At 38.6% G+C, this 72,089-nt stretch overlaps 1 protein-coding gene and 1 long non-coding RNA gene across 2 annotated transcripts; one reads left to right on the top strand and one right to left on the bottom strand.

The window, feature by feature from the left end:
• Positions 1-15,354: 15,354 nt before the first annotated feature.
• LOC133760797 (uncharacterized) lies at positions 15,355-68,672 on the bottom strand. The gene is made up of 3 exons (XR_009866003.1): positions 68,628-68,672; positions 50,129-50,177; positions 15,355-15,404 (listed from the first exon to the last, which is right to left on the bottom strand). It is a non-coding gene; the product is annotated as an uncharacterized LOC133760797 (long non-coding RNA).
• On the top strand, positions 35,902-36,263 carry LOC133760796 (U6 snRNA-associated Sm-like protein LSm3). The gene has a single exon (XM_062193394.1). The coding sequence runs from the start codon at positions 35,902-35,904 to the stop codon at positions 36,208-36,210; it is 309 nt and encodes a 102-aa protein (XP_062049378.1). The 3' UTR covers positions 36,211-36,263.
• Positions 68,673-72,089: the final 3,417 nt, after the last annotated feature.

Below are 72,089 nucleotides of genomic sequence, written 5' to 3'. Positions count from 1 at the left end.
AACAACACCCTGGTGTTCATTGTGGATGTCAAGGCCAACAAGCACCAGATCAAACAAGCTGTGAAGAAACTCTATGACATTGATGTGGCCAAAGTCAACACCCTGATCAGACCTGACGGAGAGAAGAAGGCCTATGTGTGGCTGGCTCCTGACTATGATGCTCTGGACTTTGCCAACAAAATTGGGATTATCTGAACTGAGTCCAGCTGGCTAATTCTAAATATATGTTTTTCCACCATAAAAAAAAAAAAGAATAAATGACATTCAATAAATCACACCAATGGCCAAGTAAGAATAAAAGAAGCATCAGCATAAGTAAAATATCTTTGTCTTAGGGAAAAACAGAAAAACTTTGCAGCTGGAAGAGGAAAATGCCTAATATAATTTGACATTTTCTATTCTATTTTGTGGAACATAACAGCACTCTATGAGGCCTCATAGAAGGGCCACAGCTGGTTCCTCCAGCAAAGCCTGGGAGGCCCTTGTCTTAGTATTTCAGAAAGCAGCCTGTGAAAACCCAACATCCGTCACAAGCAATTGCCAATTGGTAAGAATAAAGAGTTGTAAAATTGCCTTGTTTATTAAATCAGTGTTACAAATAAGAAGCCTCACATCAAGGAAGAGTTTACTTGTTTGGCAACAGCTCAAGAGTCTTCAGAGACAGCTGAATGCACGTACATTGAGTGGAGTCCCCTGTAGGTCAAATGGTTTCTTTGTCCCGAAGGAGGACATAGCCTTCAACTGTCCCCATGTCATTTGCAAACGACCAGTGAGAGATGTGTAAACAGACTGTGTATGGATGCTGAGTTGCTGGACATTCTGCTCACCATGAAAGGTCAGGCAGGGTGATTTAAAGGGATGTTTCCATGACGGCAAACTTTCATCTTCAAAAACACGTACATTGCCCTGATTTTTTTTTTACCTTAGGGACGAAAAGGAATCTGCACTGTGTGATATGGAGGGGAAAACAGCCCATAAAGGCTTGATTTCTTTAAAGGAACAAGATGGGAATAGTTCAGTTTCTAGCAATTTCTAAATGTCCAACTAAACTGAAACGCATCAGTATGGTTATGCCTACATCTGATTCAAGTCGGTCAATTTATAAAATTACAAAATAATAAAGTAGCATTTTAGAACAGAGGGTACTTGGGAATTTTTTTTAACTCAAAGAACCTGATTTCACATATGAGAAAACTGGGTAGCAAGAGGTTATGACTTCTCCAAGGAACTGACAAGAACTAAAACAAACATTTTCTAATGCTAATTACTCTGTTTTCTCCTCTATGATATATTCAGTTGCAGGCAATTATACTATTTTTTAAAAAGCCAGCTAGGCAATTAGATATATTATTTTATCATACTTAAATATGATAATTATGCATACTATGACAGGAATCAAAGCTCTGGTTATAAATGAAAGTACTGTCACACATACACACTTACCTGTAGAACAACACTACACAGAAAAGTTTGTCTTTTGGTGAATTGTGAATGAAATGCTTTTACCTCCATATTTACTCTTTGTAATATGTTTCAACCTCTTCAAACCCAGAGCAATTAAACAAGGTGCTGACAATTGGGCCATCCATCAAAAAGAGCACACAATGGGCAGCATGGTATCAGGAATTTCAAAGTTTTATCTCCTCAGGTAACAGCCATCAATTACTACTGGAGATCATTATGGTCACCCCTAATTTCCCATCTCTGGCATACTTATAATTATATTTTTCAGGAAATGAAAATTCAGTTAGCATACTAGACATTATCTATTGATTCTCAGCATCCCACTGTCTTTTTCTATATTGCAGCAGTTACAGGCTAGAAAACAACTCAATCCCAACTCTCTTGCAAATGGGTTATGTAAGCAAATAGGTTTCTGTCCAACAGGGTACACTCTTTCAAGATTTAGGAGGTTGAAAGGAAGTGGGGACTATTTTTACAAAGTTACCAACAGATGCCATTGTTTTGGGTGACTGGACTTCTTGCTCCAACATGTAGTCACTAGCTCCATGGAGTAGTTGTGACTGAGGCTATATTGGCAGTACAGTCCTGATAGCTTATTTGCAGCTATAGGTGTTGGATCTTGAAATTAATAGTCTACTAGAAGTCCTTACTTCTGCTACTCCACAGCTCTTCCGATCATTTTTTAAGATCCTTGTTTCTTACATTAGATTCCTTCCTTATAGAAAAATAGACAACTGTTTCTCTTTCCTGCACTAATTCCTAATATAGTAATCATTTGAAGGAGAAATGTTCCAGTATGTAAAAGAGTGTGCATGATTTCTTTCTATAAATATAGGTGGAGACTAGAAAGGCAAAAAGAGACGTTATTCCTGGAGTCCAGAGTCTGGGATAAGAAGGCAATCTGGGAGTCAACACAACAATGGGTCTAGAGTCTGTAATTGGGCGGGACTTCCTAGTTATTTATAACCTACAGATTTTAGGGTAAGTGCCCAAGTCCTTAATAGGGTCTATCAGAAAGACTATGATCAGGGCTGGTACCATGGCTAAGCAGGTAGAGCCATCACCTGCATGCCAGCATCCTGCATGGGCACCAGTTTGAATCCAGTTCTTGTCCTGGTTCCTCCATTTCTGAACCAGCTCCCTGCTAATGTCCTAGGAGAGCAGATGATGGCCCAAGTACCTGGGCTCCGATACCCACATGGGAGACCTGGTAGAAGTTCCTGGCCCTGGCTCCTCTCCCCACCATTGCATCTGTTTGGAGAGTGAACCAGAAGATGGAAGATCTCTCTCTCTCTCTCTCTCTGCCTTTCAAATAAATAAATAAATCTTGAAAAAAGAAAGAAAAATAACCATGATCCAGATTCATTTCAAACCTTCTTTCCCATCTCTCTGTTCCATAATTCTATGATTTTGTTTCAGATCAATGAATCATCTAGTTCCCTCCCACTTCAAAAAATTTGTAAATGCTCTGCCTTTATCTGAAATCCATTCCCTGTCTGTCATCCTCTTCTCCCAAGACTACTTTCTCTTTCAGGCTCCATCTTCAATACTGGTGCTCTTTGCCTACTTCATTCCTATTCTTTTTGCTCTCATTTCAAATGTCACTTGTAAAAAATTAAAAAAAAAATAACTCCCTTAAACTCAAAGACCAGGCATAATTATTTTCTTTGTGATACCATTAGAACACAGTCCAAATGAAGACAAGTAATAGATTTGCTGGGAAGTAAAATATTAGCACTACTGAAAAGACTTCATTTTCCATTCAAATTTGATATAAATTCTGGCCTGCATTTAATCAAAGAAAATGATTTTATTCTTAATAGCTATGTAGAGAAGACCTAGTATGAGTTGGGGAAAGCTAGTCACCTAGTTCATTCTGAATGCAATGGGTGATTTCATTTGATTAATACCATAGTCTTCTGTGTTAGCTAACCTTGTTTTCAGGCTCAATATAATAAATAAAATTTTCCACAAACGTTGGAATTAACACAATTATAGGGATATTTACAAGGTATGTCTTTAAAAGAGATAAAGTCTGTAAAACACCGATGAATAAGTTCTAACCATTAGGTTTTGTTTTTAATTGGCTTATATGAAAGCCCAAAACTGGCCAAATACAGAATTTTATGTGTATAGAGGGGGCTAGGGATGAGGAAGGGAGAGAGTGAGACAGAGATCAATCCCTGGCCAACTCCTGTAATCCCAGTTCCCGACCGTTGGATTTATCCTTGCTGAGGCCCCAGATATCATGGAACAGAGATAAAGTGTGCCCATTGTATTCTAGCTGAATTCTAACCTATTGAACCATGAGATAAAATAGTCATAAAATGTCATAAGTCACTAAGTTTTGGAGTAGTCGTTGATAGCAATAGATAACTGGAAAAAAATTTCCCTCATAATTGCTTTTATTGAAACTGTTTCTTTAAAATTATTTACTGAATGGATGTCTAATACAACAACTCAGAGCAATGGGTATTCATTCTATTCCTGTCAAATTAGTAATGGCAATATCATGTTACAGGTACTATGATGGGGCAGTATTCTTAGATGCACATAATTGGGGTGGAAATTGGTACATTATTCTTGAAGAACAATTCTGAAATATTTATTAAAAGATTAAACATGTGTTCATTTTAGTTATGCTGGTCTACTTTTATGAATATATCTCACAGATATACTCACATGTTTGCAAACACATATGCTCAAGAATTTTCAATGTATGACTTTGTGATATTAAAATCCTGGAAATACTATAAATACTTAACAATAGATTTAGTTCGATTATGATACTCCTAATAAATGGGACTGTTTGCCTTTGTTGATAAATGTGAGAAAAAATCTACAAATGATAATATCAAACTACCTCTGAACTGCACTGTTAACTAAGAAAAGCAGATTATATTATGCTGTCCATTGTCAAAATAACATGTAAAAGAGATTAATAAGTAGTTTGTGTGTAAACATACTATTTCTACGAGGTTGATTAAGAAATTGAAAACATCAGTTGTCATTGGGAGGTAGTCCAAGGGTCTTGCAGAGTAGAGAATTTACTTTTCACTGAGTACAAATTTGTACCTATAGCCTTTTCCCCATCCATGCTTGTTTCACTGTCCCAATTAAAAAAAAAAATCAGCACCCAATCAATCAAAGTTTTCTATTGATATGAAAGAGTGCAAAACATTGTTATTGCAAAACATAATCCTAGGTATTTTCTTAAACTCAGAAGAGTGGTCCCTATGTTAGGACAGATAAATTAAAGAATATTCTAATTGAGATGAAATTATTTCTCTTTAAAATTCAACAAAATAAAAAAATATTAGGAGTTCAGTGACAGGAGTTCAGGCCTTCTACTTCATAGCCTTTGGCACTCAGCTTTCCTCCTAGAATATATTTCAAAATACTATTGATATAATAACACACTTTTACACTGGTTTGCAAGCCATGGTCTAAAGGGAGCCCCTGGAGATTAGAACAAAAATTGATCACTAAACATGAAAATGCTCTGTACCTTCAGTCTCTCATCTGGAATTCATTAAGCCAAACTGTCAAATGCATATTAGATATTTAGGAAACAATTATCAAGCATTAGGAAAAACTTTTTCCTTCCTTCCTTTCCTCATCTCTTTCCTCCCTTTTCTTTTGCCCTTCCTTCCTTCCTTCCTTCCTTCCTTCCTTCCTTCCTTCCCTCCCTCCCTCCCTCCCTTCCATCCTTCCTTCCTTCCTTCCTTCCCTCCCTCCCTCCCTCCCTCCCTCCTGACCACCTTCTCTCTTTCCCTCTCTATTGTTTTCTTCTTCTGAAAGAAAGAAAAGGAGAAACATGAAGGAGGTGTTAGTTACATATGCCTTGGCTGCTTTGACTCCATCTCCCCACTAGTGTTAGCCTTGCCAGTGTGTGCCAGAACCAGTCAACTGAGAAGCATGTTTTTTGCCTTTGTCTCAAACTCCACTTTTGTCTGTTGCAATCCAATATTCGGACACCACAAGTTAAACTCTTTTCCACCTTATCACTGTTGTTTATTGGCAGCATTTACTCGTTTCCACAGAAAAGGATAGGACCACATACTTGAACTTTCTGGACTATGAATGCCTTTAAAAATTTTTTATTTTGAAAGATTTGCAGAAAGAGAGGGACACACACACACACACAGAGAGAGAGAGAGAGAGAGAGAGAGATCTTCTATCCACTGGTTCACTCCCAAGATGGCCTCAACAGCTGGTGCTGGACAGGCTAAAGCCAGGAGCATGTGTTTCATTCAGGTTTCCTACATGGCTGGCAAGGGCCCAAACACCTGAACCACCTTCCGCTGCTTTTCCCAGGTCATTAGCAGTGAGCTGGACCAGAAATAGAGCAGCCAGGACAAAAACTGGTGCCTATATGGGATGAAGGCTTTGTAGGCAGGGGCTTTGCCTGATATGCCACAACATTGGCCCTATGAATCATTTTCATTCACTAAAATTGTCTTTGGAATTAGGGCCTCATCAATAGTACTGTAATACAGGATTTGCCTGCAATTTTCCCACAAATAAAAGTCCCACCAAGCCAGCCTTCTTTTCAAGAGTTTTTTTTTTATTAATCTGTTTCTCAGTTTTATTGTTAAGGATTAAAAGCTGACAGATTTTTTTTCACAATTTTTGAGAATTAAATTACCAGTAAAGCCCTCCTTCATGATTTCCTGCCATTCATTGTCTTTGTAAAACTAATTGACTTTATAAATAATTCAGATCTGTCTATTATTTTCAAGAATGAATGCAAGATCTACAAGAAGCCTATTTATATTATTTATTATTCAAAAAGTTGAAATAATTTCCCAGATAAGGCATAGAGGAAAGAAAATCTTCTACATTGTGTATTAATTAAACACAAAAATCCAGAACTGAAAGGAATGATAACAGATACTTCCTATCAATTATTTATGTTTTCATGCTGCTTCCTTCTCAATAATTAGAAAAATAAAGCATTACTACTGACTTTCTTTTTTAATGGCACACAATCCAAAGATTTTTTTTTGTTTATTTTGTTTCCTTTTTTGTGTGTGTTTCTTTCCTGCTACCATTTCTTCTTTCTTTTCAGATATAAGATAACTCTGGCCATAATATACATCACATTCTGTTTTAATAAGGCTTGATTTAAATTCAGCCTTACAATACTTCATTTCTACATGAAATCTGATTCATACACCAAATATATCTTTTCCTGAGTTCTGATCCTCTGAAGGTCTTTCCAACAGGATGATAAAATATAGCCCTTAATCATTTCCTTGCATGTATTTTAAAATCATTTTGTGCCTAGAGAGATGGTATATTAGTTTTCTATTGCTTCCATAACAGATTGCTTAAACTTCAGTGACTTGAACCATGTACATTCATAATCTCATTTTACTTATAAGTCACATGTCTGACATAGCTCTCACAGTGAGTATTGGTTATCCAGAGAAGCAAATCAAATTAACCATTTCACTGAGTTGCTGTTACAAAGTGTCAGTAGGGTGGAGTTTCAAGAAAGTGTAGAAGAGAGCCTATTTCCTTACTAGGAAATGCATTTGCAGGTGTCCTTATTCCCCAATTTCAGAGCCAGCAAATGAAGGTTGAGCTCTTCTCACATCAAAACTCTGTGTCTTACCCTTCTACCTCCCTCATTCCCTTTTAAGGGACTTTTGTGATTACATAAGACTGCTCAGATAATTCAGGATAATTTCATGTAATTCCCTTTTGCCATGAAGTTAACACATTAACATTTTCTGGGAATCAGGATGCGGGCATTTGGCAGGACCATTATTCTGTTTTTCATAGGAGATGCTGCACCACTGAAAGTGTACGAGCTTTTAGTTCAGCTCAGACAGATCTACGCTAGTATCCATTGTAGCCTTTTAACAAGTGAATGAACATGGCCAAATAATATTGCTGAGCCTTCATTTTCTTCTTGTGAAATAAATTTAATAATTCCAATATGGCAATATTTTTATGACTAGAAACATATAAAATGCCAAGACCATGGTAAAAAAAGTAAGAATAGTCATTGTCATTCTTATCTAATTTATAATATTCTATTTCCTTTGATCTTTACTTTTTTAGTACATATTTTATCCAAACAATAAACATTTATTAATTACTTGATTATCAGATTACCAGATATGGATAATGGTGAAAGGAGGTGGTAAAGAAAAATAGAAACCGCTACATGGGAATGGAAGCTGTAATAAGGTCAAAAGGTGACAATGATGCCGGAAGTGAATAATCACTGTATTAGAATGGACTGGTTCCTCAGTATAGATCAGGAAATACAAAATAAAACAAACACCCACTCTTGTTGGCCCAGTTTCATAAAATGTGCCACTTCTAGCTATACCTGGTACTTTTGCTTTTAAAGAAACTTAGAAACAACCCATCTATAAAAGGTACTTAGCAACACACATTTTCTTTAAAAATAATAATTGAAAACAAAATACATAATATATTTGACAATCACATTGTATTAGACTGGATGTTCCTAGACAGCAGGGCTGGAAATGTTTCATTCAGTTCAAACCCCCTGCCACCTTGCCTGGTACCCACTACAGAGCAGAAATTCAGGCTGTATTTGGTGGATGAAATGAAAACAAGTAGACCTGAAATTTGGATATTTTTCTAGGTTTGCCTGGACTAAATGTTGGTGGAGTCAGCTGATGCCTCTCAGTTGTTTACTTTGTTAACCTATAAAGGAGTTGTGTTTGAATTAATGAAAATGTTATTAATAATAGCACCTTCTGGGTGGGAGAGGGGAGTGTTGTGGGTGGGAGGGAAGTTATGGGGGGGAAGCTATTGTAATCCATAAGCTGTACTTTGGAAATTTATGTTCATTAAATAAAATTTAAAAAAATAATAGCACCTTCTAATTATGGATACAATGGAACTTTTTAAATCCTAAAACTCTGTGTGGCAAGTATCCTCTTCCACATTTGAGAACTTCTCCACTTGTGGGTTAGAGAAGTATTTTTTTTGAGATTTATTTATTTATTTGAAAGGGAGAGTTACAGAGAGGCAGAGGCAGAGGCAGAGGTAGAGGTAGAGGTAGAGGTAGAGGTAGAGGTGGGGGGGGGGGTCTTCCACTTGCTGGTTCACTACCCAAATGGCCACAATGGCTGAAGCTGTGCTGATCCAAAGCCAAGAGCCAGGAGCTCCTTCCAAGTCCCCTACTTCGGTGCAGGGACCCAAGCACTTGGGTTATCTTCTGTTTTACCAGGCCGTAGCAGAAAGCTGGATCAGAAGTGGAGCAGTTGAAATTCAAACCGGTGCCCATATGGGATGCTGGCACTACAGGTGGTGGCTTTTTCCACTAGGCCATGGTGTCAGCCCCCAGAAGTAATCTATATGTTCAAGATTGGAGGTCAATACTGTGGCATAACAGCTAAAGCCATTAAGTGCAATGCCAGCATCCTGTAGGGTCACTGGTTCAATTCCCAGCTGTTCCACTTTCAATCCAGCTCCCTGTTAATACATCTGGGAAAGCAGTGAAGGATGGCCCAAGATTTTGGGCCTCTGCACCCATGTGGTAGAACAGAAGAAGCTCCTGGCTCTTGGTTTCAGATTGGCCATTGCATCCATTTGGGGAATGAACCAGCAGATGGAATCTTTCTCTCTCCCTCTCTGCCTCTGCCTCTCTGTAAATTTGACTTTCAAATAAGTAAATAAATACTTTAAAAATTATGTCCAAGATCATTCACCACTGTATCAGAGAAAGTGCAATTAACCCCGGGTTTTTCAATTCAAAATATCATGTATTCCAGATCTTCTAGAATAATGAACAAAAGCTGCGAAGACCAGAATATGACTTATTTTGTTCATATCTGTGTCTCTAATTACTAAAGTTGTGTCAAAGAATGGTCATAGGTAATCTGGGTTGAAGGATTAGAATATTCTAAGCTTTGGGGCCTGAGCTGTGGTGCAGTAGGCTAAGCCTTTGCCTGAGGTGCCAGCATCTCATATGGTCACCAGTTCCTGTCCTAGCTCTTCCTCTTCTGATCCAGGTCTCTGCTGTGGCCTGGGAAAACAGTGGAAGATGGCAATGCTTGGGCCCTGCACCCATGTGGAACATCCAGAAGAAGCTTCTTGCTCCTGGCTTCAGATCAGCCAAGCTCCAGCCAATATGGCCATTTGGTGAGTGACCAGCAGATGGAAGACCTTTCTCTCTGTTTCTCCCTCTGTAACTCTGCTAAATAAATAAATGCATAAATAATTTTTTTTGTTTGGACAGGCAGAGTGGACAGTGAGAGAGAGAGAGACAGAGAGAAAGGTCTTCCTTTGCCGTTGGTTCGCCCTCCAATGGCCACCGCGGTTGGCGCGCTGCGGCCGGCGCACCGCACTGATCCGATGGCAGGAGCCAGGTGCTTCTCCTGGTCTCCCATGGGGTGCAGGGCCCAAGCACTTGGGCCATCCTCCACTGCACTCCCTGGCCACAGCAGAGAGCTGGCCTGGAAGGGGGGCAACCGGGACAGGATTGGTGCCCCAACCGGGACTAGAACCCGGTGTGCAGGCGCCTCAAGGCGGAGGATTAGCCTAGTGAGCCGCGGCGCTGGCCCGCATAAATAAATTTTTAAGAAGGAAAAGAATCTTGAAAGCTTTAAGATAATCTTGGGATATTTTTTCCCTTTTGAATCAATGCTGATTTGACTGGTGTTGTAATGAAAATCATTTGACTGGTATTGTTGGCATTGTAATGAAAATCATTTGACTGGTGTTGTAAGAAAATCATTTGGAAAGCCATTTATGATTACCCAAGTGATGCAAGCTAAACTGGAACAGAGGTTACAGACATTTTTTTTTTTGCAGAGATGCAGATATTAAATATTTTAGACTGTGACTACTCTACTGTACCACTGTAGTGCCAAAGCAGCCACTGACCATACATAAACCAATAGAGATGGCTGTGTTCCAATAATGCTTGATTAACAAAGATAGCTAGCCTATCAGCTGTTTGCTGACCACTGAAATAGAATACCTAGTGTAATTGAAACAATCTGTGTGTCAGGCAGTAATGAAAGTGTGAACTGGAGGAACACTTGGAATGCAAACCTTGAAGTACTTGACTAATCATAAAGCCTGAGAAAACAGATGTGAAGATAATACTGAGTTCCCTGTCAACATTAAATGAAGGATATCAAGTAAGAAACTAGAGCAAGAATAATACCATGATCTCAAAATCTAAAAACGTCACTTTTAAAGGGAAGACAACATCCTATAATATCTAAAGGCCAGAATAAGAGTGAGTAGATCAACAGACAAAAGTAGAACTTCCTGACCTAATATCTTTGTTAATTTTTATAGAACTACATTATTATTAATTCTGGTTCATATACTTGTCTACTTAATCATGTTTTTTTTTTTTTTTTTTTATTGAAGGGTCATAGTTCTCCCCAAATCTTAGAAAAAAGAACACTGGCCAAACTGTTTGAGCAATCATAAGTCCCAAGGCCCTGTTCACAATTTCATTACCAAGATCAAGAAACTGCATTTTAAGTCTTTGGAGAACTCGATACTTATTGGAAAATTTTATTTTGATTTTTAACTAATTTACAAATGACAGAGGAATGTAATTTCTACAGATAAGATCTGACCCCTGGCTTGAGGTTTTCTATTTTGCACAATCTACATATTGAAACATATGCCAAAAGATGAATTTCTCTGCTGCATTCAAAAGTATCTTTGGAAAGAAAAGCGAAGGTGTTCTTGGGTGAGCGCTCGCTGCTTTTAATTTAATAGTTATACTCCTTTCCATTACATAAAGGCACTTTTGGAAAATTTCCTGCCATAAAACCCTTTAACAAAAACATTTGACAATAGGAATGTATCAGGTGGATTTTAAGGATAATGTTAATGAATAATACTTACCACAAGTTATTTTCTAACTAAAAACCTATATCAATATTCAGTTCTTAGAGAAAATATTTTCTTTTCTTTTCCATTTTTTTTAAAAAAAGCATTTGAAGGAAATAAGCAATTTGAGATGCTTGATCAAACAACTTCTCTTTTCGAAAGATGCAGTGATAACCTCTAAGCATATAGAAATAGGGCTTATTAAGGAGAAGGGAGAAACTTTGCCAATAAATGCATCATCAGAATTCATAAATTGGCTTAGAAAGGAAGAAAAGAGAACATCCAAATCTAGCTCTGCTTGTCATCAGTGTTTCTACCCTTGGAAAAACATGAGTCATCCCCGCACATAACTCATGTGAACTCTTAGTTACAAGAAATGCTGGAACCTTAGAAGTGTCAATAGGTGAGTAGTGTGAGGAAGCCAGACTATGGGTCCAAACTGAGCTGTAGGATTTCATTCTCCCCAGACAGTTGTCCAGTCAGTAGTTTTCAAGAGTAACATAAACAGACTTTTGGAAGAAGTCAGTCAAGACCTAAAAGAGACCAGTTCTATCCCTCAAAGAAGAGATTTGACAAAACCCAGATAAAATGTCAATTGGAGCACCATCAAGAACACATTTAAGGTTTGCAGAAGGCCTGGAGAGCCCATCAAACAGCAAAATCACCCATCAGCATCATAAAGATTGGCTAAATAAGAAAGAAGAAAGGTTCAGGATCCACTCCAGATACCCAAGATGCTAATGCAATGGTAACAAGACAAATATATAACCCCAAATATTCATTTCTTACCTTGGTAATTAGGGTAGTTCATGTTGATACTGTAGTTAATGTTGGGTAAGTTTTGGTCCCTGAAGAGTTTAGAGAAGGAAAAGGCTATTATTCTTCCTCCTTATTATCTCCATTCTCCAGGAAATTGTCCAGGGTCTCTATGAATTGAGATAATAATATAGGCTAAAAAATTAATTCTTCCTGTGTGTGAGACACCATTCTGTGCCCTTTTTATATTCTAGCTAATGCTCATGATGGTATAAATATTAATTATTATGCCCATTTTTAGATTAGGAAAGTTAAGTTAGGAGAAATTTAAGTGGTTTACACAACACCAAGTGGCAAGTTCTGGAACAGGACTTCTTTCCTGAGGCCTCATCTCCTCTACATACAAATCAGTATGCAGAGGTCATGCCAACAGGATAGATTCTGTGATAAACTGGTGAACTGGCTCTTAGGAACTAGGGAACAACAGCACAGCTATTTTTAGAGAGGTCACAAAATGCTTCTCAAAAGAACAGATTCCTTATGTGAAATGCCAGATGCTAACTTCCAGCATTTGGTAAAGAGGAGTTCCTGAGACCAGGGAAGCCGAGACAGTTATTGCCATGATGGTTGTCTGTGAATATGGAGAAAAATGGTGTAGCTTAGACAGAAGTTGAACTCCAGGGACAGAAGAACATGAATTTTACACTCAGAAGGATAAAGGTGAGGAAGGAAATGACCAAGGAGGTTTACTTGAGCAAAGGAAGAAGCAAGCAGTATTAGTGAGGGAATTCAGCTGATCCAGCAAACTAAATAAGACCACTAAGCAAAAGATAGAATGCTTCCTTTTCACAAAGATGTTAATCATAGACTAGTCACTTGATGCATTGAATACTCAAGAAAAATGTTGAACCAGGCTAGGCACTAAGTTTTGAAGCTGAGTGAGGGTTCATCTGTCATAAAAAGCGACTAAGGGTATTCTAGGTACAAGGCATAGTAGCATGTACAGATGTGCCCAGCTAAAAAGTATAATGTATGATCAGGGAACAGCAAATATTTTGACAGAATTGAGTAAAGTATATTTGCTGACATGGAGCTCTGGAAGTGGTTGGGAAGTTGGACTTAACCACATCATGTTTAGGATACATTACAGAACATAAATTCATTGCACTTATGACTTAAGTCAAGGAATGCCAAGATGTGATTTGCATTTTAGAAAGATCACTCTCACAGCCTTGTGAGCTCAGGACACATTAGAGAAACAGGAATCACAATGCTAGTACAAACACCCAGGCAAGCTGAGAGTGCAAGACAGAAAGAGAAACAATAGCATTTCACTCATACAACCTATTTAAATGCTTACATTTTATTTTCTGAAGACCTTCTACTTAATCATAACAACTAAGCTGCAAGGCATATATATGTAAATGTAAGGCATCAGTTCATAGCACTGAACTCTAGCCGTGACAAGAACTAAATACTTGGGAGATATTTGAACGCATTAGTCAAAACTTTTCACTGCTTCCTTCTTGTGAGACCTTGGAAAATGAGTCTGTCTATGCCTCAGTTTTCTCATTTGTAAAACTGGAATGGCTCATAGTGTTGCTATGAAGACTAAATAAGATACAACATACGAACTACTGGGAACAGTTCCTTGTGTATCAATCAATAAACATTAGTTATCATTATCATGTTTAAATTTCATAGTGCCTTTCTTTACATAGTTGCTGCCATGTTACAGATGTAGAAATAGTATTTCAAAGAGAAGGAAAATAGCTTGTCAATGGCACAAGCCCAGGCTATTCTGACTCCTGATTGACACTGCAGAGAAGGGATATGTGGCTTCCATCTGGTACAACTTCCAATTTCGTTATTATCCATGAGGAACTGTAGACCAGGCAAGTGCCATCATCCAAGACTTATCCATTAGTCGATTCCATGAAAGGGCTTCCTGAGCCAAACAGGAATTTTCTCCTTATTTAATTCATTGCACTGCTTCTTGGAAGCCTTTCACAGCATTTCTATCTTCCCTGACATTTAATTTGCAATCCCAGGAAACCAGGAACTTTCAAATATGCAGTTGCCTAGGCTTCCAAGGCAGGGAACACTCCCTTGACTAGGCAGCACAGCGTTCCGGCAGAAGCCCCAGTCAATTAACGCGAGGACATGCAGTGGGAGGTCAGCTCTGCCTGCCGGGAGCCAGCCGCATTTCTTTGCCCCAAGCTTCTCAGGGTTCAGAGCTTCATGTAAATAGAAAATAACGCGTGCAGGTTGAGAAAGGCTGCATCCAGTGCTCCCATTAAAATACTCATTAGTCCAGTAGTACTGTTTATGTGATACCCATCGTTATAGTACAGCTATTCTTCACCAAGTGATTTTATTCACTGGGTCTCCCAGAGATCTCATATCTGTCCCAGGTCACATGGCCACTGTATGAAATTCCGATGACTTCTGTAACTGACTACCACACACTTAGGGACCTAAAAAATACCAACTAATTTGCCTATGGTTCTGAAGATCAGAATCCCTCAATGGCTCTTATGGGGCTAAAAATCAAGGATGATGGTAGGGAATGATCCATTTCCTTCCTTTTTTACCCTCTAGAGGCTGCCTACACAACCTAGCTTATAGTTCCCTTCCTTGAGCCTCAAATACCACAACCTCATCACTCCAGCCTCTGCTTTTGTGGTCATATCTCCTCCCATTATGGCTCTCTTGTCTCCCTCTTCTCCTTAAAAGTACCTTATTAGAATGGTTTTGCCTGGCTAATCCAGGATAATCTCCCCACACAAAGGTCAGTTGATCAGCAACAACCATTCCATTTGCTATCTTAATTCCACTTTACAAGTAACCAAATGTATTCACAGGTTTTGGGGACCAGGACACAGATTATCTTTGAGGGATTGTTATCCCACCTCTCATAGCTAATAAGAGGACAAAGCCAGGATTGGAACCCAAATGTATCGAATTCTGAAGGCTGTGTTTTTAGCCATCTATTGCAGAAATAACAGGTCTGCATCTTCAAAAGAAATGAATGAGGCTGATTCTCATGCTTCCCACCAGATCCATTCTCTAAATAATTTAATGATTGGCAGTTTATGTGGAGAATCTATCTCTGGATTCACATGGAGGTAGAATTTGACAGGGCTACAGATAATAAGTAAGTTGTTTCAAAGCTCACCTTGAATTTTCAGGTACTTTCATTTTGTTTCTGGTGTTTTTGTGCTTTGTTCATTGTAACTGCATTATCCCACGTTCAGGACTACAAGCTGAATGTAAAACAGCTGTGTCTGGAGTACACTCCCAGGGGAGAACTGGAGCGAAAACACACTGGAAATCTACAAGAGGAAGAGGAATGCTGTGGACCTGTGTGGAAGGTGCGGACACACAGCATGAACACAATCACAGCACAACTACAGCAGCTGAGAGCTGGAACGGGAACCAACTTGGAGATGGAGTTGAGACCAGACTGCAGCAACCCACGGTGATGAAGCCAGAGGGAGAATCTGGCATGAGTCTGGACTGGAGCTCTGGTGGCTAGAGGTTGCCAGCAGTTGTCCATGGACCCAGTGGAAGTAGAGTGGGCACATTTATCTCACTCCAACTTCCCCAAAACAGTGCCCACTGCCTGGCTGAGAAAGGGTGGGCACAATTTTGTGTTAGGGCAAGAGCTTCAGAAGACATTGTGCCCACTCACAGCAACTGGCTGAGACAGGACTCCATCTTCTTGGTAGCACTAGTAGTAGTGGTGGGAAGATAGCAACATTCAGCCAGTGGCTCTGGTGTACATAGGTGATCCAGTAATTCTAGCACAAGGAACAATCTGCAACTCCCACTGACTTTGAGCCTGGCTAGGAGATGGCTGGGCAATCATGTAGGACAGTGAGGCATGTGCAGCCTCTCAGGAGCAAGAAACCTAGGCAGACCTGTCTCAAGGAATATCTGCTTCTCTTTTGACTGCACAGGCTGGCAGGGCAGAGAGAAAACCTGTGCACCCAGCAATTGTGAAAGCATTGTGTGCTAAGACCATGGGTAATCACTGGATAGAAGGTATGGTAGGGCCTCGGGCAATCACTGGGTATAGCTCCACATGCTTGGAGCTCCTCAGTTGCCTAGAGAAGGTCATTGCAATGGGAACTGTGCTTACAGTGAAGACTGTGCAGATATAAACTGTACAGTTCATTCAGTGGAGCAGAACACACTGGGGGCTAACACTGGGGCATTGAGATCTACCACGCTAAACTTGGGTGTTACCCTGGATACTCTCCCCAGCCCTAAGCACTGACCAGAGCTCCCTGGCCACACCCACCACACACCACTTGGTATTCACTGAAAGTGCAGACATTATATTAAGCCACAAAGGCATGCCTCAAATATAAATGCCATCACAGGAAAATGAAAATCAAAACTTAACAAGTGCCTAAAAACAAGAAATAAGAATAAGAAAGACACCATGACCCTCTCAAAGGAATTCAAGCTTTCAATATTAGAATATGAAGATGAAGAGATTGAGGAAATGATGGAAATGAAATTCAAAAAAATTAATCACAAGATTACTCAAAAGCAATCAGAAGCAAATCCACGAACTAAAGAGAAGCATACATGATACGAATGAAAACTTTTTCCATTAAATTGGGATATTAAAGAGAAATCAAAGTGAAATATTAGAAATGAAAAACTCAACAGATCAAATAAACATGTGGTGGAAAGTCTTAACAGCAGAATTGATGAGGCAGAAAAAAAGAATAGCTGAACTAGAAGAAAAATCTTACACTCAGACAAAAAAATAATAAAAAAACAGAAAAATTAAAAACACTATTGGAGGCCTATGGAGTACTGTCCAACGACCCAACATATGAGTCTTAGGAGTACCTGTGGTGTGGAAAGATAGAATGAACTAGAAGGCCTATTTAGTAAAGTAATTACAGAAAACTTCCCCAATTTGGAGAAAGAAAGGGATGCCCAAGTAGAGGAAGCACTTAGAAATCCTAATAGACAGGAAAAGAAAAAGATCTTCACCATGATATATACACTCAGGTTTTCCACAGTAAAACATAAAGAAAATATTCTAAAATGTGCACAAACAAAATGCCAAATTACTTTTAGAGGACCTCAAATTAGACTCACAGCTGACTTCTCATCAGAAACCCTACAGGCTAGAGGAAACTGGTGAGATATAGTTCAAGTCTTAAGAGAAAAACCACTGTCAACCCAGAATACTGAACCTTGCGAAGCTCTCATTTAGGAATGAAGGTGAATTTCCACAACAAGCAGAAATTAAAATAATTTGTTACCACTTGGCCAGCTTTACAAAAGATGCTTGAGGATATGCTACACAGGGAAATACAGAAAAATAGCCATCATTATGCAAAAATGTGAAGGTGGAAAATATTCCGGTAAAAGTACAAAAGGAATAAAAATGAAATTAGGAATATTTAAGGAAAAATAGCAAGGCCAAGTTGTTGCTTTCAATATTTCAATAGTCACCTTGAATGTAAATGGCCTCAACTCTCCAGTAAAAAAACAAACAAACAAAAAAAAAAAAAAAACAGACTGGCTGAATGGATTACAAAACCCAAGACCTATCTATTTGCTGCCTAGAAGGGAAACATCTCACCAACAAAGATACAACATCCTTTCATGATGAAAACTTTAAGCAAATTGGATATAGAAGAAACATTCCTCAACATTATCAAGGCAATTCATGGCAAACTCACAGCCAGCATTCTATTGAAAGGGGAAAACTTGAAATCATTACCCCTATGATCTGGAACCAGACAATAATGCCCATTATCATCATTAATATTTAATATAATTCTGGAAATTTTAACCAGAGCCATTAGGCAACAAAAAGAAATCTAAGGGATACAAACTGGAAAGAAGGAAATCAAAATATCCACATTTTCAGATGACATGATCCAATATATAGGGGATCCAAAAAGCTCCACTAAGATACTATTGTAAATCATAACAGAGTTTGGTAAATTGGCAGGATATAAACTCAACACAGAAAAATCAATAACCTTTATACATACAGGCAATGTCATGGCTGGGAAAGAACTCTAAAGATCAGCCCCAGCCACAATAGCTCCAAAAATAATTAAACACCCTGGAATAAATTTAGCCAAGGATGTCAAAAATCTCAAAGATAAAAATTACAAAACACTAAAGAAAGAAATGGAAGAATATATTAAAAATGGAAAAATATTCCGTGTTAAATGCATCAGAATAATCAACATGATCAAAATGTCCATACTACCATAATCAGTGTAGTGTGAAAGTGATCCCAGTCAAAACACAAGTGATACTCTTCTCTAGAAAAAAATCATGCTAAAGTTCACATGAAAACATAGGTGACCCCAAATAGCTAAAGCCATATTATACAACAAAAACAAAGCCAGAAGCATCACAGTACCTGATTTCCAGACATACTACAGGGCAGTTATAATCAAAACAGCCCAGTACTGGCACAAACGCAGATTTGTAGACCAATGGAACAGAATAGAAACTCCATAAATCAATCCATGCATCTACAACCAACTTATCTGAAAAAGGAGCTAAAATAAGTCCCTAGCGGAACAACAGTCTCTTTAACTGTCACGGTGGGAAAACAGGTCTCCACGTGCAGAAGTATGAAGCTAGACCCACACCTTACACAAAAATCCACTCAAAATGGATCAAAGACCTATATCTAGAACCTCATATCCTCAAATTATTAGAGAACATTGGGGAAACTCAGTAAGACATTGACATAGGCAAAGACTTCTTGGAAAAGATGATGAGGCAGAGGCAATCAAGCCAAAATTGACAAATGAGATCACATCAAGCTGAGAAGCTTCTGCACTGCAAAAGAAACATTCAGCAAAGCTAATAGGCAACCAACACAATGGGAGAAAATATTTGCAAACTACACAACTCATAAATGCTTAAAATCTAGAATCTAGAAAGAGCTCAAGAAATTAAACAACAAAACAACACAGTTAACAAATGGGCAAAGGACTTGAACAGAAATTTTTCAAGAGAGGAAATTCAAATTGCCAACAGACACTTGAGAAATTGCTCAGGATCACTAGCCATCACGGAAATACAAATCAAAACCACAGTGAGGTTTCACCTCACTCCAGTTAGAATGGCTCATGTGCAGAAACCAAGAAATGACAAATGCTGATGAGGATGTGAGGAAAAAGGTACCCTGGTCCACTGTTGGTGGGAATATAAACTGGTATAGACACTGTGGAAGAACATATGGAGAGACTTCAAAAATCTGAATACAGATCTATCATATGATCCAGCCATCCCACTCCTGGGAATATACCCAAACTAAAAGAAATCAGCATATGAAAGAGTTATCTCTACCCCCATGTTCATTGCAGCACAATTCACAATAGCTAAGATATGAATCAACCCAGATGTCCATCAACTGTTGATTAGATAAGCAAATTATGGTATATATACACTATGGAAAACTTCTCAGCTGTATAAAAAATGAAATCCTGTCTTTTGCAACAAGATGCACACAACTGGAAACAATTGCATTTAGTGAAATAAGCAGTTCTAAAAAGACAGACCTCATATGTTTTCCCTGATCCAAGGTAACTAATAGAGTACCTGAAATGCAATGTATTGGCATGAAATAAACGTTTTGAGATTCGATAATTGTTTACAGACCTTGTCTCTTCCATTGAGGAACAGTGTTTTTATTGTTTGCTTTTTTTCATACTATTTTTAAACTATTTTACTAAGTGTAGATTAACTATACAATTGTTAAGTGAACTGGAAATTGATCTTTGTAAAAATTAAGAGTGGGAATGTGAGACGGAGGAGGAGGAAGAGATGGAGCATAGACTGGAGTAGTAAGTGTCACTATGTTCCTAAATCTGTATATAAGAAATACATGAAACTTGTAAGACTTAAATAAAATTTTTAAAAAAGCTGTGTCTGAAAAGCCTTTCCTTTATGGCTTTGCTGCAGGTCCTGAAGAAGAACTCTTTAACAGGGCTAATAAGTACAGTGATGTTCAAGTAGGCAAAATGAAAGAGCAAGGCGCTGTGAGGGTTTGACTAGGGCTCACGGACCCTGCAACCAAATCCCCAAGCCAACAGTTAATTCTCTACTTGAATCCTACATATATGTGGGCACTCAGTTTAAGCTCTCCATATGCCCCATCCAAACTAATGCTTCTTCCTTTTGGCTTAACACAGAACATTATTCCTCACTTGACCTTTATGCCCTCTCTAGTGATTATGATATATTTACCTTTCCCACTACCTTAGGATCCTCCATCCATCGCATTCTCAGATTTGAGAACTCGGAACAGAATGCTTTATTAAATATTCAATGGAGTGAATCTACATGTTGAAGGTGGCAGCGATGTCAGGAGTCAAATTCTGTTTCCCAGAAGTATGCTTCTCATTACTTGTCCATTTAGGGAGTATCTAAAGACCAGTTATTACCTGGTCCTGTGAAATGTGAAAGACAAGGGTACTCTGTATACACAGAGAACATGCACTTTGATGCCTCATGGGAGACAGATAAAGACTGTTGCAAAGCAACAAAGTTAAGTGCACCAGGGCTCACAAGAATACACAGGAAAAGTGCACACTCTGCTTTGAGGAATCTGTTAGGGAAATCTATATTTTGGTCCTATTTTTTTCTTTCTTCCATGAAATGGGGTTGGAATAAATCAGATATTATCAGATCATGAACATTTTAAGTCCTTAGATGTGTGGTTCACTGTAGTGGTCTTCATGGAAGGCTTAATTTTTTTTCTTAAACTCCAGAACTGTTGCCAATATGGAGCCTATTTATCTTCTAGCAATGTTCTGCTGTGTTGAGAGGTAGATGCCCCTTCTAACTGCACGTATCTTCTAGTCACCCTTACCTTAGGCATTTTCACTTGCTTTGGCTTCTTTTACCTGGAGCTTCACATCAGGTGTCATTTTTCATTAGTCAGTAGATCACCTCACTCATTCACCATTAGGATTGGCTAATATCAAATGTACCTTCCCATTTGAATTATCCAGCTTCCTACTTATGTAATGATGTAAACAAAGCAATACATCTATCATCAATGCTAGGAATTTGGGAATATGAAAATAGGAGGTAGCCCTTGTCTTTAAGGGAGGAACTGAGATTATATGAAAGTGTTGTAAGAAACCATTAAAAGAGTATGATAAAAGTTAACAAGAAGGGAGTCATGAACCAAAGGCGAAAGAACAAATCTTTTGTTGTATTTTTTTTTGACAGGCAGAGTGGACAGTGAGAGAGAGAGAGAGACAATCCGAAACCAGGAGCCAGGTGCTTCTCCTGGTCTCCCATGCGGGTGCAGGGCCCAAGGACTTGGGCCATCCTCCTCTGCACTCCTGAGCCATAGCAGAGAGCTTTCTGAGGGCCTCAGTAGGTAAACTGGGTGGGGAGGCGCTTTATCTGCAGATTGCCTATATTTGGATATAATATAGGTTCCAACAAGACAGCGTTGAATAGAATGGAACTAAACTGAATCTGAAGATGAGGAAGTTGCATGTGTCAAGAAACAAATACAACTGATAATCATTTTCTATTCTAAGAACCAAAATTATTTAAGCAGAGTTGTAACATAGAACTCATATTTGTGATATCACCTTTGTGATAACTATAACAAGAGAAGATTTGTCAGTATTTCTATGCTGCAAATGAGAGAATCTACAAGTCGAATTCAGTTTATCAATAATTAAACTTCTTAGCTCATATAATGGAAGTAGTGAAATAGCATGGGCTTCAAAGATGGCTTACTGCAGTTGCCGCAGATTCATTTTTCTCCCCTGGGATGTACTCTCCTGGAATGTGTTCCGGCTGGCTTCCCTCAGCACAGTATATAGAACCAGCCTAGAAGTCTTTGCTACAATTTCTCAGCAACTGTCCCCTTGTACCTCATTGGCAAAATGAATCACATTCTCTTGATCTAACCTTGCATCCACAGGAATATTGAAAAATAGATTTGTGAATTAATCATCAATATAAGGAATACAGAATTGGAATTACATAGATCAATGCTGTCCCTGAAATTGAGGGTTGGCTAAGCATTCCTTGAGTTACTTAGGTCATATGGAGAAAAAAGTGTTCCACTGAACAATATTTAGATTATTATTAGGGAAGGAAACAAGTGCTTTGGGGACAACTATCAAGAGCCATCTTGGATGATAATGACATAAATAAAAGAAATGCCAGGAATGCAGTAAAGGAGAGGAAAGAGAAAACTTAAAGACATGGAAGAATGAAGACTTGAACATTAATTGGATATGAGGTAAAGAAAAGATATATTTTAGGGAAAAACTCAACTTCATGACATACACAATTGGTATTCCTAGAGAATGACCATAGTTTGAAACAAAGAAAATAAAATGGGTTTTGAAGTTGTTAAGTTGAGCCTGACTCTTGGTATTCAAGTGGCGCAACAGAAATAGATAGCTGAGTCTGGATCACAACAGAGAGGGTGGGACTGGAGATAAAAATTAGGAGTGCAATAGGATCATGAATGAGATTCTCATGGGATTGGGCTCCATAAATAAAGCAACTTCTGGACATGTTTCAATAAAATTATTCTTTAGAGATGTAATCCCTACAAGAGAGCAACTCTCACCTCAGGGATAAAACAGATTCCATTAACCTCTGAGCACAGCTTCTTCAACCTTAAAACACAGAGTTCTAGCTGAGAGCCTGGGAGAGTTGATGAGCAGCTTCATCACCTCTTCTTAGTGCTCCTTCAAGTGAGCTAAAATGCATTACAGCTGCCACTGTCTGCCCTCTGGGAGTCTTCAATGTTAGACAAGTGTTCAGTCTATTTAGGACATGAACTGTATCTGAAAACATACCCCTCATCATACAGGCGAATCAATGGATGCCTAGTGTCCAGAAATATCAGAGGGCTGACTGAAAGTTGACTCATGCTTGATAATATGTGGTTTGCTTTGTCAAGATATTAAATATTACAGAGGTAACTCATCAGCACAGATTAATGAAGTCACCAGAATCATTTAGAAGGCAATTGAGTGCCTAATTTTAATGAGAAGCCTGATTGCTACTATTGAAATGAAACAAGAGAAATGTATACTCCTCACCCATCGAATGTTTTCCCATTTGGCACAACAATTATTGTGTCAATCTCTAGTTCATTAGCAGGTCTTTTCTAAGATTACACATTAGATGATTTCCAAAGAATTAAGTAATTCAGGTACGGAATATTAGGGTGGCGTGACTCCAATCAGGAAATCTCCTGGAATCAAAAGGCAAGATAGAAAATGTCACTTTATGAATGAGAGTAAATACAAGGAAAGAAAAATATATGGCATAAATTCTCCTCCTAGGAACTAAGATAAGATTTTTCAAGAAATTAGATGTGATTATGTGGGTGCTACTGACAGGCAGGGCTGTTTTTATATATGGCAAGAAGACAGGTGAGTGTTTCTAAAATGTATTCATTTCAAAAGAAACAAAAATGAAAACCTCAAAATGTGTGTCGTAGAGAAATTTTGTAGATACAAGTTGTTGTTTAGCATATGTTTTAGACATAAGAAATCAGAAAGCATTAATCATCAGAGCTCATTCTTGCAAGAAAAGAAGGAAAGAGACAAAGAAAGAGAGGTTAAGGGGGAACACAGCAGAAACAGAAAGAAAATTAGAGATAAATTATGTGAAAAATAGGCATTTAGCCTATCAAAATGGTATACTCTGGAGTACTGGCATTTATACATCTCTTACTAATTTCTTCCACTATGATTTCATGCTTACTAAGCAACTTCCTTACTTCTGCTTTGGCTACTGAGGTATCCCAAGACTTGGTGAGGATAGAAAAGGTACTTGATGTGACTGAGTCTTAGAAGATATTGTTCTGAGTATTTTGTATGCATTAGTATGTTTAAGGGTACCTTATATAATGGTAATTCTGGTCTAAAATGTATTCTTCATTTTACATTCATAAGGAGTAAACATTTTAAAAGTGATCTTTGAGTTTACATATCAGAAATCAGTTAAAACTGGTAATAATAACAAAAATAACTGATCAAACCGAAGATTAGGATAAGGCATTAGTTCTAAACCAATGTTATAAATGTTCTCTCAGGGACAGTTGTGTGACTTAAGAGTTTGAGACATCAATTTGGTTGCTCATATTCCATATCCATATGCCTGGATTCAAGTTCTAGCTCCACTCCTGATTCCAGCTTCCTGCTTATGTGCACCCTAGGAGACAGCACATAATGGCTCCACTATTTGGCTTCCTGCTGCCCACATGAAAGACCTGCATTGAATTTCCAGATTACAGAGATTTGCGGAGTGAACAAACAGATGAGATCTCTGTCTGTCTGTCTCTGCCTTCCAAACAAAAATTGAAGCAAATATTCTCTGGCCCAGCACTGTGGCATAGTGGTTAAAGCTGTTACCTGCAGTGCCAGCATCCCATATGGGCACCAGTTTGAGACCCAGCTGCTCTGCTTCCAATCCAACTCTTTGCTATGGCCTGGGAAAGCAGTAGGAGATGGCCCAAATTCTTGGGCACCTGAACCCATGTAGGAGACCCAGAAGAAGCTCCTGACTCGTGGCTTTGTATAGGTGCAGCTCCGGCCATTGGGGCCATTTAGGGAGTGAACCAGGTGGTGGAAGACTTTCTCTTTCTCCCTCTCCCCCCCGCCTTCTCTCTCTCTCTCTCTCTCTGCCTGTCTACATTACAAAGAAAACAATGAAATACAAATCTAGTAGTCTTTCTTTTTTTAAGAAAGCTTTTACTTAATAAATATAAATTTCAAAGGTATAGCTTTTGGAATATACTGGTTATTCTGACCATACTCGCCCTCTCACCCCAACTGTCATCTTACCTCCTACTCCCTCTCCCATCCCATTCTTCATTAAAGTTCATTTTTAGTTTAACTTTATATACAGAAGAACAACTCCATACTAAGTAAAGATTTCAACAGTTTTGACCCCCCCAACACACAAACAACATATAACATACCACTTGAGAACAAGTTTTGCAGTTAATTCTCATAGCAGAACTCATTAAGGACAGAGGTCCTACATGGGGTGCAAGTGCACAGTGACTCCTGTTGTTGATTTAACAATTAACATTCTTATTTATGATGTCAGTGATCACCTGATGCTCTTGTCATGAGCTGCCATGACTATGGAGGCCTTCTGAGTCCACAAATTCCATCAGTATTTAGACAGGGCCATAAGCAAGGTAGAAGTTCTCTCCTCCCTTCAGAGAGAGGTACCTCTTTCTTTGATGGCCCCTTCTTTCCACTATGATCTCACTCACAGAGATATTTCATGTAGGTCATATTTTGCCACAGTGTCTTGGCTTTCCATGCCTGAAATGCTCTCATGGGCTTTTTAGCCAGATGAATACCTTAAGGGCTGATTCTGAGGCCAGAATGCTATTTAGGGAGTTTGTCATTCTATGAGTCTGCTGTGTAGCCTGCTTCCCATGTTGGAACATTCTCTCCTTTTTAATTCTATCTATTGTTATTAGCAGACACATCTAGTAGTCTTTCTCTTCATTACATATTAGTGTCACAAAGTTCATTGTACGTAGGAAAGTATCATCAACACTGAACAATTTTTCAAATACTAACTACAGGTTTTTGTTGGTATCTGAACACTTTTTGCCAATAAAAAAATGAGTAAGAAGTTAATTTATATTAGCTTTCAGAAAAGTAGCATCCACTTAGCCTTCTGTACCAGGGGGTTTCGTATCCATGGATTCAACTAATCAAAGACCAAAAATATTTTGAATAAGAAAATCTCATCTGTACTGAATATATACATAAAGCTTTTTCTTGTCACTTTTCTCCACACAATACAGTAAAACAACCAATTACATACACATGTGAAGTATTAGGTATTATAAATAATCTAGAGGTGATTTAAAGGATATGAGAATATTTGTAGGTTATATGTAAATATTACCCCATTTTATATAAGGCACTTGAGCATCTTTTAATTTTAGTATCTGCAGAGGTTTGGGAACTAATTCCCCATAGTGAGGGATACTGAGGGACAACTGTATATAGCAGACACTATCTGTGTTGGTCACCTACAAATTACACATTCGCCTCTCTGTTACCCTCTTAACAGCTTAAACAGTTTTGGAGCATCAATGTTCCTACCTTACAACAAGACAAAACAAAACAGGTTTCTTGTGGATAAGGGTTCCCATATTACACTGTTCTCGCCAAAGAGAGGAGTGAAGAGAAATATGAAAAGATTGCTGGAAAATTTTAAAAATCCTTTGTTTATTCAATCTGTCATTCACAAGACATTCTTTTAATCATTATTTATTTATTTGATAGGGAGAGAGAGAGGAAGAGAGAGAGAGAGAGATTCCATTTGTTGGTTCACTCTTCAATTTCCCTGAACAAATGTCCTCAACAGCTGGGATTGGTCACAGAAATTACAAGGGCCATCACCAGGGTCTCTCAGGGTCTGCGTTAGTAGGAAGATGGAGTCAGGAACTACAATATGGAATGTGGGTGTCTTAACTATCAGGCTAAACACCTACTCCTAGTCACAAGATTTCAAGTCAAGCATGTACACTTTGACTCTTTGCAACAATCAGCACTTGCACAGATTCTCAACTTAATCTCTCTAAAGCTTTCTAAATAGAATTAGAATGCCCAGGTCAGGGTCAATGCACTGCACAACTTCAATGGGCATTTTGATCTTTTTAAATAGTGTGTTCTGAGGTCTACAATGCTTCATTTCTGGAACAAGTTATAGTGAAACTCCACAAAATCAAACTGTTGTCTCATTGTATGCAAAAATGTCTATAAAATGTCATAGTTCCTTTGCAGAATTAGTCAAATTGAGGCTTACTTTCAGGCAAAGAATTTGTGGTATTTTCATAGGAGAAGCCTTGTCATTATTCTGAAAGTCCTCTTTAAATACTTGGATTTGAATACTTTTCTTGACATGGAAGTCTCTTACTTCAGGTGGTTTGGCTGCTTCTCCATCTCAGGGGGTACTTTTCCTTTACAAATGGCACCAAGGACAGATGGTTTGAAAGCAATATTGGAAGGAACAGTTGATGAAAAGATAAATTTGATGGTGCTGCAAATATTCCAGTCCAAGTATGGGCATAGAAAGATGCATGATCTACCTCACACGAACAATCTAGCATTCATGCACACTGTCTCCCCTAGATCATATTCTTCCCTGCAGTTGATGCTAAATCAGGTCAGGAAACTAACAGTGATTACTGACTCATCTCTTTTTCTCTCATCCCACATGCAGTATAACCCCAAATTATGTCATCTCTAAGTACCATTTACAACTCTATCTGAGTCCTTCAGTCACAGTTTTGTTTTTCCTATACTCAAACACATCTGGAACAAAAGTTTATGAGACCATGACAGCTAGATTGGAGCATAGTTCACTCCCCTGCTTTTGTCTACTACGTCATATATTCTCTTGCAGCAACTCAGTAAATGACTCCAGAACACAAGTTTTGAAAAATAGGTTGAAGTCAGCATTTGCAGAACAGGTAAATTAAGCAGTGAAGCAAGTATTCCAAGCCATGGATGGACATGGAAAAGTCCCTCAACCATTTTTTAATCTGCTGTTGATACAGGTAGAATCCAAGAAGCCTCACACAAATGCTAGCTTACAGGCCCACCATGGGTCCTCATGAATGGCAAGGACACTATCTTCTGGCACCTCCAACAACTCATAATTTCTCAGAGTAAGAGATTGATTGCTCTGGAAATTGGTGCTGAAACCTCTTAGAAGGCATTTGCTTTTTAAATGTAAGTTTTCTCCTTTCTCTTTCTATCTGGAGCACAAACACAAGGTAATTCATGGCAAGAACACAGTTTTTTTTATTATGTTGTGTTGATTTTGCCATCTGAAAAAAATATAAGGCCACATATATTAGCAGGATAGATTACAATACATGCACCTCAAGATTTTGAGGTGTTATTACCTGAAAAAACATACTAGCTGAGATATCCATCAATTCCTTGATTGTGAAATTAGCTTTGTTATATGAGTCAATGGATTCCATTGCCCATAATAATTCATTCTCCTCAACAAGCCAAAGTTTAGATCCAGAAAATAAATTCAGTCACAGAGATATGCTCTTGATAAAACAGATAATGATTACATAATCCTCATGTCCTTAAATTTTCAACAAGAGCTGTTCCTTCCCCCATTGCTAAATGCAAGAGAAGGAAATTCCCAAAGTAACTCAGACCAGCATTGGTCTTGGAGGTATGATGTGGAAAGTATTGCTTTTGCATGGCAAATAGAAAATTAATTCCATATCACCAAGTTTAACACACCTCATAGCTTTTAAGAATATTATTCTTTAGGCCATTGAACCTATTGTTATAGATGCAATATATTCAATTAATGTATTCAAATAATTATAGCTTTTGTACTTAAAGAGCAACTTCACTAATAGGAGAAAGAGTTTAACAAAAAAATTTGTATTTATCTGTATCCCTGTTATCTCATGTCTTCAAAGTCAGATACATTCAAATTGCTATTAATTTGCATATTGACTTAGGCTTTTTCTTTTTCTTACTTTTATTTCTGTTCCCATTAGCTTCAATGAAATGTAATATGCCATGGAATCTTCAGTATACACTTCTAAATTGACAAGTCTTCTGTACTTGCTATCCAGTCCATTGGCACCTAGAATCTTAGTGAACTTCTCTTCTATATACCTCTGTAGTGAAGGTTGGCATGATGATAACTCATAAAAAATGTTGTTAGTATTATAACTGAAGATGTATTTCTCTGAGCAAGTTTGGACTGGGGCTTTACCTTACTTACATGATATGATGAGAGAAATAGGGAAAGTCAAGGTCTTGATGGCCAGAAGTAGTGTGCTGTTTTTTTATTATTATTTTATTCTAAGACCTGCAAGAAGCCTAGCCCTACAAAGGGATCTAAGCACTGATAATATTAGTACTCACTAGTTTTAAAGGCTCCAAGAAGTATGCATTGCCCAACGCATCCAGTTCAGTACCTACTTGGCTAGAAAATTTTTAGAAAGAATTGATGGTCTTTACATAGAGTCACCTAACTTAGGACAACAACAACAACAACAACAAACAATAGCATGACCTTTAGAGAGCTTCTAATCCAAAGACATTCTTAAATAGAGTAAGAAGTGTGACATGACTTGCCCTGATGTTTTCAGAGATTCAGAAGATGTCTGTTAGTGGCTCTGAATGCAGTACTGATCTCCAAGTCTTTTATTGCAAAAACAGAGATTCAGGAGGGAGCCAGTATGAGTTCAGAAAGGGTTATTCCAGAATCTAGACCATATGGAAATAGATCTTATAGGTGGGCTGAGGTCACAGTGTGGATAAGAAATTCTAGGACTTGAAAAAAATGTAATTAAGCCCTAGAATTCTAGTGGGAAAATGAAGTGACTTTAGTTATCCTTTCTTAACCTCTACCCCCAAATCTATTGAACAGTGATTAGTATTTTCAAATTAGGTTTTTTAAATTTTTTTTTGACAGGCAGAGTGGATAGTGAGAGAGAGAGAGAGACAGAGAGAAAGGTCTTCCTTTGCCGTTGGTTCACCCTCCAATGGCCGCCGCAGCCGGTGCGCTGCAGCCTGTGCACCGCGCTGATCCGAAGCCAGGAGCCAGGTACTTATCCTGGTCTCCCATGGGGTGCAGGGCCCAAGCATTTGGGCCATCCTCCACTGCACTCCCAGGCCATAGCAGAGAGCTGGCCTGAAAGAGGGGCAACCGGGACAGAATCCGGTGCCCCGACCAGGACTAGAACCCGGTGTGCCGGCGCCGCAAGGCGGAGGATTAGCCAGTTGAGCCACGGCGCCGGCCCTAGGTTTTTAAAATTTTTAAACAGAAATCCATGTTTCATTTTTAGAACTAAGAAATCTATAACTTAATTTTAAGCATATGTTCATTGTTTAGTCCTTTGAAAAAGATTGCAATTTAGAAACATACTTACTTTTATTTGGATTTTTACCCTACAGTTTCATAATCATGAAATATTTCCTTACCTCTCACATGTAATAATCCTCTACTTCACCATGAGGAATTATTAATCAATCATAATGTAACATTAGACACATATTCTATTTACAAGATTCTTAGCACTTTGAGCTTTAGAAAATCAGTTACAAATAGATATGTGAACTGTTTGCAGGCAATTGCATTGCAAATACCATCATTTAAAAACTACTTAAGAGATTGGCACATCAAAAAAGGATGTACTTTTCTCTGAAGGGTGGAGAGAACTTTCACTTTGCTTATGGCCTTGTCCAAACACTGATGGAGTTTGTGGTCACAAAAGGCTTTCAGGGGGTTGGCATCGTGGCTCACTTGGTTAATCCTCCACCTGCTGCACTGGCATCCCATATGGGCGCCGGGTTCTAGTCCTGGTTGCTCCTCTTCCAGTCCAGCTTTCTGCTGTGGCCCGGGAAGGCAGTGGAGGCTGGCCCAAGTGCTTGGGCACCTGCACCCTTGTGGGAGACCAGGAAGAAGCACCTGGCTCCTTGCTTCGGATCAGCGTAGTTCCTGCTGCAGTGGCCATTTTGAGGGGGTGAACCAATGGAAGGAAGACCTTTCTCTCTGTCTCTCTCTTTTACTAACTTGATCTGTCAAAAAAAAAAAAAGAAAAAAAAAGAAAAAAAAAGCTTCCATAGCCTTGGAAGCTCATGACAGGAGCCTCGAGTGATCACTGACGTCATAAATAACAGTGTTAATTGCTAAATTAACAACAGAAGTCACTATGCACTTACTCTCCATGTAAGACCTCTGTTTAATGAGTTGTACTATGAGAATTAACTGCAAAACTTGTTCTCAAACAGTACTTTATACATTGTGTGTGTGTGTGGGTGTAAACTGTTGAAATCTTTACTTAGGATAGAGTTGGCCTTCTATATATAAAGTTAAACTAAAAATGAACCTTAATGAAGAATGGGATGGGAGAGGGAGTAGGAGGTGGGACGGCAGTGGGGGTGAGAAGGTGGGTTTAGGGGGAAGAACTACTATATTCCTAAAGTTGTACTTATGAAATTTGCATTCATTAAATACAAGCTTAAAAAAAGAGATGGGCATTTGTGCTGTGAAGATGTTCCCTTGGATACATGCATCACGTATCAGAATTCAGTGGTTTGAGTCCTGACCACACTCCTGATTCCAGCTTCCCACTAATGTACATCCTGGGTACATCAGCACTTGCCAGTAGCTGAGTTCCAACCACACATGTAGGAGACCCAGACTGTTTCCAGCTCCAGGCTTTGGTCCCTTCAAAGCTAAGTTTTTGATGGCATTTGAGGAGTGAACCAATATATGAGAGATTTCAGCCTCTCTGTGTCTCTGACCTTCAAATAAAATTATAAATAAATATTTTAGAAAAACTAATTAAAACAGGAAAAGGAATAAAATCATCATTTTGAGTCTCAAAAATTCAGTAAGTTGAAGATTAATAGTAACTTCAAATATTAGTATTTACTTCATTTTACACAATGTGTAACGCGATTATGCTATTAGTGCCCTTTCTATCATGATTCCAGGAAGATAGTCCCTTTTGGTCTCAGTATCACAGATAACCATATTTCTCTTAAGCAATTGGCTTGTTTGGAGACCAGTAATATCATTTCACTTGTTTCACATTTTGGGCTTTTATAATAAGCTCTATATGCAGTTTTCATTAATTCACTCTCTTAGGCATTCTGCAATGCTCACAAATAGAGCAAAGTCTCTCCCTGTCCATAAGAACTCAAAATCTAATGGAGAAGATAAACTAGCAAGTCACAGAAAATCCCTTTGTTAACTATGTGTAAAAATGTCAGAGAAGGTTACCGTGGAATCAGTTGAAGCAATATCTAACTATCAAATAAGCATAATAGAAGGCTTTTCACAGGATATAAAATCTGTACCAAAACCTGAAGGGTGAGTAGGAATTAAGTCTCAGAAAAGTTGAGATAAAAATAAGGAAACATAAAGAGTAAGAATCTTTACCAGGAAAAGAAAACAAAAAGCACCAAATCCCAGGGGGAAATAGCCAGCAAAGATTGTGGCTGGAGCAGAAAACGTGTGTGGAGTGTATGTGGGATGGTTGGGGGATTTGTTAGAAAGGGAGGTATATGCTAAATTCCTAAAGGAACTCATGAGTTGAACCAAGGAGGTTGACTATTTTAAGGTGAGGGAGAGCCACTCAGGAGTTTATACAGAGAAATGACATATTTTGCATCTCAGGAAAGTTGTTACAGTGTAGAAATTGAATTGAGTGAGAGATTAAGCCTGGAGTACTGGAAATAAATTAGGAAACTAACTCAATTTTACAAATCAAAGTTGAAAGTCTTAATAGAAATGGAAGAAGGAGATTCGAGACAGATTAAAGAGGTGGGTTCTATAATGCAACAGTGAAGAACTGGATTAAGAGTAGTCAAGCAAATAGACGAATCTACCATTTGTAAGCAAACCTGGCCTTCTATTTTCATTTCTTGTCAGTACAATCTGCCTCTTAGTGTGAAATATTTGACTGGCCTTTTTACTCAGAATAACTGATAAAATAATTTTACATGTTTTCAAAGGATACTGACTCAAATACAGTACAGTCTACTTATATCTGAGCTCTACAATTTGTGCTCCATCCTCATTTAAGTACATACCCAACTTATACAACATAGCTTATAAGTCATTATGCTTCAAGGTGGATGAGTTTGTTATCTCTTTTCATGAGGAAATTAGAAGATTAAAAAGAGCATCTTAAGAGAACTTGCAGTTTAAAACCAGTGGATATGGGTTTTGGGCATAAAGTATATGACCATCAAGGAGAAGCTAAGCACAGACAAAAGAAGCCAGAAGGTGTGCTCTCCTAACCAGTCTCCTTTCTCTGCTCTTGCCCTATGGAAGCTACAATATCATTTAAAGCATAAATCAGAAAATATAATTCCTGCACTCAAAACACCTAGATGGTTTTGCATTTTGTTCCGAATAAAAGCCGAAGTCCCTAAAAAGGCCTCCAAGATCATACCTAGTGCAAGTTCATGATCTGGCCCAACACATTCCAATCCATTGCTTCTCTGAATCTTCTCCTACCTCCTTTTCACTCACATCCTGGTTTCCTTATTGGTCCACAAAAATCCCAGCTGCATTCCTGTCCCATGTCACTTGTTCTTTTTGTTTCCTCTTTTGAAATGATTTATCCTCCGAAAACAACTGCTTTTCCCTCATTTTCCTATAATCTTAATCTATAATTCATGTTCTCCTTGGGGCCTTCCCTAATTATTTTATCTAAAATATAACCCTTGCCCCCACATTACTAAAAATATTTATTTATTTATGTGAAAGGCAGAGTTGCAGAGAGAGAGAGAGGAAAAGACAACAAGAGAAGTCCTCCATCAGCTGGTTCACTCCCCACATGACCACAACAACCAAGTCTGGACCAAGCCAAAGCTAGGAGCCAGGAGCTTCTTCAGAGTCTTTAACATGGATGCAGGGGCCCAAGGACTTGGGCCATCCTCCGCTGCTTTCCCAGGCACATTAGCATGGAGTTGGATCTGAAGTGGAGCAGCTGGGACTTGAACTCGTGCCCATATGGGCTGCTGGTGCTTCAGGCTGTGGTTTTAACCCATTCTGCCACAGCACTGACCCATCTCACATTTGCTATTATATTTTTCCATAACACTTACCACTAACTAACATACTATGCATACTACTTACATATTTTTTCATGTCTGAGTTCTTCACTGGAATATAACCTCTTTGTTGCAGCCCCAAATGTATACCACTGCCTAGCACATAATATAAGTTAATAAATAATAACCAAAGGTCATTCCTATAGGTCAATGAGTATTTGTAGGTATTAATAGAGAAAGTTGCCAAGTAAATGAACACAATTGATTCTTGATACATAGCATTTACTACAATATCACATAAGTTCTAATATCATTTTCAGATTTTCTCTCATAGTATTCACATTTCATATAAAATTCTAGCTGGATTAAATAACTTAGATGATGCAACATGTGATTCTCTTCAGTTCAATATATATGCAGATTTCCAGAACAGCTCTCTCATTTTTTCTTTAAACCCTTGGTTCAAACTTCTTATGTTGTCTATACCATGCATGCATTGTCATTCCCCAGGTGCTGGGAAGAGTCTTTCCAAAGGACTAATCTGGGCTGGAATGTTAATACTATTCTGTCTCTAATACCAGGAATGCTCTCTATTATTGATGAAGTCTTTGAATTAAGACTTGAAATGATTCCCTCCATCTCTTTAAAAAATTACATTGTAACTTTCATGGGGATTCTGTTTAATCTACAGATTGCTTTGGGATATATGGACATTTTTATAATATTAATTCTCCTGATCCATTAACACAGGATATATATTCACTAATGTGTCTTCTTCAGTTTCAGCCATGAAAGTTTTTACTTTTCAATGAACAAATTTTTAACTTCTTCTTTTTTAAAAAAAGTTGATTATTGAAGAGGCAAACAGAAAGAGACCAATCAAGCTAAGATCTATCAGCTCATTCCTCAAATGCCTTCAAGGGCCAGGTAGTTGCAATCAGGAACTTAGAACTCATTCTATGGCTGCCATAGGGGTGACAGGAACTCAATAAGGTGAGCTATCATCGTTGCCTCCTGGGTCTGCATTGGATGCCTTGAATACCTTTGCATATGGATACAAGCATCTCACCTGTGTCTTGACCAGTAGGTTAAATGCCTGGCTAATTCACTTCTTTGGTTAAATTCATTTTTAAGTATGTTATTTATTTGCAACTATTATAAACAAGACTGTTTTCTTGATCTAATTTTCAGATTGTTGTTGGTGTAAACAAGTTCTATTGATTTTCTGAATGTTGGTTTATTTTCCCTGAAATTTTACTCAACTGGTTCATAAGTTCTAATAGCTTTTTTATAAGTTGTGTCTTGAAGATTGTCTATATATAGGATCATGTCATCTTCAAAGAGACAATTTTGCATCTATATTTCCGGTTTGTAATTTTTCTATTTAGTTTTCTTTTCTAATTGCTCTGTTAAGGATTTCAGATACGACATTGAATAAACATAGTAAGAGAGAGCATCTATATCTTGTTTCTGATTTTACAGGAAAAGTTTTCAATTTTCTCCCATTGATTGTGATGTTAGCCATGGTTTATTTTTAAGATTAATTTATGTTCTTAAGAGGCAGAATGACAGAAAGAGAGAAAATCAGAGACAGAAAAATGTCTTTCATCTGCTGCTGACTCTCCAAATGTCCACAACAACCAGAGGTAGGCCAGGCCAAAGCCAGGAGCCAGGAATTCCATCTGGTCTCCAATATGAGTGCTAGGAACCCAAGTACTTGAGTTATCATCTGCTGTCTTCCACATGTTTTAAACAAAAGCTGGATCAGAAGCACAAAATAGTATGGTTTGGCCCCTACCGGACATTCCAGTATGGGATGTAAGCTTCACAAACCATGGCCTGACCTACAGTGCCACAATACACTCCCATATCTATGGATTTTTTATAAATGGCCCTTATAGTGTTGGAGCAAATTCTTTCCATAATTATTTAAAAATGGACATTATTGTGCTGGAGTAAGTTCCTCCTATACTTCTTTTATTTTATAATGAATGAATATTAAATCTTGTCAATACTTTGCCTGTTTCTATTTAATGATCATGTTTTTTTGTTTTTATCTTTCATTTTGTTAGTTGGTTTATTGAATATATTAAAAAAAAAAAAACCCTTCCATCCCAGGGATAAATTTTATTTTCTCATGGTATATGATCTTTTACAAGTGCTGTTCAATTTACCTTGCTAGCATTTCATTGAAAATGTCAGTATCCGGAGAGGTGGGAAACAGTGCAGGGTTTGAAACATGGCGGACTATGTGGACCAGCAACAAACCACCAACACTGTAGAGGAGCCGTTGGATCTCATCAGGCTCAACCTGGATGAACAAATTTACGTGAAAATGAGAAACGACCAAGAGCTTCCAGGCAGATTGCATGCTTACGATCAGCATTTAAATACGATACTGGGAGATGTGGAAGAAACGGTGACTACCATAGAAATTGATGAAGAAACGAATGAAGAGATACATAAATCAACCAAACGGAACATCCCGATGCTCTTTGTCCGGGTAGACGGTGTCGTCCTGGTCGCCCCTCCGCTGAGAGTCTGCTGAAACAGAGTTGACCCCAGGTAGCAATAGGAGACTTTGTACAACTGCCTCCTTAAAGGGACAGGAGGTTCACGGAGAAATTAGCATACAGTTTAATATGAGAAGTGCCCCCGTGGATTCTTCCACTCCTGAAATGAGTTCATTTGCAAGTAACTTAGAACTGCTTAAGCTGAGTAGTGGTTTCATTTCCCCCCAGCCCTGCCCAGCAGTCTGGTCACCAAGGCATAGAACTCTTTCTGGGGTTGGTTTGCTCCATTGTATTCATGTAGACAGTGCCTGGGTCTGTTTTTTTTTTTTTTCCTTTAAATTAAATTGGGTATTTCCTTTTTGACTTTTTTTTTTTTAAAGAAAATGTCAGTATCCATAATCAATAGCAATATAGGCCTATAGTTTTATCTTCTCATCTATTTTTTTCTGGCTTTGATATCATGATGAAACTGGTTTCATAAAGTAATTTGGAAATATCTTTTCTTCTCATTATTTATTTATTTATTAAAGAACTTAAGAAATATTGGTATTAATTAACAGCACTCTGGCCTCAAAATCAGCCCTTAAGGCATTCGGATCCAGCTGAAAAGCCCATGAGAGTATTTCAGGCATGGAAAGCCAAAACACTCTGTCACCAAAAAAAAAAAAAAAAAAAAAAAAGATTTAAATGAAAGATCTCCGCGAGTGAGATCCTAGTGGAAAGAACAGGTCATCAAAGAAGGAGGTACCTTTCTCTGAAAGGAGGAGAGAACTTCCACTTTGACTACGACCTTGTCTAAATATGATAAGAGTCGGTGAACTCAAAAGGCTTCCATAGCCTTGCCAACTCATGACAAGGGACTAGGGTGATTACTGATGCCATAAACAAGAGTGTTAATTTGTTAAGTCAACAACAGGAGTCACTGTGCACTTACTCCTCATGTAGGATCTCTGTCCTTAATGTGCTGTACATTGTGATTTAACCCTATAACTAGTACTCAAACAGTATTTTTCACTGTGTTTCTATGTAGGTGCAAACTGTTGAAATCCTTACTTAATATATACTAAAATGATCTTCTGTATATAAAGAGAATTGAAAATGAATCTTGATGTGAGTGGAAGGGGAGAGGGAGCGGGAAAGGGGAGGGTTGTGGGTGGGAGGGAAGTTATCGGGGTGGGGGGAAGCCATTGTAATCCATAAGCTTTACTTTGGAAATTTATATTCATTAAATAAAAGTTAAAAAAAGAAATCTTGGTATTAATTTTACTTTAAAAATTTTTGTAGAATTTATGTTGAAGCCATTTGGTACTGTATGTTTTTCTTGCTGGAAGGAATTTTCTTTTTCCTTCAAACTCTCTATTTGTTATTAGTCTGAAACTAAAGAAATTAGAGAGCACACTGTTGGAGGTATCACACTTCCTGACTTCAAATTATATTGTAAAATTGTAATCAAAACAGCAGACACATATAGCAATATAACAGAGCAGAGAGGACAGAAATAAATCCATACATATATAGCCAACTAATCTTCAACAAGGTTATGTAATCTGAAAGATAGTCTTTCCAAAATATAATACTGAAGAAATAGGATATCAAGGCAGAAGGATGAAAATAGAGTCTTATCTTAAATCTTACACAAAAATCCACTCAAAATGAACGAAAAGCTGAAATTTCAAATCTGAAACAATAAAATTCCTAGGAGAAAACAAGGGAACAAAGCTTCTTTACATTGCTTTTGGCTAGATGTTGGGGGAAATGGGGAGTTACAAAGCAAAGGGTACAAAGTTTAATTTCTATAGTACAAGTAAATCTACACAGCTAATATACAGCATGAGGATGATAATTTATAGTATTGTATTATATATTTGAAATGTATTGAAAGGCTACCTTAAGCACTCTCAGCACACACACAAAATGTAAATATTATGAAAAGAGTTATGTTAATTCGTTTGATTTTAGTAGTTATTTCACAATGTATATGTGTATTAAAAAATACTGTGCACATTCAATATATAACATATTTATTAAATGCAATTATTCTATTTGGCCTTTTTCTTATCCAGTCATGGGAATGGTCATTTGACAATGAACATTGATGGGTTAACAATTAAAAACACGACATTCCAATACCTAGTTTTGGGCCTGAGACCATGAAGTTCTTTGTTACACATTTCTGCCATCCCATTACCAACTCCATTGCTGCCCTCGCATCTCTACCCAAATGTTTCTCTGAAGATAGCCTTACCAAGCATACCTCACCACCACTACCATTATTTCCTTTGTGCTCTATCTGCCTTATTCTTCTGTAGCCATTCTCACTATACAACATATATGGATGAATATATATATATATATATACACACACACATGCATAGACATATTTACTTGTTTATTTCTTTGATTGTTTCACCAGTAGAATGCATATTCCATAAAGGCCAAAATTCCTGCAATACTGTGCATATGTTTCTCCTATTCTTTCAGATAATATCCAACTTTGTGGACAACAACCATTCTTACCGATCATTGAATTCCTCAACTTTTTCTCATCCTTGGAATTTATGGAAGGCGGTATGCCTTAATTATGGATTTATATATTATGTATGAAGCACTTCAGTAAGGCAACTTATAACCAAACTCATTTAAGAATCCTAACTATCATATAATGTATCATCCACCTTACTTATCATCAATGAAAACAGTGTCTTTTCCACTTCACAAATATAAAATTGCGAATTAAGAAGAGAATCTTTGTGTAAAAGTGTGAAATCCAAACTTCACATTCAGATCTCAGAGAATGGTTATGTCAATGATGATACATCACATTTCTTAAACATCTAGCATGTTCCAGTTTCTCTGTTGAATTATAAGCATTACCTTATTTAGTACTCACAATAGCATAACACCTTCTATTAAGTAATGTTAATTATATGCCAGGCAATGTACTAAACAGTCTATATTATTAATTTTTTTAAGATTTCATTTATTTATTTGAGAAGTAGAGTTACAGACAGTGAGAGGGAGAGACAGAGAGAAAGGTCTTCCTTCCTTTGGTTCACTCCCCAAATGATCGCAACAGCTGGAGATGCACTGATCCAAAGCCAGGAGCCAGGTGCTTCTTCCTGGTCTCCCATGCAGGTGCAGGGGCCCAAGCATTTGGGCCATCTTCTGCCTTCCCAGGCCATAACAGAGAGCTGAACTGGAAGAGGAACAGCCAGGACTAGAAATCAGCGCTCATATGGGATGCCGGCGCCGCAGGCAGAGCATTATCCTACTGTGCCATGGCGCCGGCCCCAACAGATTATATTATTAAATATTTTAATTCATTTAATCTTCATGAAAATCTAAGAAGTCATGGTCAACATTGTTGACTGATAACGAAAACTTTCTTTGTCCTTGACACTTATCAAGACTACATTCCCCAAGTTACTAGATGTGGTTGTATAATTGACTTATAACATTAGATTGTGAGTTGAGATAATGTGGGTATTTCCAGGTCCACACCATAAGAATCACCCACATGGAGCCAGTGCTGAGGCACAGCAGGTTAAACCATTGCCTGCAGCCCTGGCATTTTATACGAGTGCCTATTAGAGTCCCAGCCTCTCCCCTTCCAATCCAGCTTCCTGCTAATGCACCTGGGAAAGCAGTGGAAGATGGCCAAGTGCTTGGGCCCCTGAACCCACATGGGAGACCCAGATGAAACTCTTGGCTCCTGTCTTTGGTCTGACCCCACCCTGGCCATTGCAACCATTTGGGGAGTGACCCAGCAGATGAAGATCTCTCTCTCCCTCTCTCTCTCTCTGCCTCTGCCTCTGCCTCTCCTTCCCTGTAATTCTGCCTTTCAAATAAATAGATAAATCTTAAAAAAAAAAGAATAATCCATATGACCTTTTTTTTTTCTACCTAGAGGAATGGAGATGCCCTGAAGGTTGTCTTGGAAACCGCAGGTTGCAGATACTGCAGCCATCACAAGCTCAAGCATCTGAATGACAATGTGCACTAGAGAGAACCCCGCAAACACACACACTTGTACAATATACTCACATACACTCACACACAATCACACATTTAATCACTTACACAATATATTTATATATACACACACTTGCATAATATATTCACATATGCTCGTACACATCACACATAATCACTCACACAATATATTCATATAAACTCACACACATATAATCATACATGTAATCAATCGGACACACACACAAACACACTCATCTACCTATAGTGTCTAGACCTTTAGTAGGTATCTTACCTACTAGAACAAGATGTTGAATTTTGATAGTTGACTTCTTACAATAGTTAATTTACCTTAATTCAAAAGTAGGTACTGTTCTTATCCCTGTTTCACAGATGATAATACTGAGGCACTGAGAGGTGAAGTAATTTACAAGTATTTCTTATCCTTATTTTGTAAATAAGAAAATTAAGTCTCTGAGAACTTGAGTACAGGGTCATATTATATCAGAGCTAAGCAATACAGAAGCCACATTAAGATTTTCAATAGGAGATTTTTTATTTGGAGAACTGTTCTCCCTGAGATTGAAGGAGCAGAAAGGGCAAATAAGAGATAGTGAGACAACTCACAGGTCTAGAATAGCAGGAAAGCACCACTAAACCTAGCACTGAAGAGAGGAATAGGTCGTGTTACCAAAGGTCAAGTGCTAAGAGGGGCCTAGTATAACCCAGAACCATTAATGTGCAAAAATGTGGAACTTCAGTGGAGATGGAGCCATTGAGTTTTGCCTCAAACAGAGAGATCAGTATAGAAAGAATTTAGTTTCCCTCCTCTTTCATCTTCCAGTCTTATTACAGCATCCTCTTTTAGCTGAGCCTAACTAGAATACGATTGACAAAAAACAAACAAACAAACAAACAAACATACAAAAAACCTGTGAAGCAAAGTTTGCTGAAATTGGTGATCTGCAATACAAAATAGAATAGGGAAGCTCAAAGGATCAAAGAGTAAATGGTCAAGTGGCCAGAGTACCAACTAGAACTCACATCTAATAAGTGGAAACATGGAACTGGAACTCAAGCCTGAACAACTGTGAAGACATACACACATCTGATCTTTCTAAGATGCTATGCTGTCTCTCAAGTGAACACAGCTCTTTGTTTTCATGTAGTTTATCTTAAATAAGTACTTTTGTCCATTTTTTGCACATTTTTCCTAGTTTTTAAGCTCATAGAATGGAGAGATTTTGTTTAGAAAGAAGCAGGAGACATGATAATTATGGGGTATCTTGCTACCACCTTTCCAGATTAGTCAGGTAAACATCAAGTAATACTATGAGTGTCAGACATGTATATGTTAAGACAATATCAACAGGCAGCCCAACACAACGGGGTTTGTTATTTAAAAAAATATGCTTTGGAATATGTGACAAATAACAGTGACTACATAAGCTTAGAATACAATTATTTAAATTCTTTGAGTCTCAATTCTTTTATCTGAAAAATAGAAATAATAATATCAACTGTACATATTTATACCCACCATGGAATATTTGAGGAATAAACGAAATGTTATAAGTATATCACCTCCTTAATTTCCTGAATATTTTTAGGGTCAACCAGCACCAGTTGTTGTAGCTGATGCTGCTCATGTCAGGGCTTTCACTATAGATATGCAGGAGGTATTTGCTTGGACTATTCAGAGCATATAACATTTCCTTCCAGATATTCAGAACATTCAGCTAACATTCAAAGGGTGTGAAATTCAGGATGTTTGTGATAAATCAGCTCCTTCAAGTATCATGTTACAAACCCTTTGCATTTTGGTATATTTGAAAAAACTATTTGTTTTAGACACTGAAGCTTCAAACATTCATTTTAGTTCACTCTAGTGATAGTACTTAGGAATAATCTCATCACTTATAATGAATCCTCAATAGAAAATGAATTCCAAGTGATTATATTCTAATGGAAGAGTATGGCAATTTATGTAACCATACTGAAGAGAATTTCAAGAACTTGGGTCAATTTAAATTTGTTTTGTTGTTTTCCACTTGGGAATCAAATGCACTAATAGCTAAAATTTTTCACCTAAATATGCTTCCACTGATGTGCCATGGCAGGGGTTCTATGATTCTTGCTTTGAATGATTTGCTATGTGTCAAGTAGGAGTTGTTGATTATAAATTTCCTAAGATAGAAAATAGATATGTGATCATTTGTAGGAATAAATTGGTAGATACACTTTCTCTTAGCTCTATGCTGATATGAATTTCATTTGAATATGGATGAGAAATAGCTGTTGGAGTCCCCAGGATCCACTGAATTCAAATCTGATTTCAAGAATACAGAAGCATCATTATTAACTCCCTATTCTTTAAGATATTTATAATCCCCCATCACAATAAATTATTTTGCCTTTAGGCATGCTGTCAAACATAATAAATAATTCCCTTTTCCAATTCTGCATTGCAGCTGCTAGTAGATTGAGTTAAATTCACATACCATTTTTGTCAAGTTCATATGATGACCAAACCATAACTCAACATCCAGAGTGAGGGAGCTGGTTAGGTCTGCATGGTTGTCAGAGGAGGCAGCCTCAAGCCAAGAGGAACAGCTGACACACCTTCATCAGCAAATGGAGAACTTCCAAATTATCCTAGAGGCTCAACCTTCCTACTTTTGCTTTTTTTCCTTTTATTAAGTCAAATTGCTGAGGGGTGGGTCTATGGTTAGCTAGCAAAATTGTTGTCCCTTCTACAGAGCAATGAAGAAATAGAAAATAGTCAAGAACTCCATTAAGTAGCTTCTCTACATGCTCTGTTTTTAAACTACTGTAAATATCTTACTTAACTAAAAAATTTAATATACTAAGATGACCCTATTAGCCAAAGAAAACAGGAATCATGTGTTACTTTAGTCTCTTGTGTGTCATTCATTAACTCATTCAAAAATATTTATTAAGTGATTGCTATAGGCCAGGTAGAGTCTTAAGCTCTAGCAATATAGCAGTAGCCCAAGCAGACAGAAATCATTACACTTGTTGAACTTTCATTCCATCATAATAAACATTAATAAAAATATAAGTAACATAAAATATGCTAGGTTGTGATAATTGTAGAAGATTTAAACAAGATGACAGATTAAAACAATGGAGGTAAGGAGTATATACACACATCTTGTTAAGTGCCAGTGTTGCCCTAGAGTGTATGAGTGTCCAGAGATTTAACTGAGAGTCATTCTCAACAGGTAAAGAGTTATTTGCATTACTGAATCTCAAAATACTCACAGAAAAATTGACCTTAAGAATTAGAAACTTGGCAATTAATTCCAAAACAGTTGTAAGACAATATATTGTGTCATTTAATGATAGTGCTCTTAGAGGACAAGGTATTGAGTCATGAGTAGAATTTGTTTCCACTCGGCCAATGGGCTAGCCAGATTTGGTCAATGTCATCCCTCTGTTCCAAAATGACTCCTGAGGTATTGCTTGGTGCCTTTAACAATGGCCTTATCCCTGGTTGCACCTACCCATCTGTATGACTTGGTGGGTAACATGGAATCAACTGATGATGAGTTATTCTGCTTGAGTTGTTTTCTAATGGCCCATGATAGGGAGCTCTGTCTTTCTCGGGGTCCAGTAGCATGTCATGACTGATTTACTTAATTGTGTGGAACCCATTTCTACAGATGGCATGAAGATGCTTAAGAACACTGGGGTTTGTGTTGCTTCACTACTACAACTTTCCATAAACATCATATAGCATATTTTTCCAATCACAGGCACCTGTGATAATAAAGAAACCACCCAAGAATATGGTCCGAAAGCAAGGGCTTCCTACATTGTAGCCTGTAACTGTTATAGACAGCTTTATAGCTCCAGGCCTATTAATAGCTGGGAGCCTTACTCACCATTGGTCATGTGGGTCAGAGCTATTCCCTAGTGCAGTATATGTTCTTCTAGAACCCAGAGACTTTTTCTCAACATTTTATTTCCTGTTTTAGTTGTAGAAAGTACAAAATAAATTAATTTTTTTCTTTGATATGGAGGGAACATTCTAGCATTCATCAAAATACTGCATCTCGGAATCTTGGAATAGTGAAACTTCCTCTGATTTATTTTCCACTTTCTAGAGTATTTCTAATATACTTTCAATTTCTTTTTTTTCTTTTTTTTTGACAGGCAGAGTGGATAGTAAGAGAGAGAGAGAGACAGAGAGAGACAGAGAGAAAGGTCTTCCTTTTTGCCGTTGGTTCACCCTCCAATGGCTGCTGTGGCCGGCGCATCTCGCTGATCCGAAGCCAGGAGCCAGGTGCTTCTCTTGGTCCATTTTTTTTTATCTGGTGCTAGAAGCATGACGCCACTGAATCTGTAAGCTAAACTGATATCCTATGGAATGTCCAGACAATCCAGGTCCCTTTGAATTATGATATGCTAAATAAGTTAGCATAGCCCTGGGCAAAAATATAAATATCAAATATCCATCCAATGAGAATGTAAATTTCCTTGTTTTTTTCCTCCCAACAGGAATGTAAAAGAAGATGATTGGACATGTGTCTTGTTCTAAGGCAGCACTAATTTCCTCTACAAAGATACACACTTGGCACAGCAGCTGCAATTATGAATGGCACTTTTATGATAGTCCACTGTTACCTTCCAGGACCTGTCTATTTTTCAGGACGCGAATGATTAATTAAATGGTGGACTAATGTAGATTAACATATCTGTAAACTTTAAGGGGTTTAAAGTAGGCACTAATTCCAACATTCTCTTTCAGCATAAGGCTAACATTGCTGCTTAATTTTTCCTGAGGTGGGAGAGTTCCAGGACATCCTAGTTTATTTTCTATTCAAGAATAACTCTCATCTCACATTCCAAGGACTGAATGTGGGAGTTCTGTAGCTACCAAGTATAAGTATTTCAGTAGAACATTTGAGGACAGAAAATTAACCACTGTGTAGATCTGTTGAAGCACTGGATCTACTGTAAGCAGGTCCTAGTCCAAGACTCTGTTTATTACCTGGACTTTCACTCCTATACAAGTATGAAAGTTGAATATGAAAGCTGCTGATACAAGATGAAAGTCATCCTTGGCAGATCCAAAGTGGAGTCAGGAGGTTACGAAGGAGGAAGGCCCAAGTGCTTGAGTATTTGAGATAAGGACTGTCACAAGGTATTTCAAGGACCAAGAAATTCCTTCACATCTTCTATACAACTTATGCCTTGTATATCTTATATACGCTTAGACATTTTCTGTGGTTATAACTGAATACCATAGACTGAATAATTCAGAGAGAATAAAGGTTTACTCAGCTCACAGTTCTGGAGACTAGGAGATCCAAGGTCAAGAGGCAGTATCTGATGAAGGCCTTCTTACCAATAAGGGCTCTGCAGAGTCCTGAGGCAACACAGGGAATTTCATGGTTAGAAGGGTACATAAAGGGCCTGTGCCATGGTTCACTTGGTTAATCCTCCACCAGCGGCACCGGCATCCCAGATGGGTGCCAAGTTCTAGTCCTCGTTGCTCCTCTTCCAGTCCAGCTCTCTGCTGTGGCCCAGGAAGGCAGTGGAGGATGGCCCAAGTGCTTGGGCCCCTGCACCCGCCTGGGAGACTAGAAGGAAGTACCTGGCTCCCGGCTTTGGATCGGCGCAGCGCCGGCAGTGACGGCCATTTGGGGAGTGAACCAAGGGAAAGAAGACCTTTCTCTCTCTCTCTCTCTCATTGTCTATAACTCTACCTGTCAAAATAAATAAATAAATAAATAAAAGGGTACATAAAAAAGACTGACTCAATTTGGCTTTTTATAACAGAGCCATTCATAAGACAACTGAGCAGCCAATTAATCCTTTAGGATTTATTCATTCATGAAAACAGTCCTGGAGACCTAATCACTTTTTAAAGGTCCTACCTGGTCCCACCTCTTGATACTTCAAAATGGCAATTAAATTTCAACATGAGTTTTGGTGAGAATATCTAAACTGCAACACAAGCTTTGCTACTCTGTACATCTGCACATATTTCTACAAGCAAATTTGTTGAGAAAATTTCTTTAATGCTGCAGAAGTTCAAACAAAGCATTCCTGCCTAACTGTGGATGTCTCCACCAATGCACTAACAGACTACTTCCTGAGATGACTTTTGTGACCAATGAATATTGTTTCAGAGAAGTTTCTATCATTTTTTCCTTTTGTCTGTAAAATCTCCCCTTTACATAAACCACACTACATGCCACCTATGACTTGCCATAGCTATGTATCCCAGATTGCAATCCCCTGTCACTCATTTCTAAAAAATTCTATTTTTTAGGAGCTACTCCCTTGATTGTTATTTTAGGTTGACAGGGTCAACATGACATTGGGTCACTAAGAATAAATGTAAATTTGGACTCTATGTTCAATAGTGCTAAAAACAGCTAGATTAGCCTTTGCCTTAGTGCATAGTTACCTGGGTAAATCAGTGGAAGAACTAAAGAAATTATTACTATGCACACCTGCTCTGTGTTACAGTGCCCCCTTCAGTCATTGAGTTCCAGGTCTGGAAACTGGTTCAGGTTAAGAAATCACACAGAAGGATGATTATATCTTTTAGAGAGCATACCTCCACCTCCCTGCTCACCATCCTGTTTCTTCTGTTTGAATAAACTAAGTAATTCCCTTTTGGCTGGCCATTTATCTGCCTTTTGGAATATCATCACCATACATCTTTGTAAATCCTTTTAAATTATTCTGGCCATCCAGTCCTTACAATAATTGCACACATTCTATTTCTGATTAAGTGCTTCCACCTGACCTCTATAATTTTGGGATCCTGTCAACCTCATTGCTGTTAGGTGAGTAATTCTTTAACAGTTCATCCTCATGTCAGTCTTAGGTTACTGAGAACAGCCATCACCAAGTTCCTTAGGGAAGCCAATGATCCTCTTATCTCCATAAATCTTTTCACTTCATTAAATGGAGTGAACTCTGAACTCTTTCACCCATTAGGGTTGGCTGATGAATATTCCAATCTTGTAGCCATTCTGCTATAGACACCTCTCAGAAAATTTTAATCTCCTTTTCTGCCATTTAGCCTTTCTGTTTCATTTAATGTGGGTCATTTGCTACTCCATAATTTCAAAAATTATCCTAGTGCTACTTTTGCAATATCACTCAGAGTCCTTGCCCAAGTATTAAATTCTGTATCATACAACAATATTCCTACACTGATGAACACTGCATCCAACTTGGAGACCACAGCATGACCAACTCAAGGATCGCAAAACCTCTGTGGAAGAGATGTTTATTTAAGACAGTTGCAAAAAGAAATTCATGGAAAAGCACATGTGGTATATTTATATGGAGTGGCCTGGGAGTGGCACTAATCATTTCTTCACACATTGTATAGATTATAATTAGGTCATACAACCTCAGATCACCATATGGAAAGTTGGGAATTATAGTCTATCTTGTGAGCAGAAAGATAAAGACTTGGTTTTTGTATGAATAACTGGTATTCTCTGCCACCACAACATAACCTAGTATTTCCAAGATCCTATGAACTTTACTGACCAGTGGATAAGATTAGATAAATATTTTCTACAGGACTTTAAGGTTTTTGCTTGTACTCCAAAAGTAGTCCCTTGGTGAGCCAATGTTGGTTTTAGAAAGGAATATTTTTACCTGAGTGACTCAGACCTAGGGCTTAGAATCAGACAAACACAAGTGGCTTCCCTAGCTCCTTATTATGGAAGCACAATCTTAAACTTCACCTTCTAGATATTCCAACAGTGATTGTGAGCAAAGATCAGTACAGGAAAAATCAAGGGAGAGTAAAGGAGAAACAGAATTAGAGAAGGCAGAGGGTGGAGAGAGAGAGAGAGAACATTTGCCCCATTGCTAGAGGCAACTCCTCAGAGTCCTCAGGATAGAGGCTCTATGCTCCTATAGCACTATGATAGTGACTCAAAGAGGAGGGAATGAAATGACGCAGACAATTGCTACCAAGGTTCAGAATTTTAAAATCCTTTACTCAATACAATAAAAAAAAAAAACAGCTTTTTTTTTTTTTTTTGACAGGCAGAGTGGACAGTGAGAGAGAGAAAGACAGAGAAAGGTCTTCTTTTGCTGTTGGTTCACCCTCCAATGGCTGCCGCGGCTGGCGCACTGCGGCCGGCGCACCGTGCTGATCCGAAGGAAGGAGCCAGGTGCTTCTCCTGGTCTGCCATGTGGGTGCAGGGCCCAAGTACTTGGGCCATCCTCCATTGCACTCCCTGGCCACAGCAGAGAGCTGGCCTGGAAGAGGGGAAACCGGGACAGAATCCGGCACCCCGACTGGGACTAGAACCCGGTGTGCCAGCACCGCTAGGCGGGGGATTAGCTTGTTGAGCCACGGCGCCGGCCAACAACCACATTCTGGAGATAGGATTCCATAAAATATCCTTTGGCTTGATACTAACTTATTCTTTGAAATGAAGACAGACTAGGCATGAGATCCTTTCAAGGGCACAGCTAAACTGCTAAAAGCAGGCAATATGACAATCAATAATGGTGCATTTGCCTATCACTGTGTCCTCTTTGCTACAAAAGCAACAATGATAGTAATTCTACAGTACTTATGTGGTCTGTAAAAAAGAAATTCACTTTTATGATGATATGAAAGCCAACTTCCTGAAATATAAGCTCAGTTGTTACGGTTTTAAAAATATGCTCTCAAAGAAACAATTCTTGACAGTGAAAATTCAACAGGCTTAAAAATATTTTAAAATCTAGGGGCTGGTGCTTTGGAATACTAGCTTAAGCAACTGCCTGTGGTGCCCGCATCCCATATGGGTGCCGGTTTGAGTCTGGTCTGCTACACTTCCAATCCAGCTCCCTGTTAAGGGCCTGGGAAAGCAGTGGAAGATGGCCAGAGTGCTTGGGCCTCTGCACCCACATGGGTGACCTGGAAGAAGCTTTTGGCTCCTGATTTCAGATCGGCCCAGCTCTTACCATTACAGCCATTTGGAAAGTGAACCAGAAGATGGAGGACCTCTCTCTTTCTCTCTCTCTCTCTCTCTGTAACTCTGCCTCTCAAATAAATAAATCTTTAAACATATATTTTAACACATGAAAATGTACTCTTACTAGTTATCATTAGCAAACGTTGATAAGAATATGCAAAAATGGACACTGTTAATGTCTACAATCTGAAATATATTTAAAGACTTTTAAAGATGTTTACATCCTTTGCACTGACCTCAATTTGAATCACTTACCCTAAGGAAAACAGAACAGACTAAGTAGTACATGATTCTAATAGAAAAAAATGTAAAATACAGATTGAGAAACTGCATGTAAAATACTATAAATCAATATCTAATTCCCAAGAGATAATCATTATTATCATTTTCTTGACTGGGCTTCCAGATGTTTTTCAAATGATTGAAAAATCAATATATGAACAAAATAGAAAAGCATAAATAATATCTTATTCATTCCCATTTGATTATGATCAATTTATGATATTTTTAATAAAGAAATTTATAAAAATTAGACCATATTTATTTTGTTTAACTTATATTTCTTATGTTTCTTTTTTATTTTTATTTGGTTTTTAACAAATTCAATATAGTTTATAGATACAATCTAAGAATATAATGAAATTCCTTTCCTCCCTCCCTTCTGCCTCCCCCCTTTCTCCCTCTTTTTCCTTCCTTCCTTCCCTCCCTCATTCCTTCCTTCCTTCCTTCCTTCCTTCCTTTCTTCACCTTTCTCTTTCTTTTTGCTTTTGTCTCTTGTGTTTTGTAGGTGGAGTGGGGTGGGATGGGGGGCAGGAGTTTTCTTGTCCAGAAGTTGTCCCCGATACCAATGTCTTGGACTGTTTCCCCTACACTTTCTACTTTCTTCCAGCAACTTCATAGTCTCAGGCTTTTTTTTTTTTTAACTCTTTTTATTTATATAAAAGGGAAAAATTTCATGTATTTCATAGATACAGTTTTAATAGCATAATTATACTTCTTAGCTTACCATAGTTTCAGGTCTCACAGTTAGGCCTTTGATCCATCCTGAGCGATTTCTGTGTAAGGTAAAAGAAATTGATCTAATTTCATTATTCTACATATATACATCCAGTTTTGCCAGCATCATTTGTTGATGAAATTATATTACACAATGCATGGTCTAAACACTTTTGCCAAAAATTGGCTTGTCAAAAACACTTTTAACAAAAAATGTATGTGGATTAAATTCTGAGCTCTCTAGTCTATTGATCTATGTGTTGGTTTTTCTGTCAGTATCATGCTGTTTTAATTACTATAGCTTTGTAGCATGCTTTGAATTCAGGTATTCTGATACCTCTAGGTTGATTTTTTTTTTTGCTCAGGATTTCCTTGGATATTATGGGTCTTTTCTGATTCTATATTAAATTTAGGATTTTTTTTTCTAATTCTGTAAAGACTCATTGGTATTTTGATGGGGATTGCATTGTATCTGCAGATTGCTTTAGACAGTATAGACATGTTAATGATATTGACTTTTTCAATAAATGAGCAAGGACTATCTTTCCATTTTTTTGTCTTTGATGATTTCTTTCTTCAATGTTTGATAATTTTCACTGTAGAGATCTTTCACTTCTGTGGTTAAATTTATTCCAAATATTTGATTTTTTTGTAGATACATTTCTGTTTTTTTTTTATTTAGTAAATATAAATTTCCGAAGTACAGTTTATGGATTACAATGGCTTCCCCCACCCCCATAATTTCCCTCCCACTCGCACTCCTCCCATCTCCGGCTCCCTCTCCCATTCCATTCACATCAAGATTCACCTAAGAATAATTGTGTGTTAATTACAGAGTTCAATCAATAGTACTAGAACAAAACAAAACAAAAAACCACTAAAATAGATAAAGTATTACATTGTTCACCTCACCCCAGTTAGAATGGCTCACATTCAGAAATCTACCAACAATAGATGCTGGAGAGGATGAGGGGAAAAAGGGACACTAACCCACTGTTGGTGGGAATGCAAACTGGTTAAGCCACTATGGAAGTCAGTCTGGAGATTCCTCAGAAACCTGAATATAACCCTACCATACAACCCAGCCATACCACTCCTTGGAAATTAAATTGGCAAACAAAAAAGCGGTCTGCACATTAATTAATGTTTATTGCAGCTCAATTCACAATAGCTAAGACCTGGAACCAACCCAAATGCCCATCAACAGTAGACTGGATAAAGAAATTATGGGACATGTACTCTATAGAATACTATACAGCAGTCAAAACAATGAAATCTGGTCATTTGCAACAAGATGGAGGAATCTGGAAAACATTATGCTGAGTGAATTAAGCCAGTCCCAAAGGGACAAATATCATATGTTCTCCCTGATCAGTGACAACTAACTGAGCACCAAAAGGGAAACCTGTGGAAATAAAATATTTGATTTTTGTGGTTATTGTGAATGGAATGTCTTTCTTGATTTCTCTTTCAGTGAGTTCATCATTAAAATATAAAAAGATACTTTTTTGTATGTTTATTTTGTAACCTGCAACTTTACTGAATTCGGTTAGTTCTTGCAACTTTTCAGTGGAGTGTTTAGGTTTTCCCATATACATCATTTTTTCCAATTTTGATGTCTTTTATTCATTTCTCCTCCTTAATTGCTGTTTCTAAAATTTCCAATATTATGTATAGGAGTAGTCAAAGCAGACTCCCTTGTCTTGTTCCAAATTTGAGAGGAAATGCTTTCTGTTTTTCTACATTCAGTATGATATTGGCTGATGATATGGGACACATAATCTTTATAATTTTGAGGTATGTTCCTTCTATACGATGTTGTATCATCAGAGTGTTAAATCTTATCACATGCTTTCTTTGAATCTATTGAGTTTTTTTTTCTTCTTTCTGTTAATGTGATTTATGTTTCTTGATTTGCAGATGTTGAATCACTCTTGCATCTAGGGGATAAATCCCACTTGACCATGATGTAAAACCTTTTTGATATGATTTTGGATTTGGTTTGCTGGTATTCTGTTGGGAATCTTCTCATCAATGTTTACTAAATGTATAGGTCTAATTTTCTTCTCATGTCCTGTCTGGTTTTGGTATCAAAGTGATGCTGGCCTCATATAAAGACTTTGGCAGATTTCCATCCTTCAATATTTTGGAATACTTTGAAAATTATTAGGGTTCCCTTTGAAATGTTTAAATGTTTTGGAGAGGGTCGGTGATGTGGAAAGTCAGAGTCTGCAGTGCTGCTATCCCATTCAAGTCCTAGATGTTCCACTTCCAATCCAGCTCTCTTCTAGTGTGCCTGGGAAAAGCAGTAGGATATGGCCAAAGTCCATGGGCCTCTGTAGCAACGTGGGAGAAACGATGAAGTTGTTGGATACTGCCTTCAGCCTGGCCTAGACCTGGCCATTGTCGCTATCTCGAGAATGAGTCAGAAGAGAGATGATCTCTCTCTCTCTCTCTCTCTCTCTCTCTCTCTCTGTGTGTGTGTGTGTGCCTCTGTCTCTCTGTAACTATGCCTTCAAATAAATAAAATGCATCTTTTTTTTAAAAAAAAAAAAGGAAAATGTTCCATGTGCTGATGAAAAAATTTTTATTCTGTAACTGTTAGGTAAAAGGTCCTCTAAATATCTGTTAGGTCCATTTGCTTAATAGTATATTAAACTATGGTGTATCTTTTATTTTTTAAAGACTTATTTATTTATGTGAAAGTCAGAGTTACACAGAGAAGAGAAGGAGAGACAGAGAGATGCAGGTGGTGGGGCATGTGGCAATTTCTTCCTACCTTGAGTTTGTAAGATGATGGACACCCAACACAAGACCATCCAGATATATACAGCAAATACTATTAGACCTACAGGGAGAAATAGGCTCAAACACAATAATAAGTGGGTGACTTCAACACCTATTCTCATCAATGGCCATCCTCTGGCTCACTCCCAGTTGGCCAAAATAGGCAGGAACCAGGAGCATCTTCCAGGTCTCCCTTGTGGGTATAAGAGGCCCAAGGACTTGGGCCATCTTCTACTGCTTTCCTAGGCCATAGCAGAGAGCTAGATTGGAAGTGGAGCAGTCAGGTCTCTAACTGGTGCTCATTTGGGATGCTGGCACTGCAGGAGGTGGCTTTATCCACCAGGCCACTGTGCTGGCCCCATGATGTATCTTTATAGATTTTCTGTCTGGATGATCTGTTCATTGATGAGAATAGGTGTTAAAGTCACTCACCATCTTCCAAACTCAAGGTAGGAAGAAATTGCCACATGCCTAATTGCCACTTGCAACTTTAGCCGAGAGGGAATTCCACAGACACCAGCTGACTTTTATTACAGCCCGAGGAGCTGACTGGGATGGAGCAATTACCAGACTTAGAGAAGGGAACTCACATTTCTGCCCTTCCCTCCTGGACCCCAGTAGCATGCAGGACTGGGTTGTGAGAAGTCACTCAGCAGGCCTCTGTTCTGCTGCTACCAGAATTGATTAGAGTCAGAGTCAGGGCACCTTGTGGGGCAAAGGACAGAGACTCTGCATACTGCAATTGTCGCAGATTTTGGGTATTAGCCCTAAAGACACGCTCACTCACTCTAGATGAGCCAGGAGGATTCACCTCAGCTTCTGGGGGCATCACAAGCAGCAGCCCATAAAAAACCCACTCCCAACCTGGGAGATCTAAATAATGACCTCCTGTACCCTGATATACCAGGACTTTAACAATAAGTTCTGCATTCTTAGTCCAACTGGAACCTACCCAGTGGACCTCAGGTAGACAATGTTTATATATGTTGTCTTTTTATTACTGATTTCAAAGAAATTTTTAGATATTTTGATCACTTTTCCTTTAACATGACACATATGCATGCACTCATATGTATTTATATAATTATCCACATAATGTTTGGGCTACAAAACAGTTTTCCAAATTCTATGCAGTTAATTATATCCATGTTTTCCCTTGTGGTTTCTGCTTTGTTTCCTTGCTTAGAAATATATTTGTATTTCAATGTTTGAGAATTAAAAAGTCTAATGATCTTGTGTTACTAGACATGATAGTTATCTTAATGAGAAAGCCCCAGAGGCCTAAAGGGTTAAATACTTGTAAAATCCTACAGGTGCTTTCAAAAATACTGTGAAGTAAGCAAGTGCCTCTTGTTGGCTGCTGAGTTTATAATTTTAAACATGGCGACTTAAAGTCTTTTGTCATCCACAGTTATATATGATGTGCTGCTCATAAAACTAAAGCGTTGTTGGTTCTGTGTTTAGCTGTCCTCCAATAGATTCCTATGGACTTTATCCAGCCACTTCTATTGTATTCAGTACTTTGGGATGGCTCTGTAAACAGATGAAGCCAATAATGTATTAACAATACCAACTGAGAGAAAGTATGGTTAACTGAGGTTACTAAAAACAAAAAGCAATTCAAATCAATTGGCAATCTACAAAAAGAGTTAAAGATTTTAAAAGCTATTATTAAAATTGCTATATTGGTCTATTATGTTATGTTATGTGTTATATGTGTGTACATATTGTATGTACACATGGGAAAATATTATTAAGAGTTTTATTTTAATTGGATTATAGATAAGATTGTCCATAAATTTAAGCTGCTAAATTTAATCAAAGATACATTTTAATTCGTGCGACCTAAATATCTGTATCATATGTTTTATACTTGTTGGTAGAAAGAAACTAAAAACATTTTATATGTTTGTGCTTAAGTTTACTGGTTAAACAAACTCTACCATGTTAGATATTTAAGAGGTGTTTCCAAATACATGATTCTTAAAATTTATAGAAGGCATTGGACCTTCTGGTAAATGTTTTCTTAACTTGTTATCTAATGGTTGAAACTGTTTGCTAAGTTTTCGTGTGATATTGCTATTGTCAGCAAGGGATCTAGGACTTGCTCCCTCATTTCTCTATTCTAAGCCCAACTTGTTCTTTCATTTCTCTATTCTCCTCAAGGTAGGAAACTAATTCTATTATGAAGGAATCTGTAGGACACAAAATTTAATCTTTAGACCTTATAAAAGAGATGGCTAACATTTTTCTGTAATAGCATAGCCAAAATAAGAGCTTAAATAATAATCTCATAGCTAGATTTACTTCGCCATCAGTGAAGTAAACAGTAAGTAGAAAAAAACCTCCCTTTCAGACCAAAGGGAAAGAAAGTTTTAAAGTGAGAATATAATTTTCCTCATGGGCATTGTCTACCTTGGAAAAACTACTACAGAACATGCCTGTGACTATAGACTTGTAGTTCAGGCCACCGAAGATTAGAGATGGGACACGGGCACTCCCTTGACTTGCATCCTCTGGTCTGCTTTAACAAAAACCAAGAGGAAAAGAAAGCTAGGCATCAGAAGCAATGGGTGACAGGCCTATTAATGGCTGATCTGTACAGTGATCTGCCCTCAAGGAGACCCAACAGGCCAGTCTACTGCAGTAGCGTTCAATGTGGTAAGCCTGGGCTTCAGCAGAAGTCAGCTTGTGAAGAGCCCTGGCAGCTCTGCCAAGAGTTGGATCACTAGAAATGGACCTGCCCTGGAGTCGAAGGATGCCCAGGTCAGAGCCACAGATCTTATTGGCTCTAAGCTGAAAAGCCCTTCACTCAGCCCAACTTCCAAAGTGACTCCCTGAAGCTGAGGGGACAGCCAAGTAGGGTCAGCAACATTGCAGGCAGAACTGTAAATTTCTTGTTAGAGATGCCACCTGCCTTTACCTGGCCAGCTAAGTAATGAAAGTCAACAAGGTGTCTTCCCTCAGGTGGTTCCCACCTCCCTTAGGATATACCCCATGTGAAGAGGTAGATAGGTCTGGGCCTCTTAACTTACAAGGCCTAAAGCCCACCAGATTATTATCAAGCCCCTTCTGTCAGGTTCTATTTGCCTCTCAATCAGAAAACTTAATTGTAGCTTAGACAGCACCTTTATTAGCTCCTCTAATAATGACTCTGTCCTTTGTTCTAGACCCTGTCTAGTGCCCTTGGGCCTCATTCCTTCGTAATCATAACCTCTACTCTACCACCAATGGCTCTACTCCCAACCTGTGTGTACTGATGGTCCTCTTCCCCACTTTATACTGTATAATTGTTCAGACCTGGTTAATGCCACTCTTAGGATCATTGGTTGCTATCCTCACCCTGTCTTGTATGACCTTGTCTAAATATGATCAGAGTCAGCGAACTTGGAAGGCTTCCATAGCCTTTGCAACTTGTGATAGAGCCTAGGGTGGTTATTGGCGCCATAAACTAGAGTGTCAATTTGTTGGGTCAACAACAGGAATCACTGTGCACTTGCTCCTCATGTGGGATCTCTGTCCTTAATATGCTGTACATTGTGATTTAACCCTATAACTAGTACTCAAACAGTATGTTTCACTTTGTGTTTCTATGTGGGTGTAAACTGTTGAAATCTTTACTTAATATATACTAAATTGATCTTCTGTATATAAAGAGAATTGAAAATGAATCTTGATGTGAATGGAAGGGGAGAGGTAGCGGGAGAGGGGAGGGTTGCGGGTGGGAATGAAGTTATGGGGGGGAAAATGCCATTGTAATCCATAAGCTGTATATTGGAAATTTATATTCATTAAATAAAAGTTAAAAAGAAATATATTTGTATTTCAAGACTATTCTTCTAGTCCTTTTATGATATTTTAATTTGTATTCACTTACTTTCCTTTTTTTATTTGAAAGGCAGACAGGGAGAGAGATAGAGAAAGTGAAAGAGAAAACTTTCCATCTTCTGGTTGACTACCCAAATGCCAAGCCAAAGCCAGGAACCAGAAATCAAATCTGTATTCCAATCTGTATCTTCCTCATGGGAGGCAGGTTATTGGGGCATCACCTATTGCCTTCCAGGGTGCACAAAGGGTGGAAGCTAGAATCAGAAGTGAAATGGGGCTTGAATTCAGGCATTCCAGTAAAAGATGCAGTGTCCCACATCTGTACCAAACACTCATCCCTATGATGCCATTTTATCTTTTTTCTTTAATTTTAATTTTTTTTTTATTTTTTGATAGGCAGCGTGGACAGTGAGAGAGAGAGAGACAGAGAGAAAGGTCTTCCTTTTGCCATTGGTTCACCCTTCAATGGCCGCTGCGGCTGGCGTGCTGCGGCCGGAGCATCACGCTGATCTGATGGCAGGAGCCAGGTGCTTCTCCTGGTCTCCCATGGGGTGCAGGGCCCAAGCACTTGGGCCATCCTCTACTGTACTCCCTGGCCACAGCAGAGAGCTGGCCTGGAAGAGGGGCAACCAGGACAGAATCCGGTGCCCCGACCAGGACTAGAACCCAATATGCCAGCGCCGCAAGGCGGAGGATTAGCCTAGTGAGCCGCGGCGCCGGGGATGATGCCATTTTAAATATGAATATTAGATTATCACTCAATATTCAATTTATTTAGGAATAAGTTTAAATAATGGGATACAACTATTGGTACCATTTTCGGGTGGTGTCACTGGGTATAATTTTTTTTTTTTGTTACTTTACACTGAAGTGCTGCCTTTATTTGACTCTAAATTGAAAAAACTTGGAAATAACTTAAAAATCCCATGGCAAAAGAAAATTAAATAAGTCTACGCAATAAAATATTGAGCTGAATTAAATATGATATTTTAATGAGTAATGAATTTACAATAGCATTAAAATGTGCTTTTATGATAAAATGGGAGTAAGGAATTACATCTGAGAAAAGATAGAATTAAAACTATACCTTTTTAGATATTTACAAATTTACACCTGGGGAAATAATTTAAAAATATATAAACAAAGATTATTCCTGTGTGTTGAGAATATGGCATGAGTTGGAGAGGGGGTCTTTTGGCATAATGGTTAAATCACTGATTAGGAAATTTGCATTTCACCTCAGAGTACAAGAGTTCAATGTTCACCTCCAGCTCCAGACTCCAAGATTATGCTAATGCAGAACCCAGGAGGCAGTGGTAAGGGCTCAAATAATTGGGTCCCTGCCACCCACTTAGGAACCTGAAATGGGTCCCCAACTCCTGTCTTCAGCCCTCAGCCCTTGCAGGCATTTGGGGAGTGAACCAAAGGGTGAATATGTGCATTCTCTCTCTCTCTCTCTCTCTCTCTCTCTCTCTCTCTCTCTCTCTCTCTCTCTCTCTCTCTCTTATTAATTAATTAAAATACATGGGTTGATGTTGCCTGCTTCTTTTTGCCTTTCTATATGTTATAACTTGTATGGACCCTTATGATATTGAAAAAAAAAAAAACCTCTTCTTTAAAATGATGAGCAGCATATTAATTTGTATTCTCTATCTTGAGGATAGAGAAAATGTTCTATTAAATGTGAATTTAAGGCTGTGGAATTTTTAGCAAAAGAATCAATTCAGATATTTTGGTTATCTCTTTGACCACTGAGTTGCCATGCTGACCTGCTATTGGGGAGGATGTATTAGTCAGCATTCTTCAGTGCAGGTCAGCACCTCCTATTCTTGTCCCTCACCTACAACCATTTATCATAAGGGCTCCCACTTTATTCCACCCAGCTCCAATCCTTGCCCAAGGTTTGAGAGGGTCAATTTGCTGTGGAAAAATCAATTACTGCCCCAAAAGAGTAGTTAAGTTTGAGGTAACCTTAAAGGAGGAATATATGAAATTGTTCACAAGGTAGCTTTAAAGGAGCATATGCTTTGAGAAATTGTCAGTGCTGGAACTTGTATTGATCTATGCTGAGCAACAATTCACTGACAATGAATAAAGCACTTGTACAATTGTGGATGTGGTAAAGAAAAAGAAAAATATTAAGGGACTAGAAAGAAAGTACCTCTTAAGGGGATGTGGTGTTCTGCTCTTCCCATAAAAATGATAGTGAGCAAAAGCCCGGTGCTGTTGTGTAGAAGATTGCAGTGTCTAACACGTTTTCCTTTCTCCTATCTTTTATTAATGCCTTTTCAGAGCTTGTTCTCTTTGGATTCACCAGATTCCTATATATCCTCCTCATCCTCAAATTCACACACTTCTTGACTCCTTTTTCAGAAAAGAGTAATCTCCATTTGCCCCAGTTGATGGAGATGCTCACTCTCAAGATGCTTCTTATTAAGAAGATAGCTCAATGATCCCAAATCTTTTCTTTGCTGTTTTTGGTATATGAGCCATCCCATCCTAACCTAGTGCCAGTGTAGGAGGCTAACATGTAAAACCATCTCATCCGTGGTGGAGATAGAGCCAAACTGAATCAAAATTAAGAATTATATTTGTAATGTATAAATTTATAGGAATGATCAAGACATTTTAGCAAGAAGCTGCAGCCTAAATCTGCAAGATTAATATGAGTATTGACTGATTTCTGCCATGGGTCATGAATAAGGGGCAGAAATCAGAACCATGAAATAATTCTTCTGTGCTGAGACCTTTACAGTCATGAAACTAAAAAAAAAAAAAAATAACAACAAAAACAAAAAACAAATTATGGTGAATTCGTTGGTTAGTGCTCATGGTGTAATGTTTTAAATATTTGGAATATCAACTCTACTTTGACTGTTTGTCATGTGAAGAGTCAGCTTAAGGAAAGACAGGCAGAGAGACAGGAAATATAATAGGCCCCATACAAAAACTGTAAGGAATTAAGCTCTGGCATCAAACCAAACCACATACTTTTCTTAACTGGTCAGCAGCATTTCCCAACTGTAACATTTCTCAAGTGATCAGTGTAAGGAAAAGGGGCACAGAATGGAGAGGAGACATCCAGAATAAATTTATTCAAGAAAAATAAATGCACAGAGGTGGGTGACCATCTGCCAGCGTGCTCACAGACCAAATAAGTGGCAAAGGGTTTTCAAACCTGCAAAAGAATGCAGGGGGTGGGCAGCGGCACAATATAGGACATGAGTAGGTCTCTTGAAAGAAGGCAAGGGTAGGGGATAAAATTTGATTTTATCTACTTTCAGGCAAAGACCTAGCATGGCTGAGGCTTATGTCCTTTTTCCATCAATCAGTAAGATAACATTTCTCAACTGATTAGAGACCATGCCCACTTCCTGAAATGTATGGGGGGAAAAGTACTGACATATGGAAATTATGTGGAAATTGACCAATTGATAAGCACTCCCTATAAGAGCTCCCTTACCCATAACCTTACTAAAAAACTCCCTTGAGGTCCACCTGGCTAGCAGAGTCTTTGTTCCTTAATAAAATCTACTTTCCCTTTTGCTCACTCTCATTGTGCTGTCATTCTTATGCCATTGTTATTCACAATAAGACAAGGACAGACAAGCTCCTACAATATCAGGAATGCTGAAATGTACTTCATATATCCAATCCAAAGAAGGTATCTTATCATTTCTTAAGGACTCATTGGATGCTCTTGTTCACCAACAAATAACTAGTAAAATTCAGATGAATTTTCAAGTAAAGATGGTGGATTAATATATATAATCATTTTTGCCCACTTCCATAATGCCATTGAACTGATAGAAAAAAAAAACAGAGGATATCAGCAACAAAATTAAAATCTTAACAAGAAGAGGGATGAGAGAGAGCCACAGGTTGTTGAGGGAGAAAGATGAGAACCGAATCAATCTGTGGTTGCAGAGTTCCCCAGAGGCTCAGAAACTGGCAACACCAGCAATTTAGAAGTGGGGATGAACAGGGCTAAAATTTGGACCAATGGTGGAATGTCCTAATTTAAAATTAGCAAGATTGGTTGAATCCCTATTTATAGTCAACTAGAGAAATGATCACTTGCAGCACCCCCTGAATCCAAGTGACTCCTCCATTCTTCTGGAAGGAAACTGAAGTTTTATTCTCAGGAAATGTAAAAGCAGTCTTGGTAATGTGGCTCACCAAAAAGAACTGAGATATGTATCATAATGAAAGGAGGAAGTAAATATGTATTTGGATGCTCAGACTCCCCTGAGCACTCTTCCCCACTCTGTCCCAAAATACACACATCTAATCTTTGACCCCTCCAAGCAGGGAACTGGTGACAACTGGTCATTCAAATCAGTGGAACTCATAGTTAGTAATGCTGACCAGCATGCTTATAGTTTTCAATCAGGTTTTTAAAATCAGGTTATCAGATGTCTGATAGTTCACAATGTAAATAAATATATATGAAATTCTAATCCCCGATGGTCTGTGAACATGTGTATTTATTCTCCTCCTTGCTGTGTGTGTATATGAATATGTGTATGATGTGTAGCAGCTTTTATTGTGAATCAAACATGTTTACTTTTCATGATAATAATCAGAACTAAAAACATTGATTTTTTTTTTTTTAAAGTGAGAGGCTATAAGCAATCCAGACTAACGCCATCCCAAAGCTCTTTGTTGGCATATACAAACTGCAGCACCTTCCCAGCATGTACACATTAAACAGAACAGGATGGAAATGCCTTGTAATACTTATCAACAATGACAAGATCTAGGTTTCAATAAAAAACAAGCTAGAAAGGGCTGCATTAAGACTGCTGGAGGCCTTCACAGTAACAGATACATAACCACTACCTTTATTCCTCGGAGATAAGGTGGTAAAGACTTAAAAATACCTCTAGATGGCAAGCCCCTGTGGCTTGGTCCCTTTCTACTGGTCTCTCTGGAGCATTTCTGTTTCTTACTTAAATAAAACTTCACTTCTATTCTCACCATTGTGTATGTCATCAACACCAGGACATGAACCCAGACTCATCTCACCAGTTTTCCTACAACAAAAGGCTATAAGAATCTGAATTTCTGCCAGTAGAAAAAAGCCAAAATTAAATATGAATAAAAGGGGCTGGTGCTGTGGCCTAGTTGGTAAAGTCACTGCCTGCAGTGCCAGCATCCCCTATGGGCGCAAGTTTGAGTTCTGGCTGCTCCACTTCTGATTCAGCTCTCTGCTATGGCCTGGAAAAGCAGTGGAAGTGTCACCAGAGAAAAGTCCGTGGAAGCCGTGAGTTCTTCATATAAGAAAGAATTCAGGCAGGAAACAGAGAGTGAAGTGAGAAAGCTTTTACTGGGGATAGGGCATCTGTCAGGACGGAAGGGACAGATAGAGTGCCCAGTCGCTCGGACTGGGGGAGAGCGAGGTTATATAGTTCAATGGAGAGAATACACCTGGGCAGGCCAGGCGGGTGGCTCAGCAGAGAGCAGAGGGCTGAGTGTGCAGTCTGTTTTAACTCACTAGGTGTTTAAGGGAGTCTGTTTACCCACCTCTTCCTCTCCTCCAGGACAAAGGATGAGGAGTCTCAGCAGAAAGTTTTGTTGGGTGAAAACTAGCAAATTCCTCCCCAGATTTGCTGGCACTGGGCAGAGTACAGGGGCTTCCCTTAGGGCTTCTGTGAAGGTTTTATTGCCCCATGTTATCAGGTCAGGTGACTCATTTGGTCCTGGGGATAGAATTCTCCTGGGAGCTTTCCTGGGGGCAGGGATAAGGGCTAGGACCACCTCGAAGGTTATCAAGGTCTAAGCAGAACTTTGAAGTGCAAAATTCTGAGCTTCTGGAACTTCTACAGTAGGTGCTGGTCTTCAGGCCTTTCTCACACACACATAGGCTAAATTTCTGACTTCCTACCTAACAGAAGGTGGCCCAAGTGCTTGGGCTCCTGCACCTGAGTGGGAGACCCAGAGGAAGCTCCTGGCTCCTGGCTTCAGATTGGTGCAGCTCCAGCCACTGTGGCTAATTGGGGAGTGAACCAGCAGATGGAAGACCTCTCTCTCTCTGCTTCTCCTTCTCTTTCTGTGTAACTCTTACTTTCAAATAAAATAAATAAATCTTTAAAATATATGAATAAAAGTCTTTACTACAGAGAAATTATAATATGAATTATAATAATATAATATAATAATAAACATTATATAAAAATGAATACATATACAACCAAAGAGTCTCTCAAACTTAATTACTGGCATCAAGCTATCATGCTGATTTCAAATTCATATTAACTAATGGGAAGATATTAGGGAAGGAAATTTTCAGAATACAAGGCAAAATAATATCTAAACTTTGTTAACCACTTATTAACTGTACATCTATTAAACCATTTAATCTTCACCATCATTCATGAAGTGGATATTATTATTATCATCACTATTTTTATAAATGAGACTAAAGCGTGGAAAGATTAATTAGCTTTTAAATATTCACATAGGCAGTAAATTGTAGACCAACTACTTGAATCAATGTATTATCCTTTTATTGTCTTTTTAAAGATTTATTTTATTTAGTTGAAATGCAGAGTTACAGAAAGAGAGGGAGAGAGAGAGAGAGAGAGAGAGAACTTCCATCCATTGGTCCACTCCCTAGATAGCCACAAAAGCCAGCACTAGGCCAGGGCAAAGCAGGAGCCTGGAACTCCATTCAGGTCTCCCATGTGGATGGCAGGGGCCCAAGAACTTGGTTCATTTTCCGCTGTTTTCCCAGGCACATTAGCAGGGAGCTGGATGGTAAGCAGAGCAGCCAGGACTCAAACTGGTGCCAATGTAGAATGCCAGCATTTCAGGTGGTGACTTGACCTGCTACACCACAATGCCCACCGCTACACTTTTCTTTTGCAGACCAACACTAATCATTCCTTCTGTTCTGCTCACAATTACCTATCCTATTGATGTGCTTATTATGTATTTTGCATTAGCTTCAAGAATTTTTCAGATGTAGAACTGATATTGGAATTTGACCCGTTAAAAATATATTGGAATGCAGCCTCTTAAAGTTCCCCAGAAGTTGAGTCTGGGGTGCCACAAATGTTATCAAAATGTGGGGTGCCATATGATATCACGATATGCTTATTAATAAATCTCCAATATTAATAAGCCTGAGAGGGTTCTTGCCTAATATTTAGAGAAGAATTCTAAATACCAGCATAAATGAACGAGGAAGCATGGTACATTTTAAGTTTTTATTTAGTGCAAAAGATGCATAGGAGAGTGAGAGCTGTATCTAAGAGAGAGGAGTAAATCTGGGTTCATACCAAGTACCAGGAAGCAGCCACGTGGAAGAGCATCTAGGCCAGGAAGCATGGGGCAGGTTGGCCTGAAGGCCACTTGCCCTTGAGGCACAGGGCTGCAGCCAGCCCCCTACTAGCAAGAGGCCAGGGTGAAGAGAAAGGGGAAAAGGGCCGGACACACCCTGTCCCAGGCTTTTAATCCACTTTCAGTGGGGAGTGGTTAATTAACCTGATTGGCTGGTGGGCGCTCAGATGTGGCCAGGGAGGGGCACGAGGTCACACAGGGGCGTGGTGAAGGAATCAGGTAGGGCGTGAGGTCACACAGGGGCATAGTGAAGGCGTGGTCTTCCAGCTCACAAACCTAATCAATTTTAACCTGTATGCCTGTCTTCTTCAGAACAACTATAAATACATTCAATAAGGAAACACACAGAGCTAAGCACCACGCTAGACTACGAGGATAGATGAGTAAAGCCCCAGCTTTGGTTAAGTGTCATAAAAGTCTGGTTCTCGTACTGCTTTGTCCTTGAGGTAAATAACTTATTTTGATCATTTAATACTCACCACTCAACCTTTTGGACACAGTGGGTCCACACAATTGATTATTTCACTGGGGTGAAATCTGAGAATTTAATCCAGAAAAATGAACTTATGAGATTACACACAAACTCCCTGACTGCTCTCCTGATGCTCTCCTGGCCATGCGGAATCAGCCCTCTCGTGTCCCACACTGTTTTCAGAAAGCACTGCAGTGGCCTCCTCATCTGAGCGCCCAGGATGAATGTGTGCTTGTCAGATCCTGGCTTCCCCATGTGAATTTCCAAGAGGGATTCTGTCTGCGTCTCCACACGGGAGAATTCTGCTTCTTGGCTGCCCTCAAGGAATCCTCACTCAGCCCCTCCCTCTGGACAGTTACCACTCACTCCCATTTATTCAAACCTGGCAGGCAGTTAGTCCATCCCTCCAAAGAAAAGCTTTATGTATTTTCTTCTGTGGCTGTCAACCTCCTGGGACTCTGCCTAGAGATGGAGAGGCTGGGGTTACATTCTATTCTTTTCCTATTTTTTTGAAATATTAGATGCAAAATTAGAGTGGGAAGGTGGTGATTTGCTCAAATTCTAGCCTTCACAAAGCACATTTAAACAAGGCCCTGAAAAATCCAAGAGAGTTTTGGCATTCAACCATCAGGGGCTATGATAAGGAATTTACCCTGTGTGACTCAGTTTCCCCTTATTAAATGAGGTAGTTGGACAAAAAACATAAACTGGTGTTCTTCAGACCCTAGAATTTCACTGCAACACTGCAATGGCCACCTGAAGCATGGGGTTGAGGGGGCTGAGAAAGAAAGGCTCAGGGGTTCCCACCACTGCATCAGCCTGAGAAATTCTATTAACGTTTTGTGTAACAGTTCATTCCCTGGAGGAAGGATCTGCAGCATAAAACATAAAATGGAAAATATCCGATTCAATAGCCTCTAAAACTCTTAACAGCTCCTCCCTTGATTCTATAATAATAGTATATACTTTATATTTGTAGTTAGTTTGGAATAAATTATTTAACCTATGTTAAAATTATTCTATCATATATCTCCTATTTCTCTACCTTAATCTCAATGTCTTTTTCTTTCAGGATTCCCTTATGTGTAGATGTTCTCAAATGACAGCTACTTACTTGTATATCAAGGCAATTATTTCACATTATAGTTACACCCCAACCCCCATGAACAATTTAATGCTCCTTAACAGAACAAAGTGTGTTTCAGCTGAGATTTTATAAAGCCAAAGCAGTATTCATTACAAATGACTGAACACACAACATCAGAGAAAGGTAGAGAAGGAAGAACGAGGATGAGAGTGTGAGGCAGAGGGAGTAAGCATTCCTGTGTACTTCTGCCTGAATGATTGCTAGATCTTATTATAAAATTTACAGTACAGTTCAACAAGATAAGTAAATGTCCCAAAGAACAGCATCTAACTATCAGTGTCCAACTCTGGGACATTATAAAATTCTTAAATCCACATTCCTTCTCCTCAACCTCAGTTTATATGTTAGTTATCAGAATCACATGTTCTAAGCCAGATGATCCGTGTAAACGTACTGCTTCACTGTGATTACCAAGTGCCTTCTACAAAGGTATTCAGTAAAAATTTTTTTAGGATTACCTATTTACTCCACTTCTGTCACTGATCTCTCTTTTCCAGCCCAAGCCCAGTTCTCTCACATGCCTACATGCTCTTCCCAAGCAATCCTTGACTCAGTCATGATTTACCTAGAACCTGTATTCATCCATGCTCAATTAAAACTCCAGCTTAAAATCTCTTCTTGATTTCTAGACTCATTCAGAAATCAAGTGTCTTAAGGTATGTATCACTCAACAGAATCAAAATAAAACTCATCTCTTCCCAAAGGTTTCTCTCATTCCCCATCTCAGTTAACAGAATTCCATTCACCAAGGTGAAAACTCTCAAAAGCAGCCTTGATTCTTGCTCTCTCCAATCTTCATATCCAATCAGTATCAGCGTGCTACAAATTGACCTTCCCTCTATCTCCTTTCTCTTCAATTCCCCATTTCTATTGATTGGTTTGAGTTCCTCTTTCTTTCAGAGTGTTATAATAGTTCCCACCTGACTTTTCTCCTTCAAGATGTTTTTCAATTTAGTTCAGTTTCTGAAAGCAAAATTGGTTACATTCTCTGGTGTTAGAAACTTTCAAATTGGTCAACCCCTACTTCTTAAAATTCTCTCCTTTTAGGTCATCTGATCTTCTTGGTTCCAACTTTGGTAACGACTCTTTCTCCCTTTTACTCATTGGCTTCATTTACTTTCCTGCATTAATTGTTCTATTTTCAGAATTGCCCCTCTTTGTTCCTTACTCTTCTCCCTATATTGTGTCCTTTTTATGGCTGCAAATATTACCCATATATTAATAACCTACATCATTATTTCTGGCCATGATATCTCACCCAAGCTATCGATCTCTTTCCATCTACCAATTGAGTTTATTTTTCCCAACAAGTTAACTATTCTCTTCAAACACTGACACAAGTTATCTACTTTCCAAAGCTAGAAACCTAAAAGAAACTTCAAGCTCTCCTAACCCTTCAGTTTCAATCGTCTGTACTTTTAAATAATCCTTAGGAAGGTTTTTGAAATCTGGACTTTTCTCTTTTCCTCTCTGTAACTGTCTCTGCCCAGGCCTTTATTATTTCCTGCCTGAAATATAACCACTATTTCCCTGAATATTCTCTGTCCTTTCTACTTGTTTAATCTACCAGATCAGAAATTATGCCCCTTAAAGACAAAACTATGTGGTTGAGTCTTACCTTTTAAAAACCTCTAGCCTTTCCCATCTGTTGATATTATAAAATAGTTTTTCATACAGGATCTTTCTTCATTGCCAATTACTAGTAAGAACTGCTTACGTCTGCCTAATTCACTGCAATAAATATCACTGACAATGGGAAGAGAAGCTGAAGATGAGATTAATCTGAGTCTAGGATAGAGATCGGGCCATGTTTACCAGTGAGTGGATTTGTTAGGTATAAATGATTACTCTCTTTCTACTGAGGCTTCAGGTCAGCCAGGTCCTTGTTAGACCGTGAAATCTCTCTCTCCTTTTCTCTATGTGGTATACTTCTACTCATTGTTCATAGGCAGTAAAACTGTTCTATCATTTCTGGAGCCTTCTGTCAGAACTTTACATCTCTTTCTGTAGCATTTTACTTATACTTTTATGAAAATATTCACCATAACATATTATAATTTGTGCCACTGTATGTATATTTCTCTCATTAAACTGAAACTTTATTAAGGACAACAATTATATCTATTAGTTTGCTATCACTTGCCATTACCATAAGCTTTGTCATGTAGCAGCTTGTTAACAATTAGTTGTTAGGTGATTCCTCTGACTACTCTACACATGATTATTTGTTACTTCCAGTATCTTATATATATATATATATATATCAAATTCTCAATAAAGCATATAGCAGAAATTAGTGTTGATAACCATCTTATCTACCACCTTACTTGAATATCAAAGGAAAATAACGTCTAGTTCATGGTCTTATTTTCTCTTAGTCTTTGACATAATGCCTGAAATTGTAGTAAAATCTGAATACATATTATAGACAAAATTTTCTTGTTGAGAGAAAAGAAGCTAACATTTATTGAGTGTGCATTGGGTATTAGGCAGCATTCTATGTGCTTTATATAAAATATATCACCTAAATCTTATAATAACTCCATAAATAAGGACGCTATCTCCCTGCTAAAAATATACTGAGGCTTAGTGAGGCTATATAAATGCATTATTCATGTGGTCAGCAAGTGGGAAAACCAGAATACAGACAATACCAGGCTGAATCCATAAACCTTCTCCTAACCACTTCAGTACATTGCTTTCTAACAAATCAATATTCAGTGGTCCGGGTCACTACATGACTCACTTTTAACAGCTAGCTGCCAGTGATGGTTGAGTGTGCTCTGTAACTTTAAGTCACATACCATAAAATATCAGTAAACTGGAAACCCCAGAGAATCTATTTAATTGATTTTTTGATTAACTTTGTAAGTAACCTTTCTTTTGTCTTAGTAAGTGAAACTATAAAATACAATAGAATTTCAAATTTACCATCTCCCAGGTTCTCAGGGGCATAATTTTGAATCTTAGTCATTCTTGTCCCACAGACTTCAGGAAACCTGAAAAACATATTTGTATATTACACAAAACGGATGATCCAGGATACTGCAGATACACACACTGTTCCAAGAGACCTGCTTCCCTTGGATGCAAGAACACCCATGGTGTCAATTAAGCTAATCATAACATAGTAGCATCCTTGAATACTGCTCTTTTAGGTCTCACTTGCCAATTTACTCACTTGCTCATTAATTTCATCATTTTTATCCCCCACCCCCATTCTCATTCCTTTCCCATTATAGCAACATTCTAACATGTTCAATATATGTTCTAATCTACACCAATATCCATATCTAATCTATATCAATCTATATCTAACAAAAAGTTATAGATTGCTGTCTTCTCCACTTACATTGTAAATTCACATATCTTGCTCAAATAGCTTGTTCTTTTTACTCACTTCTAGGCCGTTGAGATTCATCCATGCTATTGTGTGCACTAATCTACCATTTCTAATGGTTGCATATTTCTTCATAATTTCTATCCAGTACATTTGTGTTCCCTGCTTTCCATGCTGTAAGCCTCCCAATTTTTATGTGAGTCCTGGATTTCCTTCAACTCTGTGTTATCAATAACCTGGAATGAACATTCCTTTCTTTCTCTCTTGAGGACCTATGTAAGAGTATGTTGGAGAGGAGATAAGTTTAGGTAAGTGGTGAAATTAGAGACAATAATTTGAATACCTGTTCATGCCCCCTCTACTTTTCAAAGAACTGAGGAAGCTAGGTGAGATAACTTAGTGCCTGATAGTCATATAATAAGAATAAAATATTCACTGAAGAAGACAGGAAGGAAAGAGTTGCCAGCAACACCCCTCCCCAATTCTAAACAGCACAGCATCGAAGAGACCTGTCCTGCTTCCGGAAGAGAGAGAGAGAATTAAGTCCAAGCCTTAGTACCTGGCCAAGTATCAGGCCTGGTACCAGGTCTGCTTGGTAAAATCCAGAGCCAGGAAGACCCATTGTCCCTTCCCCCAGACCAGTACCTATGAGTTGAGCCTTTGGTGAACAACATTACTCAGACAACCAAGGGCCTGCCTTTACCACGCCTGCTCACCAACTTTAGTCAGTACAGTGTTGAAGAGGTCTCTACACCCTGGAGAGGAAGGCAGGAAAGGCAGCACAGGACTAGACAGAGCAGAGCAAGGAGATACAATGGCCTTATAAAGCAGGAAACTAAGTGTGCAATGTCTATTGTTCCTCCATTTGGTTTCGTTTTTTTAAATTTTATTTAAGGTATAAAAATTTCATATATTTCATATGTACAGATTTAGGAACATAGTGATACTTCTTACCCTACTTTCTCTCCTACCCATGTCCTACCCTTTCTCCTCCTTCCTCTCCTAGTCCCTCTCTTAATTTTTACAATGATCTACTTTCAGTTTACTTTATACTCTTATATAAGACTTTCTCTACACTAGGAGTTCAACAAATAGTAAGAAGAAAAGACAAAACAAAACACTACTACCTTTTCATCTAAACCCTGAACCAAAACAGACTTCACTCCATCAGGAAATGGTAAATAGGAGGTCACTGGCAGTCCCCACTCACAGCACAGTCCCACAGTCCCCAGGGCATTTACTGCTGGAGAGTACTGTGGTCCTTATAGGTGCTGAGCCCAGTGTAGAATGCCAGGTTACTATGCTGTTTCCCCAGAAGAAGACCCCTGTTGACACTGTGCCCTCCACAACTCAGACCCCTGCTGCACAGAGCTGTCTTGACACCTCACCTACCCACGGACCTGTGAAGCATCTGCCCCACAGACTCGGTCCTGTGAACCAACCAGAAGACACTGCCTACCCTCCCACAGGCTGGGAAGAAGATGGGTAACACATACTTCAGAAAACAGGTGATCCTGCCTGCTTTCATGTTGCCTAATAAGTAACTGGGTGGCCCCAACTTTGCCTGGAAGCAATAGTACAAACAGGCCCTGAGCAGCTGAGCTCACAATGACCCAAGGAAAGAGAGGAGTGATCGCACCTGCCTACTCTTGATCCTGGTAAACACCCATGCAGCCCACCAAGTCCGCTGGGAAGCAATTGGCTGGTCCTGCCCATTCTCCTGTGGCCTAAAAAGCAGTTGAGCACTTGGTTCTCAGGAATTTGGCACACTATGGCACTGAGAAACAGATACTCAATCCTTCCCATCCACTTACCACCCTAGGAAGCAGTAAGGCAGCTCTTCCTGAGCAGGTCAGTCCCTAGAGACTCTTTGAAATTACCCCTGCTGGCTTTGGACACGGACAGGTTCTTTGGGAATACTGGAGTGAACCAACCCAGCATGGCCCCTGGACACTGATAGGAAATATCATTTCCTGATACTGGAAATGCTGTGTGACATCCACCTGGACCCACAGAGGTGCACATGTCCTTGCCTGACTTTCAGGAACTGATGGCACCCACAGCTGGTTCACTATATCCAGAGATCCCAATTAACCTAAGGGGATGTGTTTTAACTGGCAGCACAACCTCACAATTCCTGTAAATTCGATCAGTGCTGATTATAGCTGAAGAAGTTACAGGAACACTACATTTAAGAACTTACCTTGAGGGGCTGGTGCAGTGGGTTAGAAGGTTAAGCCTCTGCCTGCAGTGCCAGCATCCCATATGGGCACTGGATTGAGTCCCGGCTGCTCCACTTCCAATCTAGCTCCCTGCTAATCCACCTGGGAAGGCAGGGAAAGATGGCATGAGTACTTGGGCCCCTGTACTCACTTAGGAGACCCAGAAAAAGTTCCTGGCTTTAGCCTGGCCCAGCCCTGGTCATTGCAGCTATTTCGGGAGTGAACCAGTAAATCTCTTTCTCTCTCTATCTCTGCCTTTCAAATACATAAATAAATTTCTTAAAAAAAAAAAAAAAACTTAACTTGAACCAAAGCCAGCACAGCTCATCCAATCAAATCCTTGATATTTTACTATAGATATCAGCCTATAAAATTTCTAAAAGCAACCGACTCAAAAAATTCACACACACACACACACACACACAAAGCCTGCAGCACAATAATTATAAAGCAACAGGTAACATGATACTTCCCAAAGAAACACAGTAACTCTCTAGAACCAGGATAAAAGAAAAAAAAAATCAATGAATTACCTGAAAAAGAATTCAAAACATGGGGTTGATGTAGTGGCATAGCAGGTAAAGCTTCCACCTGTGACACCAGCATCCCATATTGACACTGTTCCAGTTCAGGCAGCTCTACTTGCAATTCACCTCTCTGCTAATGTGCCTGGGGAAGCAGTGGAGGATGGCCCAAGTGCCTTGGCCCCTGCACTCATATGTGAGACCCAGAGGGAGTTTCTAGCTCTATCCTTCAACCTGCCCTAGCCCTGGCCATTGCAGCCATTTAGGAAGTGAAACAGCAGATGGAAGATTTATCTCTCTCTCACCC

Source organism: Lepus europaeus, chromosome 5 (assembly GCF_033115175.1).
Source record: "Lepus europaeus isolate LE1 chromosome 5, mLepTim1.pri, whole genome shotgun sequence".
Lineage (NCBI taxonomy): Eukaryota > Metazoa > Chordata > Mammalia > Lagomorpha > Leporidae > Lepus > Lepus europaeus.
The sequence above is the reverse complement of the archived record's forward strand: the minus strand, read 5'-3'. Positions and strand labels throughout refer to the sequence as shown.

Coding starts and splice junctions, on each gene's coding strand:
- LOC133760796 (XM_062193394.1), top strand. CDS start 35,902: ATGGCGGACTATGTGGACCAGCAACAAACCACCAACACTGTAGAGGAG.